A 66,691-nucleotide genomic window follows, 5' to 3' on the forward strand; every position below is an offset into this window, starting at 1 on the left:
GGCTCTGTGTTCCGTGTTCTCGTCTCCCAAGACCAAGGCTCTGTGCTCCGTGTTCCCGTCTCCCAAGACCAAGTCTCTGTGACCTGTGTTCCCGTCTCCCAAGACCAAGGCTCTGTGTTCTGTGTTCCCGTCTCCCAAGACCAAGGCTCTGTGTTCTGTGTTCCTGTCTCCCAAGACCAACCCTCTGTGTTCCCTGTTCCGTTCTCCAAAGACCAAGGCTCAGTGTTCCGCGTTGCCGTCTCCCAAGACCAAAGCTCAGTGTTCCCTGTTCCCGTCTCCCAAGACCAAGGCTCAGTGTTCTGTGTCCCGACTCCCAAGAACAAGGCTCTGTGATCCTTGTTCCTGTTCCCAAGCCCAAGGCTCTGTGTTCTGTGTTCCCGTCTCCCAAGACCAAGGCTCTGTGTTCTGTGTTCCCGTCTCCCAAGACCAAGGCTCTGTGTTCCGTGTTCACTTCTCCCAAGACCAAAGCTCTGTGTTCTGCATTCCCGTCTCCCAAGCCCAAGGCTCTGTGTTCCGCAATCCAGTCTCCCAAGCCCAAGGCTCTGTGTTCCGCGTTCCTGTCTCCCAAGACCAAGGCTTTGTGTTCTGCGTTCCCGTCTCCCAAGCCCAAGGCTCTGTGTTCCGTGTTCCCGTCTCCAAAGACTAAGGATCTGCGTTCCGTGTTCCCGTCTCCAAAGACCAAGGCTCAGTGTTCTGAGTTCCCGTCTCCCAAGACCAAGGCTCTGTGATCCGTGTTCCCGTCTCCCAAGTCCAAGGCTCTGTGTTCCGTGTTCCCGTCTGCAAAAGACCAAGGCTCAGTGTTCTGTGTTCCCGTCTCCCAAGACCAAGGCTCTGTGTTCCGTGTTCCTGTCTCCCAAGACCAAGGCTCTGTGTTCTGTGTTCCCGTCTCCCAAGACCAAGGCTCTGTGTTCCGTGTTCCTGTCTCCCAAGACCAAGGCTCTGTGTTCCATGTTCACTTCTCCCAAGACCAAAGCTCTGTGTTCTGCATTCCCGTCTCCCAAGCCCAAGGCTCTGTGTTCCGCAATCCAGTCTCCCAAGCCCAAGGCTCTGTGTTCCGCGTTCCTGTCTCCCAAGACCAAGGCTTTGTGTTCTGCGTTCCCGTCTCCCAAGCCCAAGGCTCTGTGTTCCGTGTTCCCGTCTCCAAAGACTAAGGATCTGTGTTCCGTGTTCCCGTCTCCCAGGAACAAGGCTCAGTGTTCTGAGTTCCCGTCTCCCAAGACCAAGGCTCTGTGTTCCGTGTTCCCGTCTGCAAAAGACCAAGGCTCAGTGTTCTGCGTTCCCGTCTCTCAAGCCCAAGGCTCTGTGTTCCGCATTCCTGTCTCCCAAGACCAAGGGGTTGTGTTCTGAGTTCCCGTCTCCCAAGGCCAAGGCTTTGTGTTCCGTGTTCCTGTCTCCCAATACCAAGGCTCTGTGATCCGTGTTCCCGTCTCCCAAGTCCAAGGCTCTGTGTTCCGTGTTCCCGTCTCTCAAGCCCAAGGCTCTGTGTTCCGTGTTCACTTCTCCCAAGACCAAAGCTCTGTGTTCTGCGTTCCCGTCTCCCAAGCTCAAGGCTCTGTGTTCCGCGTTCCTGTCTCCCAAGACCAAGGCTTTGTGTTCTGCTTTCCCTTCTCCCAAGATAAAGGCTTTGTGTTCCGTGTTCCCGTCTCCAAAGACCAAGGCTCTGTGTTTGGTGTTCCCGTCTCCCAAGACCAAGGCTCTGTGTTCCGCGTTCCCGTCTCCTAAGGGCAAGGCTCTGGGTTCCCTGTTCCAGTCTCCCAAGAGCAAGGCTCAGTGTTCTGTGTTCCCGGCTCCCATGACCAAGGCTCTGTGATCCGTGTTCCTGTCTCCCAAGACCAAGGCTCTGTGTTCCGTGTTCTCGTCTCCCAAGACCAAGGCTCTGTGCTCCGTGTTCCCGTCTCCCAAGACCAAGTCTCTGTGACCTGTGTTCCCGTCTCCCAAGACCAAGGCTCTGTGTTCCGCGTTCCCGTCTCCTAAGACCAAGGCTCTGTGTTCCCTGTTCCGGTCTCCCAAGACGAAGGCTCAGTGTTCCCTGTTCCCGTCTGCAAAGACCAAGGCTCTGTGTTCTGTGTTCCCGTCTCCCAAGACCAAGGCTCTGTGTTCTGTGTTCCTGTCTCCCAAGACCAACCCTCTGTGTTCCCTGATCCGTTCTCCAAAGACCAAGGCTCAGTGTTCCGCGTTGCCGTCTCCCAAGACCAAAGCTCAGTGTTCCCTGTTCCCGTCTCCCAAGACCAAGGCTCAGTGTTCTGTGTCCCGTCTCCCAAGAACAAGGCTCTGTGATCCTTGTTCCTGTTCCCAAGACAAAGGCTCTGTGTTCTGTGTTCCCGTCTCCGAAGACCAAAGCACTGTGATCCGCGTTCCTGTCTCCCAAGACCAAGGCTCTGAGTTATGCGCTCCCGTCACCCAAGATCAAGGCTCTGCGTTCCGCGTTGCCGTCTCCCAAGACCAAAGCTCAGTGTTCCCTGTTCCCGTCTCCAAAGACCAAGGCTCAGTGTTCTGTGTTCCCGTCTCCCAAGACCAAGGCTCTGTGATCCGTGTTCCCGTCTCCCAAGTCCAAGGCTCTGTGTTCCGTGTTCCCGTCTGCAAAAGACCAAGGCTCAGTGTTCTGTGTTCCCGTCTCCCAAGACCAAGGCTCTGTGTTCCGTGTTCCTGTCTCCCAAGACCAAGGCTCTGTGTTCCATGTTCACTTCTCCCAAGACCAAAGCTCTGTGTTCTGCATTCCCGTCTCCCAAGCCCAAGGCTCTGTGTTCCGCAATCCAGTCTCCCAAGCCCAAGGCTCTGTGTTCCGCGTTCCTGTCTCCCAAGACCAAGGCTTTGTGTTCTGCGTTCCCGTCTCCCAAGCCCAAGGCTCTGTGTTCCGTGTTCCCGTCTCCAAAGACTAAGGATCTGTGTTCCGTGTTCCCGTCTCCCAGGAACAAGGCTCAGTGTTCTGAGTTCCCGTCTCCCAAGACCAAGGCTCTGTGTTCCGTGTTCCCGTCTGCAAAAGACCAAGGCTCAGTGTTCTGCGTTCCCGTCTCTCAAGCCCAAGGCTCTGTGTTCCGCATTCCTGTCTCCCAAGACCAAGGGGTTGTGTTCTGAGTTCCCGTCTCCCAAGGCCAAGGCTTTGTGTTCCGTGTTCCTGTCTCCCAATACCAAGGCTCTGTGATCCGTGTTCCCGTCTCCCAAGTCCAAGGCTCTGTGTTCCGTGTTCCCGTCTCTCAAGCCCAAGGCTCTGTGTTCCGTGTTCACTTCTCCCAAGACCAAAGCTCTGTGTTCTGCGTTCCCGTCTCCCAAGCTCAAGGCTCTGTGTTCCGCGTTCCTGTCTCCCAAGACCAAGGCTTTGTGTTCTGCTTTCCCTTCTCCCAAGACAAAGGCTTTGTGTTCCGTGTTCCCGTCTCCAAAGACCAAGGCTCTGTGTTTGGTGTTCCCGTCTCCCAAGACCAAGGCTCTGTGTTCCGCGTTCCCGTCTCCTAAGGGCAAGGCTCTGGGTTCCCTGTTCCAGTCTCCCAAGAGCAAGGCTCTGTGTTCTGTGTTCCCGGCTCCCATGACCAAGGCTCTGTGATCCGTGTTCCTGTCTCCCAAGACCAAGGCTCTGTGTTCCGTGTTCTCGTCTCCCAAGACCAAGGCTCTGTGCTCCGTGTTCCCGTCTCCCAAGACCAAGTCTCTGTGACCTGTGTTCCCGTCTCCCAAGACCAAGGCTCTGTGTTCCGCGTTCCCGTCTCCTAAGACCAAGGCTCTGTGTTCCCTGTTCCGGTCTCCCAAGACGAAGGCTCAGTGTTCCCTGTTCCCGTCTGCAAAGACCAAGGCTCTGTGTTCTGTGTTCCCGTCTCCCAAGACCAAGGCTCTGTGTTCTGTGTTCCTGTCTCCCAAGACCAACCCTCTGTGTTCCCTGTTCCGTTCTCCAAAGACCAAGGCTCAGTGTTCCGCGTTGCCGTCTCCCAAGACCAAAGCTCAGTGTTCCCTGTTCCCGTCTCCCAAGACCAAGGCTCAGTGTTCTGTGTCCCGTCTCCCAAGAACAAGGCTCTGTGATCCTTGTTCCTGTTCCCAAGACAAAGGCTCTGTGTTCTGTGTACCCGTCTCCGAAGACCAAAGCACTGTGATCCGCGTTCCTGTCTCCCAAGACCAAGGCTCTGAGTTATGCGCTCCCGTCACCCAAGATCAAGGCTCTGCGTTCCGCGTTGCCGTCTCCCAAGACCAAAGCTCAGTGTTCCCTGTTCCAGTCTCCCAAGACCAAGGCTCAGTGTTCTGTGTCCCGTCTCCCAAGAACAAGGCTCTGTGATCCTTGTTCCTGTTCCCAAGACCAAGGCTCTGTGTTCTGTGTTCCCGTCTCCCAAGACCAAGGCTCTGTGTTCCGTGTTCCTGTCTCCCAAGACCAAGGCTCTGTGTTCCATGTTCACTTCTCCCAAGACCAAAGCTCTGTGTTCTGCATTCCCGTCTCCCAAGCCCAAGGCTCTGTGTTCCACAATCCAGTCTCCCAAGCCCAAGGCTCTGTGTTCCGCGTTCCTGTCTCCCAAGACCAAGGCTTTGTGTTCTGCGTTCCCGTCTCCCAAGCCCAAGGCTCTGTGTTCCGTGTTCCCGTCTCCAAAGACTAAGGATCTGTGTTCCGTGTTCCCGTCTCCCAAGACCAAGGCTCAGTGTTCTGAGTTCCCGTCTCCCAAGACCAAGGCTCTGTGATCCGTGTTCCCGTCTCCCATGTCCAAGGCTCTGTGTTCCGTGTTCCCGTCTGCAAAAGACCAAGGCTCAGTGTTCTGCGTTCCCGTCTCTCAAGCCCAAGGCTCTGTGTTCCGCAATCCTGTCTCCCAAGACCAAGGGGTTGTGTTCTGAGTTCCCGTCTCCCAAGGCCAAGGCTTTGTGTTCCGTGTTCCTGTCTCCCAATACCAAGGCTCTGTGATCCGTGTTCCCGTCTCCCAAGACCAAGGCTCTGTGTTCCGTGTTCCTGTCTCCCAAGACCAAGGCTCTGTGTTCCGTGTTCACTTCTCCCAAGACCAAAGCTCTGTGTTCTGCATTCCCGTCTCCCAAGCCCAAGGCTCTGTGTTCCGCAATCCAGTCTCCCAAGCCCAAGGCTCTGTGTTCCGCGTTCCTGTCTCCCAAGACCAAGGCTTTGTGTTCTGCGTTCCCGTCTCCCAAGCCCAAGGCTCTGTGTTCCGTGTTCCCGTCTCCAAAGACTAAGGATCTGTGTTCCGTGTTCCCGTCTCCAAAGACCAAGGCTCAGTGTTCTGAGTTCCCGTCTCCCAAGACCAAGGCTCTGTGATCCGTGTTCCCGTCTCCCAAGTCCAAGGCTCTGTGTTCCGTGTTCCCGTCTGCAAAAGACCAAGGCTCAGTGTTCTGTGTTCCCGTCTCCCAAGACCAAGGCTCTGTGTTCCGTGTTCCTGTCTCCCAAGACCAAGGCTCTGTGTTCTTTGTTCCCGTCTCCCAAGACCAAGGCTCTGTGTTCCGTGTTCCTGTCTCCCAAGACCAAGGCTCTGTGTTCCATGTTCACTTCTCCCAAGACCAAAGCTCTGTGTTCTGCATTCCCGTCTCCCAAGCCCAAGGCTCTGTGTTCCGCAATCCAGTCTCCCAAGCCCAAGGCTCTGTGTTCCGCGTTCCTGTCTCCCAAGACCAAGGCTTTGTGTTCTGCGTTCCCGTCTCCCAAGCCCAAGGCTCTGTGTTCCGTGTTCCCGTCTCCAAAGACTAAGGATCTGTGTTCCGTGTTCCCGTCTCCCAGGAACAAGGCTCAGTGTTCTGAGTTCCCGTCTCCCAAGACCAAGGCTCTGTGTTCCGTGTTCCCGTCTGCAAAAGACCAAGGCTCAGTGTTCTGCGTTCCCGTCTCTCAAGCCCAAGGCTCTGTGTTCCGCATTCCTGTCTCCCAAGACCAAGGGGTTGTGTTCTGAGTTCCCGTCTCCCAAGGCCAAGGCTTTGTGTTCCGTGTTCCTGTCTCCCAATACCAAGGCTCTGTGATCCGTGTTCCCGTCTCCCAAGTCCAAGGCTCTGTGTTCCGTGTTCCCGTCTCTCAAGCCCAAGGCTCTGTGTTCCGTGTTCACTTCTCCCAAGACCAAAGCTCTGTGTTCTGCGTTCCCGTCTCCCAAGCTCAAGGCTCTGTGTTCCGCGTTCCTGTCTCCCAAGACCAAGGCTTTGTGTTCTGCTTTCCCTTCTCCCAAGATAAAGGCTTTGTGTTCCGTGTTCCCGTCTCCAAAGACCAAGGCTCTGTGTTTGGTGTTCCCGTCTCCCAAGACCAAGGCTCTGTGTTCCGCGTTCCCGTCTCCTAAGGGCAAGGCTCTGGGTTCCCTGTTCCAGTCTCCCAAGAGCAAGGCTCAGTGTTCTGTGTTCCCGGCTCCCATGACCAAGGCTCTGTGATCCGTGTTCCTGTCTCCCAAGACCAAGGCTCTGTGTTCCGTGTTCTCGTCTCCCAAGACCAAGGCTCTGTGCTCCGTGTTCCCGTCTCCCAAGACCAAGTCTCTGTGACCTGTGTTCCCGTCTCCCAAGACCAAGGCTCTGTGTTCCGCGTTCCCGTCTCCTAAGACCAAGGCTCTGTGTTCCCTGTTCCGGTCTCCCAAGACGAAGGCTCAGTGTTCCCTGTTCCCGTCTGCAAAGACCAAGGGTCTGTGTTCTGCTTTCCCTTCTCCCAAGACAAAGGCTTTGTGTTCCGTGTTCCCGTCTCCAAAGACCAAGGCTCTGTGTTTGGTGTTCCCGTCTCCCAAGACCAAGGCTCTGTGTTCCGCGTTCCCGTCTCCTAAGGGCAAGGCTCTGGGTTCCCTGTTCCCGTCTCCCAAGACCAAGGCTCAGTGTTCTGAGTTCCCGTCTCCCAAGACCAAGGCTCTGTGATCCGTGTTCCCGTCTCCCATGTCCAAGGCTCTGTGTTCCGTGTTCCCGTCTGCAAAAGACCAAGGCTCAGTGTTCTGCGTTCCCGTCTCTCAAGCCCAAGGCTCTGTGTTCCGCATTCCTGTCTCCCAAGACCAAGGGGTTGTGTTCTGAGTTCCCGTCTCCCAAGGCCAAGGCTTTGTGTTCCGTGTTCCTGTCTCCCAATACCAAGGCTCTGTGATCCGTGTTCCCGTCTCCCAAGACCAAGGCTCTGTGTTCCGTGTTCCTGTCTCCCAAGACCAAGGCTCTGTGTTCCGTGTTCACTTCTCCCAAGACCAAAGCTCTGTGTTCTGCATTCCCGTCTCCCAAGCCCAAGGCTCTGTGTTCCGCAATCCAGTCTCCCAAGCCCAAGGCTCTGTGTTCCGCGTTCCTGTCTCCCAAGACCAAGGCTTTGTGTTCTGCGTTCCCGTCTCCCAAGCCCAAGGCTCTGTGTTCCGTGTTCCCGTCTCCAAAGACTAAGGATCTGTGTTCCGTGTTCCCGTCTCCAAAGACCAAGGCTCAGTGTTCTGAGTTCCCGTCTCCCAAGACCAAGGCTCTGTGATCCGTGTTCCCGTCTCCCAAGTCCAAGGCTCTGTGTTCCGTGTTCCCGTCTGCAAAAGACCAAGGCTCAGTGTTCTGTGTTCCCGTCTCCCAAGACCAAGGCTCTGTGTTCCGTGTTCCTGTCTCCCAAGACCAAGGCTCTGTGTTCTTTGTTCCCGTCTCCCAAGACCAAGGCTCTGTGTTCCGTGTTCCTGTCTCCCAAGACCAAGGCTCTGTGTTCCATGTTCACTTCTCCCAAGACCAAAGCTCTGTGTTCTGCATTCCCGTCTCCCAAGCCCAAGGCTCTGTGTTCCGCAATCCAGTCTCCCAAGCCCAAGGCTCTGTGTTCCGCGTTCCTGTCTCCCAAGACCAAGGCTTTGTGTTCTGCGTTCCCGTCTCCCAAGCCCAAGGCTCTGTGTTCCGTGTTCCCGTCTCCAAAGACTAAGGATCTGTGTTCCGTGTTCCCGTCTCCCAGGAACAAGGCTCAGTGTTCTGAGTTCCCGTCTCCCAAGACCAAGGCTCTGTGTTCCGTGTTCCCGTCTGCAAAAGACCAAGGCTCAGTGTTCTGCGTTCCCGTCTCTCAAGCCCAAGGCTCTGTGTTCCGCATTCCTGTCTCCCAAGACCAAGGGGTTGTGTTCTGAGTTCCCGTCTCCCAAGGCCAAGGCTTTGTGTTCCGTGTTCCTGTCTCCCAATACCAAGGCTCTGTGATCCGTGTTCCCGTCTCCCAAGTCCAAGGCTCTGTGTTCCGTGTTCCCGTCTCTCAAGCCCAAGGCTCTGTGTTCCGTGTTCACTTCTCCCAAGACCAAAGCTCTGTGTTCTGCGTTCCCGTCTCCCAAGCTCAAGGCTCTGTGTTCCGCGTTCCTGTCTCCCAAGACCAAGGCTTTGTGTTCTGCTTTCCCTTCTCCCAAGATAAAGGCTTTGTGTTCCGTGTTCCCGTCTCCAAAGACCAAGGCTCTGTGTTTGGTGTTCCCGTCTCCCAAGACCAAGGCTCTGTGTTCCGCGTTCCCGTCTCCTAAGGGCAAGGCTCTGGGTTCCCTGTTCCAGTCTCCCAAGAGCAAGGCTCAGTGTTCTGTGTTCCCGGCTCCCATGACCAAGGCTCTGTGATCCGTGTTCCTGTCTCCCAAGACCAAGGCTCTGTGTTCCGTGTTCTCGTCTCCCAAGACCAAGGCTCTGTGCTCCGTGTTCCCGTCTCCCAAGACCAAGTCTCTGTGACCTGTGTTCCCGTCTCCCAAGACCAAGGCTCTGTGTTCCGCGTTCCCGTCTCCTAAGACCAAGGCTCTGTGTTCCCTGTTCCGGTCTCCCAAGACGAAGGCTCAGTGTTCCCTGTTCCCGTCTGCAAAGACCAAGGCTCTGTGTTCTGTGTTCCCGTCTCCCAAGACCAAGGCTCTGTGTTCTGTGTTCCTGTCTCCCAAGACCAACCCTCTGTGTTCCCTGTTCCGTTCTCCAAAGACCAAGGCTCAGTGTTCCGCGTTGCCGTCTCCCAAGACTAAAGCTCAGTGTTCCCTGTTCCCGTCTCCCAAGACCAAGGCTCAGTGTTCTGTGTCCCGTCTCCCAAGAACAAGGCTCTGTGATCCTTGTTCCTGTTCCCAAGACAAAGGCTCTGTGTTCTGTGTTCCCGTCTCCGAAGACCAAAGCACTGTGATCCGCGTTCCTGTCTCCCAAGACCAAGGCTCTGAGTTATGCGCTCCCGTCACCCAAGATCAAGGCTCTGCGTTCCGCGTTGCCGTCTCCCAAGACCAAAGCTCAGTGTTCCCTGTTCCCGTCTCCAAAGACCAAGGCTCAGTGTTCTGAGTTCCCGTCTCCCAAGACCAAGGCTCTGTGATCCGTGTTCCCGTCTCCCAAGTCCAAGGCTCTGTGTTCCGTGTTCCCGTCTGCAAAAGACCAAGGCTCAGTGTTCTGTGTTCCCGTCTCCCAAGACCAAGGCTCTGTGTTCCGTGTTCCTGTCTCCCAAGACCAAGGCTCTGTGTTCTGTGTTCCCGTCTCCCAAGACCAAGGCTCTGTGTTCCGTGTTCCTGTCTCCCAAGACCAAGGCTCTGTGTTCCATGTTCACTTCTCCCAAGACCAAAGCTCTGTGTTCTGCATTCCCGTCTCCCAAGCCCAAGGCTCTGTGTTCCGCAATCCAGTCTCCCAAGCCCAAGGCTCTGTGTTCCGCGTTCCTGTCTCCCAAGACCAAGGCTTTGTGTTCTGCGTTCCCGTCTCCCAAGCCCAAGGCTCTGTGTTCCGTGTTCCCGTCTCCAAAGACTAAGGATCTGTGTTCCGTGTTCCCGTCTCCCAGGAACAAGGCTCAGTGTTCTGAGTTCCCGTCTCCCAAGACCAAGGCTCTGTGTTCCGTGTTCCCGTCTGCAAAAGACCAAGGCTCAGTGTTCTGCGTTCCCGTCTCTCAAGCCCAAGGCTCTGTGTTCCGCATTCCTGTCTCCCAAGACCAAGGGGTTGTGTTCTGAGTTCCCGTCTCCCAAGGCCAAGGCTTTGTGTTCCGTGTTCCTGTCTCCCAATACCAAGGCTCTGTGATCCGTGTTCCCGTCTCCCAAGTCCAAGGCTCTGTGTTCCGTGTTCCCGTCTCTCAAGCCCAAGGCTCTGTGTTCCGTGTTCACTTCTCCCAAGACCAAAGCTCTGTGTTCTGCGTTCCCGTCTCCCAAGCTCAAGGCTCTGTGTTCCGCGTTCCTGTCTCCCAAGACCAAGGCTTTGTGTTCTGCTTTCCCTTCTCCCAAGACAAAGGCTTTGTGTTCCGTGTTCCCGTCTCCAAAGACCAAGGCTCTGTGTTTGGTGTTCCCGTCTCCCAAGACCAAGGCTCTGTGTTCCGCGTTCCCGTCTCCTAAGGGCAAGGCTCTGGGTTCCCTGTTCCAGTCTCCCAAGAGCAAGGCTCTGTGTTCTGTGTTCCCGGCTCCCATGACCAAGGCTCTGTGATCCGTGTTCCTGTCTCCCAAGACCAAGGCTCTGTGTTCCGTGTTCTCGTCTCCCAAGACCAAGGCTCTGTGCTCCGTGTTCCCGTCTCCCAAGACCAAGTCTCTGTGACCTGTGTTCCCGTCTCCCAAGACCAAGGCTCTGTGTTCCGCGTTCCCGTCTCCTAAGACCAAGGCTCTGTGTTCCCTGTTCCGGTCTCCCAAGACGAAGGCTCAGTGTTCCCTGTTCCCGTCTGCAAAGACCAAGGCTCTGTGTTCTGTGTTCCCGTCTCCCAAGACCAAGGCTCTGTGTTCTGTGTTCCTGTCTCCCAAGACCAACCCTCTGTGTTCCCTGTTCCGTTCTCCAAAGACCAAGGCTCAGTGTTCCGCGTTGCCGTCTCCCAAGACCAAAGCTCAGTGTTCCCTGTTCCCGTCTCCCAAGACCAAGGCTCAGTGTTCTGTGTCCGGTCTCCCAAGAACAAGGCTCTGTGATCCTTGTTCCTGTTCCCAAGACAAAGGCTCTGTGTTCTGTGTTCCCGTCTCCGAAGACCAAAGCACTGTGATCCGCGTTCCTGTCTCCCAAGACCAAGGCTCTGAGTTATGCGCTCCCGTCACCCAAGATCAAGGCTCTGCGTTCCGCGTTGCCGTCTCCCAAGACCAAAGCTCAGTGTTCCCTGTTCCCGTCTCCCAAGACCAAGGCTCAGTGTTCTGTGTCCCGTCTCCCAAGAACAAGGCTCTGTGATCCTTGTTCCTGTTCCCAAGACCAAGGCTCTGTGTTCTGTGTTCCCGTCTCCCAAGACCAAGGCTCTGTGTTCCGTGTTCCTGTCTCCCAAGACCAAGGCTCTGTGTTCCATGTTCACTTCTCCCAAGACCAAAGCTCTGTGTTCTGCATTCCCGTCTCCCAAGCCCAAGGCTCTGTGTTCCACAATCCAGTCTCCCAAGCCCAAGGCTCTGTGTTCCGCGTTCCTGTCTCCCAAGACCAAGGCTTTGTGTTCTGCGTTCCCGTCTCCCAAGCCCAAGGCTCTGTGTTCCGTGTTCCCGTCTCCAAAGACTAAGGATCTGTGTTCCGTGTTCCCGTCTCCCAAGACCAAGGCTCAGTGTTCTGAGTTCCCGTCTCCCAAGACCAAGGCTCTGTGATCCGTGTTCCCGTCTCCCAAGTCCAAGGCTCTGTGTTCCGTGTTCCCGTCTGCAAAAGACCAAGGCTCAGTGTTCTGCGTTCCCGTCTCTCAAGCCCAAGGCTCTGTGTTCCGCATTCCTGTCTCCCAAGACCAAGGGGTTGTGTTCTGAGTTCCCGTCTCCCAAGGCCAAGGCTTTGTGTTCCGTGTTCCTGTCTCCCAATACCAAGGCTCTGTGATCCGTGTTCCCGTCTCCCAAGTCCAAGGCTCTGTGTTCCGTGTTTCCGTCTCTCAAGCCCAAGGCTCTGTGTTCCGTGTTCACTTCTCCCAAGACCAAAGCTCTGTGTTCTGCGTTCCCGTCTCCCAAGCCCAAGGCTCTGTGTTCCGCGTTCCTGTCTCCCAAGACCAAGGCTTTGTGTTCTGCTTTCCCTTCTCCCAATACAAAGGCTTTGTGTTCCGTGTTCCCGTCTCCAAAGACCAAGGCTCTGTGTTTGGTGTTCCCGTCTCCCAAGACCAAGGCTCTGTGTTCCGCGTTCCCGTCTCCTAAGGGCAAGGCTCTGGGTTCCCTGTTCCAGTCTCCCAAGAGCAAGGCTCAGTGTTCCCTGATCCCGTCTCCCAAGACCAAGGCTCTGTGTTCTGTGTTCCCGGCTCCCATGACCAAGGCTCTGTGATCCGTGTTCCTGTCTCCCAAGACCAAGGCTCTGTGTTCCGTGTTCTCGTCTCCCAAGACCAAGGCTCTGTGCTCCGTGTTCCCGTCTCCCAAGACCAAGGCTCTGTGATCCGTGTTCCTGTCTCCCAAGACCAAGGCTCTGTGTTCCGTGTTCTCGTCTCCCAAGACCAAGGCTCTGTGCTCCGTGTTCCCGTCTCCCAAGACCAAGTCTCTGTGACCTGTGTTCCCGTCTCCCAAGACCAAGGCTCTGTGTTCCGCGTTCCCGTCTCCTAAGACCAAGGCTCTGTGTTCCCTGTTCCGGTCTCCCAAGACGAAGGCTCAGTGTTCCCTGTTCCCGTCTGCAAAGACCAAGGCTCTGTGTTCTGTGTTCCCGTCTCCCAAGACCAAGGCTCTGTGTTCTGTGTTCCTGTCTCCCAAGACCAACCCTCTGTGTTCCCTGTTCCGTTCTCCAAAGACCAAGGCTCAGTGTTCCGCGTTGCCGTCTCCCAAGACCAAAGCTCAGTGTTCCCTGTTCCCGTCTCCCAAGACCAAGGCTCAGTGTTCTGTGTCCGGTCTCCCAAGAACAAGGCTCTGTGATCCTTGTTCCTGTTCCCAAGACAAAGGCTCTGTGTTCTGTGTTCCCGTCTCCGAAGACCAAAGCACTGTGATCCGCGTTCCTGTCTCCCAAGACCAAGGCTCTGAGTTATGCGCTCCCGTCACCCAAGATCAAGGCTCTGCGTTCCGCGTTGCCGTCTCCCAAGACCAAAGCTCAGTGTTCCCTGTTCCCGTCTCCCAAGACCAAGGCTCAGTGTTCTGTGTCCCGTCTCCCAAGAACAAGGCTCTGTGATCCTTGTTCCTGTTCCCAAGACCAAGGCTCTGTGTTCTGTGTTCCCGTCTCCCAAGACCAAGGCTCTGTGTTCCGTGTTCCTGTCTCCCAAGACCAAGGCTCTGTGTTCCATGTTCACTTCTCCCAAGACCAAAGCTCTGTGTTCTGCATTCCCGTCTCCCAAGCCCAAGGCTCTGTGTTCCACAATCCAGTCTCCCAAGCCCAAGGCTCTGTGTTCCGCGTTCCTGTCTCCCAAGACCAAGGCTTTGTGTTCTGCGTTCCCGTCTCCCAAGCCCAAGGCTCTGTGTTCCGTGTTCCCGTCTCCAAAGACTAAGGATCTGTGTTCCGTGTTCCCGTCTCCCAAGACCAAGGCTCAGTGTTCTGAGTTCCCGTCTCCCAAGACCAAGGCTCTGTGATCCGTGTTCCCGTCTCCCAAGTCCAAGGCTCTGTGTTCCGTGTTCCCGTCTGCAAAAGACCAAGGCTCAGTGTTCTGCGTTCCCGTCTCTCAAGCCCAAGGCTCTGTGTTCCGCATTCCTGTCTCCCAAGACCAAGGGGTTGTGTTCTGAGTTCCCGTCTCCCAAGGCCAAGGCTTTGTGTTCCGTGTTCCTGTCTCCCAATACCAAGGCTCTGTGATCCGTGTTCCCGTCTCCCAAGTCCAAGGCTCTGTGTTCCGTGTTTCCGTCTCTCAAGCCCAAGGCTCTGTGTTCCGTGTTCACTTCTCCCAAGACCAAAGCTCTGTGTTCTGCGTTCCCGTCTCCCAAGCCCAAGGCTCTGTGTTCCGCGTTCCTGTCTCCCAAGACCAAGGCTTTGTGTTCTGCTTTCCCTTCTCCCAATACAAAGGCTTTGTGTTCCGTGTTCCCGTCTCCAAAGACCAAGGCTCTGTGTTTGGTGTTCCCGTCTCCCAAGACCAAGGCTCTGTGTTCCGCGTTCCCGTCTCCTAAGGGCAAGGCTCTGGGTTCCCTGTTCCAGTCTCCCAAGAGCAAGGCTCAGTGTTCCCTGATCCCGTCTCCCAAGACCAAGGCTCTGTGTTCTGTGTTCCCGGCTCCCATGACCAAGGCTCTGTGATCCGTGTTCCTGTCTCCCAAGACCAAGGCTCTGTGTTCCGTGTTCTCGTCTCCCAAGACCAAGGCTCTGTGCTCCGTGTTCCCGTCTCCCAAGACCAAGTCTCTGTGACCTGTGTTCCCGTCTCCCAAGACCAAGGCTCTGTGTTCCGCGTTCCCGTCTCCTAAGACCAAGGCTCTGTGTTCCCTGTTCCGGTCTCCCAAGACGAAGGCTCAGTGTTCCCTGTTCCCGTCTCCAAAGACCAAGGCTCTGTGTTCTGTGTTCCCGTCTCCCAAGACCAAGGCTCTGTGTTCTGTGTTCCTGTCTCCCAAGACCAACCCTCTGTGTTCCCTGTTCCGTTCTCCAAAGACCAAGGCTCAGTGTTCCGCGTTGCCGTCTCCCAAGACCAAAGCTCAGTGTTCCCTGTTCCCGTCTCCCAAGACCAAGGCTCAGTGTTCTGTGTCCCGTCTCCCAAGAACAAGGCTCTGTGATCCTTGTTCCTGTTCCCAAGACCAAGGCTCTGTGTTCTGTGTTCCCGTCTCCCAAGACCAAGGCTCTGTGTTCCGTGTTCCTGTCTCCCAAGACCAAGGCTCTGTGTTCCATGTTCACTTCTCCCAAGACCAAAGCTCTGTGTTCTGCATTCCCGTCTCCCAAGCCCAAGGCTCTGTGTTCCACAATCCAGTCTCCCAAGCCCAAGGCTCTGTGTTCCGCGTTCCTGTCTCCCAAGACCAAGGCTTTGTGTTCTGCGTTCCCGTCTCCCAAGACCAAGGCTCTGTGTTCCGCGTTCCCGTCTCCTAAGACCAAGGCTCTGTGTTCCCTGTTCCGGTCTCCCAAGACGAAGGCTCAGTGTTCCCTGTTCCCGTCTCCAAAGACCAAGGCTCTGTGTTCTGTGTTCCCGTCTCCCAAGACCAAGGCTCTGTGTTCTGTGTTCCTGTCTCCCAAGACCAACCCTCTGTGTTCCCTGTTCCGTTCTCCAAAGACCAAGGCTCAGTCATTCCGCGTTGCCGTCTCCCAAGACCAAAGCTCAGTGTTCCCTGTTCCCGTCTCCCAAGACCAAGGCTCAGTGTTCTGTGTCCCGTCTCCCAAGAACAAGGCTCTGTGATCCTTGTTCCTGTTCCTGTTCCCAAGACCAAGACTCTGTGTTCAGTGTTCCCGTCTCCGAAGACCAAGGCTCTGTGTTCCGTGTACCTGTCTCCCAAGACCAAGGCTCTGTGTTCTGAGTTCCCTTCTCCCAAGGCCAAGGCTCTGCGTTCCGCGTTCCTGCCTCCCAAGTCCAAGGCGTTGTGTTCTGCGTTTCCATCTCCCAAGACCAAGGCTCTGTATTCCGCGTTCCTGTCTCCCAAGAACAAGGCTCTGCGTTCCGTGTTCCCGTCTCCCAAGACCAAGGCTCTGTGTTCCGTGTTCCTGTCTCCCAAGACCAAGGCTCTGTGTTCCGTGTTCACTTCTCCCAAGACCAAAGCTCTGTGTTCTGCATTCCAGTCTCCCAAGCCCAAGGCTCTGTGTTCCGCGTTCCTGTCTCCCAAGACCAAGGCTTTGTGTTCTGCGTTCCCGTCTCCCAAGACCAAGGCTCTGTGTTCCGCATTCCAGTCTCCCAAGCCCAAGGCTCTGTGTTCCGTGTTCCTGTCTCCCAAGACCAAGGCTCTTTGTTTCGCGTTCCTGTCTCCCAAGACCAAGGCTTTGTGTTCCGTGTTCCCGTCTCCAAAGACCAAGGCTCAGTGTTCTGAGTTCCCGTCTCGCAAGCCCAAGGCTCTGTGTACCGCGTTCCTGTCTGCCAAGACCAAGGCTCTGTGTTCTGAGTTCACGTCTCTCAAGACCAAGGCTCTGTGTTCTGCGATCCCGTCTCCCAAGACCAAGGCTCTGTGTTCCGCGTTCCTGACTCACAAGACCAAGGCGTTGTGTTCTGCGATCCCATCTCCCAAGACCAAGGCTCTGTGTTCCGCGTTCCCGTCTCCCAAGAACAAGGCTCTGAGTTCTGTGTTCCCGTCTCCCAAGAGCAAGGCTCTGTGATCTGTGTTCCCGTCTCCCAAGACAAAGGCTCTGTGTTCTGCGTTCCAGTCTCACAAGCCCAATGCTCTGTGTTCCGCGTTCCTATCTCCCAACACCAAGGCTTTGTGTCCTGCTTTCCCGTCTCCCAAGATCATGGCTCTGAGTTCGGCGTTCCTGTCTCCCAAGACCAAGGTTCTGTGTTCTGCGTTCCCGTCTCCCAAGACCAAGGCTCTGTGTTCCGTGTTCCCGTCTCCCAAGCCCAAGGCTCTGTGTTCCGTGTTCCCGTCTCCCAAGACCAAGGCTCTGTGTTCCCTGTTCCGGTCTCCCAAGACCAAGGTTCTGTGTTCCGCGTTCCTGTCTCCCAAGACCAAGGCTCAGTGTTCCGCGTTGCCGTCTCCCAAGACCAAAGCTCAGTGTTCCCTGTTCCCGTCTCCCAAGACCAAGGCTTAGTGTTCTGTTTCCCGTCTCCCAAGACCAAGGCTCTGTATTCCGCGTTCCCGTCTCCCAAGAACAAGGCTCTGCATTCCGTGTTCCCGTCTCCCAAGACCAAGGCTCTGTGTTCCGTGTTCCTGTCTCCCAAGACCAAGGCTCTGTGTTCCGTGTTCACTTCTCCCAAGACGAAAGCTTTGTGTTCTGCATTCCCGTCTCCCAAGCCCAAGGCTCTGTGTTCCGCAATCCAGTCTCCCAAGCCCAAGGCTCTGTGTTCCGCGTTCCTGTCTCCCAAGACCAAGGCTTTGTGTTCTGCGTTCCCGTCTCCTAAGCCCAAGGCTCTGTGTTCCGTGTTCCCGTCTCCAAAGACTAAGGATTTGTGTTCCGTGTTCCCGTCTCCCAAGACCAAGGCTCAGTGTTCTGAGTTCCCGTCTCCCAAGACCAAGGCTCTGTGATCCGTGTTCCCGTCTCCCAAGTCCAAGGCTCTGTGTTCCGTGTTCCCGTCTGCAAAAGACCAAGGCTCTGTGTTCTGCGTTCCCGTCTCTCAAGCCCAAGGCTCTGTGTTCCGCATTCCTGTCTCCCAAGACCAAGGTGTTGTGTTCTGAGTTCCCGTCTCCCAAGGCCAAGGCTTTGTGTTCCGTGTTCCTGTCTCCCAAGACCAAGGCTCTGTGTTCCGTGTTCCCCTCTGCAAAAGACAAAGGCTCTGTGTTCTGTGTTCCCGTCTCTCAAGCCCAAGGATCTGTGTTCCGTGTTCTTGTCTCCCAAGACCAAGGCTCTGTGTTCCGCATTCCCGTCTCCCAAGTCCAAAGCTCTGTGTTCCGCATTCCTGCCTCCCAAGACCAAGGTGTTGTGTTCTGCGTTCCTGTCTCCCAAGACAAAGGCTCTGTGTTCTGCGTTCCCGTCTCCCAAGCCCAAGGCTCTGTGTTCCGCATTCCTGTCTCCCAAGACCAAGGGGTTGTGTTCTGAGTTCCCGTCTCCCAACGCCAAGGCTTTGTGTTCCGTGTTCCTGTCTCCCAATACCAAGGCTCTGTGATCCGTGTTCCCGTCTGCCAAGTCCAAGGCTCTGTGTTCCGTGTTCCCGTCTCTCAAGACCAAGTCTCTGGGTTCCGCGTTCCCGTCTCCTAAGGGCAAGGCTCTGGGTTCCCTGTTCCAGTCTCCCAAGAGAAAGGCTCAGTGTTCCCTGATCCCGTCTCCCAAGACCAAGGCTCTGTGTTCTGTGTTCCCGGATCCCATGACCAAGGCTCTGTGATCCGTGTTCCTGTCTCCCAAGACCAAGGCTCTGTGTTCCGTGTTCTCGTCTCCCAAGACCAAGGCTCTGTGCTCCGTGTTCCCGTCTCCCAAGACCAAGTCTCTGTGACCTGTGTTCCCGTCTCCCAAGACCAAGGCTCTGTGTTCCGCGTTCCCGTCTCCTAAGACCAAGGCTCTGTGTTCCCTGTTCCGGTCTCCCAAGACGAAGGCTCAGTGTTCCCTGTTCCCGTCTCCAAAGACCAAGGCTCTGTGTTCTGTGTTCCCGTCTCCCAAGACCAAGGCTCTGTGTTCTGTGTTCCTGTCTCCCAAGAACAACCCTCTGTGTTCCCTGTTCCGTTCTCCAAAGACCAAGGCTCAGTGTTCCGCGTTGCCGTCTCCCAAGACCAAAGCTCAGTGTTCCCTGTTCCCGTCTCCCAAGACCAAGGCTCAGTGTTCTGTGTCCCGTCTCCCAAGAACAAGGCTCTGTGATCCTTGTTCCTGTTCCCAAGACCAAGGCTCTGTGTTCTGTGTTCCCGTCTCCGAAGACCAAAGCACTGTGATCCGCGTTCCTGTCTCCCAAGACCAAGGCTCTGAGTTATGCGCTCCCGTCACCCAAGATCAAGGCTCTTTGTTCAGTGTTCCCGTCTCCGAAGACCAAGGCTCTGTGTTCCGTGTACCTGTCTCCCAAGACCAAGGCTCTGTGTTCTGAGTTCCCTTCTCCCAAGGCCAAGGCTCTGCGTTCCGCGTTCCTGCCTCCCAAGTCCAAGGCGTTGTGTTCTGCGTTTCCATCTCCCAAGACCAAGGCTCTGTATTCCGCGTTCCTGTCTCCCAAGAACAAGGCTCTGCGTTCCGTGTTCCCGTCTCCCAAGACCAAGGCTCTGTGTTCCGTGTTCCTGTCTCCCAAGACCAAGGCTCTGTGTTCCGTGTTCACTTTTCCCAAGACCAAAGCTCTGTGTTCTGCATTCCAGTCTCCCAAGCCCAAGGCTCTGTGTTCCGCGTTCCTGTCTCCCAAGACCAAGGCTTTGTGTTCTGCGTTCCCATCTCCCAAGACCAAGGCTCTGTGTTCCGCATTCCAGTCTCCCAAGCCCAAGGCTCTGTGTTCCGTGTTCCTGTCTCCCAAGACCAAGGCTCTTTGTTTCGCGTTCCTGTCTCCCAAGACCAAGGCTTTGTGTTCCGTGTTCCCGTCTCCAAAGACCAAGGCTCAGTGTTCTGAGTTCCCGTCTCGCAAGCCCAAGGCTCTGTGTACCGCGTTCCTGTCTGCCAAGACCAAGGCTCTGTGTTCTGAGTTCACGTCTCTCAAGACCAAGGCTCTGTGTTCTGCGATCCCGTCTCCCAAGACCAAGGCTCTGTGTTCCGCGTTCCTGACTCACAAGACCAAGGCGTTGTGTTCTGCCATCCCATCTCCCAAGACCAAGGCTCTGTGTTCCGCGTTCCCGTCTCCCAAGATCATGGCTCTGAGTTCCGCGTTCCTGTCTCCCAAGACCAAGGTTCTGTGTTCTGCGTTCCCGTCTCCCAAGACCAAGGCTCTGTGTTCCGTGTTCCCGTCTCCCAAGCCCAAGGCTCTGTGTTCCGTGTTCCCGTCTCCCAAGACCAAGGCTCTGTGTTCCCTGTTCCGGTCTCCCAAGACCAAGGTTCTGTGTTCTGCGTTCCCGTCTCCCAAGACCAAGGCTCTGTGTTCCGTGTTCCCGCGTCCCAAGACCAAGGCTCTGTGTTCCGCGTTCCTGTCTCCCAAGACCAAGGCTCAGTGTTCCGCGTTGCCGTCTCCCAAGACCAAAGCTCAGTGTTCCCTGTTCCCGTCTCCCAAGACCAAGGCTTAGTGTTCTGTTTCCCGTCTCCCAAGACCAAGGCTCTGTATTCCGCGTTCCCGTCTCCCAAGAACAAGGCTCTGCATTCCGTGTTCCCGTCTCCCAAGACCAAGGCTCTGTGTTCCGTGTTCCTGTCTCCCAAGACGAAAGCTTTGTGTTCTGCATTCCCGTCTCCCAAGCCCAAGGCTCTGTGTTCCGCAATCCAGTCTCCCAAGCCCAAGGCTCTGTGTTCCGCGTTCCTGTCTCCCAAGACCAAGGCTTTGTGTTCTGCGTTCCCGTCTCCTAAGCCCAAGGCTCTGTGTTCCGTGTTCCCGTCTCCAAAGACTAAGGATTTGTGTTCCGTGTTCCCGTCTCCCAAGACCAAGGCTCAGTGTTCTGAGTTCCCGTCTCCCAAGACCAAGGCTCTGTGATCCGTGTTCCCGTCTCCCAAGTCCAAGGCTCTGTGTTCCATGTTCCCGTCTGCAAAAGACCAAGGCTCTGTGTTCTGCGTTCCCGTCTCTCAAGCCCAAGGCTCTGTGTTCCGCATTCCTGTCTCCCAAGACCAAGGTGTTGTGTTCTGAGTTCCCGTCTCCCAAGGCCAAGGCTTTGTGTTCCGTGTTCCTGTCTCCCAAGACCAAGGCTCTGTGTTCCGTGTTCCCCTCTGCAAAAGACAAAGGCTCTGTGTTCTGTGTTCCCGTCTCTCAAGCCCAAGGATCTGTGTTCCGTGTTCCTGTCTCCCAAGACCAAGGCTCTGTGTTCCGCATTCCCGTCTCCCAAGTCCAAAGCTCTGTGTTCCGCATTCCTGCCTCCCAAGACCAAGGTGTTGTGTTCTGCGTTCCTGTCTCCCAAGACAAAGGCTCTGTGTTCTGCGTTCCCGTCTCCCAAGCCCAAGGCTCTGTGTTCCGCATTCCTGTCTCCCAAGACCAAGGGGTTGTGTTCTGAGTTCCCGTCTCCCAAGGCCAAGGCTTTGTGTTCCGTGTTCCTGTCTCCCAATACCAAGGCTCTGTGATCCGTGTTCCCGTCTGCCAAGTCCAAGGCTCTGTGTTCCGTGTTCCCGTCTCTCAAGACCAAGGCTCTGGGTTCCGCGTTCCCGTCTCCTAAGGCCAAGGCTCTGGGTTTCCTGTTCCAGTCTCCCAAGAGCAAGGCTCAGTGTTCCCTGATCCCGTCTCCCAAGACCAAGGCTCTGTGTTCTGTGTTCCCAGCTCCCATGACCTAGGCTCTGTGATCCGTGTTCCTGTCTCCCAAGACCAAGGCTCTGTGTTCCGTGTTCTCGTCTCCCAAGACCAAGACTCTGTGCTCCGAGTTCCCGTCTCCCAAGACCAAGTCTCTGTGACCTGTGTTCCCGTCTCCCAAGACCAAGGCTCTGTGTTCCGCTTTCCCGTCTCCTAAGACCAAGGCTCTGTGTTCCCTGTTCCGGTCTCCCAAGACGAAGGCTCAGTGTTCCCTGTTCCCGTCTCCAAAGACCAAGGCTCTGTGTTCTGTGTTCCCGTCTCCCAAGACCAAGGCTCTGTGTTCTGTGTTCCTGTCTCCCAAGACCAACCCTCTGTGTTCCCTGTTCCTTTCTCCAAAGACCAAGGCTCAGTGTTCCGCGTTGCCGTCTCCCAGGACCAAAGCTCAGTGTTCCCTGTTCCCGTCTCCCAAGAGCAAGGCTCAGTGTTCTGTGTCCCGTCTCCCAAGAACAAGGCTCTGTGATCCTTGTTCCTGTTCCCAAGACCAAGGCTCTGTGTTCTGCGTTCCCGTCTCCGAAGACCAAAGCACTGTGATCCGCGTTCCTGTCTCCCAAGACCAAGGCTCTGAGTTATGCGCTCCCGTCACCCAAGATCAAGGCTCTTTGTTCAGTGTTCCCGTCTCCGAAGACCAAGGCTCTGTGTTCCGTGTACCTGTCTCCCAAGACCAAGGCTATGTGTTCCGCGTTCCTGCCTCCCAAGACCAAGGCGTTGTGTTCTGCGTTTCCATCTCCCAAGACCAAGGCTCTGTATTCCGCGTTCCTGTCGCCCAAGAACAAGGCTCTGCGTTCCGTGTTCCTGTCTCCCAAGACCAAGGCTCTGTGTTCCGTGTTCCTGTCTCCCAAGACCAAGGCTCTGTGTTCCATGTTCACTTCTCCCAAGACCAAAGCTCTGTGTTCTGCATTCCAGTCTCCCAAGACCAAGGCTTTGTGTTCTGCGTTCCCGTCTCCCAAGACCAAGGCTCTGTGTTCCGCATTCCAGTCTCCCAAGCCCAAGGCTCTGTGTTCCGTGTTCCTGTCTCCCAAGACCAAGGCTCTTTGTTCCGCGTTCCTGTCTCCCAAGACCAAGGCTTTGTGTTCTGCGTTCCCGTCTCTCAAGACCAAGGCTCTGTGTTCCGCATTCCAGTCTCCCAAGCCCAAGGCTCTGTGTTCCGTGTTCCTGTCCCCCAAGACCAAGGCTCTTTGTTCCGCGTTCCTGTCTCCCAAGACCAAGGCTTTGTGTTCCGTGTTCCCATCTCCAAAGACCAAGGCTCAGTGTTCTGAGTTCCCGTCTCGCAAGCCCAAGGCTCTGTGTACCGCGTTCCTGTCTGCCAAGACCAAGGCTCTGTGTTCTGAGTTCACGTCTCCCAAGACCAAGGCTCTGTGTTCAGCGATCCTGTCTCCCAAGACCAAGGCTCTGTGTTCCGCGTTCCTGACTCACAAGACCAAGGCGTTGTGTTCTGCGATCCCATCTCCCAAGACTAAGGCTCTGTGTTCCGCGTTCCCGTCTCCCAAGAACAAGGCTCTGTGTTCTGTGTTCCCGTCTCCCAAGAGCAAGGCTCTGTGATCTGTGTTCCCGTCTCCCAAGACAAAGGCTCTGTGTTCTGCGTTCCCGTCTCACAAGCCCAAAGCTCTGTGTTCCGCGTTCCTATTGCCCAAAACCAAGGCTTTGTGTTCTGCTTTCCCGTCTCCCAAGATCATGGCTCTGCGTTCCGCGTTCCTGCCTCCCAAGACCAAGGCTCTGTGTTCCGTGTTCCTGTCTCCCAAGACCAAGGCTCTGTGTTCCGTGTTCACTTTTCCCAAGACCAAAGCTCTGTGTTCTGCATTCCAGTCTCCCAAGCCCAAGGCTCTGTGTTCCGCGTTCCTGTCTCCCAAGACCAAGGCTTTGTGTTCTGCGTTCCCATCTCCCAAGACCAAGGCTCTGTGTTCCGCATTCCAGTCTCCCAAGCACAAGGCTCTGTGTTCCGTGTTCCTGTCTCCCAAGACCAAGGCTCTGTGTTCTGAGTTCACGTCTCCCAAGACCAAGGCTTTGTGTTCCGTGTTCCCGTCTCCAAAGACCAAGGCTCTGTGTTCTGCGTTCCTGACTCACAAGACCAAGGCTCAGTGTTCTGAGTTCCCGTCTCGCAAGCCCAAGGCTCTGTGTACCGCGTTCCTGTCTGCCAAGACCAAGGCTCTGTGTTCTGAGTTCACGTCTCTCAAGACCAAGGCTCTGTGTTCTGCGATCCCGTCTCCCAAGACCAAGGCTCTGTGTTCCGCGTTCCTGACTCACAAGACCAAGGCGTTGTGTTCTGCGATCCCATCTCCCAAGACCAAGGCTCTGTGTTCCGCGTTCCCGTCTCCCAAGATCATGGCTCTGAGTTCCGCGTTCCTGTCTCCCAAGACCAAGGTTCTGTGTTCTGCGTTCCCGTCTCCCAAGACCAAGGCTCTGTGTTCCGTGTTCCCGTCTCCCAAGCCCAAGGCTCTGTGTTCCGTGTTCCCGTCTCCCAAGACCAAGGCTCTGTGTTCCCTGTTCCGGTCTCCCAAGACCAAGGTTCTGTGTTCTGCGTTCCCGTCTCCCAAGACCAAGGCTCTGTGTTCCGTGTTCCCGCGTCCCAAGACCAAGGCTCTGTGTTCCGCGTTCCTGTCTCCCAAGACCAAGGCTCAGTGTTCCGCGTTGCCGTCTCCCAAGACCAAAGCTCAGTGTTCCCTGTTCCCGTCTCCCAAGACCAAGGCTTAGTGTTCTGTTTCCCGTCTCCCAAGACCAAGGCTCAGTGTTCCGCGTTCCCGTCTCCCAAGAACAAGGCTCTGCATTCCGTGTTCCCGTCTCCCAAGACCAAGGCTCTGTGTTCCGTGTTCCTGTCTCCCAAGACGAAAGCTTTGTGTTCTGCATTCCCGTCTCCCAAGCCCAAGGCTCTGTGTTCCGCAATCCAGTCTCCCAAGCCCAAGGCTCTGTGTTCCGCGTTCCTGTCTCCCAAGACCAAGGCTTTGTGTTCTGCGTTCCCGTCTCCTAAGCCCAAGGCTCTGTGTTCCGTGTTCCCGTCTCCAAAGACTAAGGATTTGTGTTCCGTGTTCCCGTCTCCCAAGACCAAGGCTCAGTGTTCTGAGTTCCCGTCTCCCAAGACCAAGGCTCTGTGATCCGTGTTCCCGTCTCCCAAGTCCAAGGCTCTGTGTTCCATGTTCCCGTCTGCAAAAGACCAAGGCTCTGTGTTCTGCGTTCCCGTCTCTCAAGCCCAAGGCTCTGTGTTCCGCATTCCTGTCTCCCAAGACCAAGGTGTTGTGTTCTGAGTTCCCGTCTCCCAAGGCCAAGGCTTTGTGTTCCGTGTTCCTGTCTCCCAAGACCAAGGCTCTGTGTTCCGTGTTCCCCTCTGCAAAAGACAAAGGCTCTGTGTTCTGTGTTCCCGTCTCTCAAGCCCAAGGATCTGTGTTCCGTGTTCCTGTCTCCCAAGACCAAGGCTCTGTGTTCCGCATTCCCGTCTCCCAAGTCCAAAGCTCTGTGTTCCGCATTCCTGCCTCCCAAGACCAAGGTGTTGTGTTCTGCGTTCCTGTCTCCCAAGACAAAGGCTCTGTGTTCTGCGTTCCCGTCTCCCAAGCCCAAGGCTCTGTGTTCCGCATTCCTGTCTCCCAAGACCAAGGGGTTGTGTTCTGAGTTCCCGTCTCCCAAGGCCAAGGCTTTGTGTTCCGTGTTCCTGTCTCCCAATACCAAGGCTCTGTGTACCGCGTTCCTGTCTGCCAAGACCAAGGCTCTTTGTTCTGAGTTCACGTCTCTCAAGACCAAGGCTCTGTGTTCTGCGATCCCGTCTCCCAAGACCAAGGCTCTGTGTTCCGCGTTCCTGACTCACAAGACCAAGGCGTTGTGTTCTGCGATCCCATCTCCCAAGACCAAGGCTCTGTGTTCCGCGTTCCCGTCTCCCAAGATCATGGCTCTGAGTTCCGCGTTCCTGTCTCCCAAGACCAAGGTTCTGTGTTCTGCGTTCCCGTCTCCCAAGACCAAGGCTCTGTGTTCCGTGTTCCCGTCTCCCAAGCCCAAGGCTCTGTGTTCCGTGTTCCCGTCTCCCAAGACCAAGGCTCTGTGTTCCCTGTTCCGGTCTCCCAAGACCAAGGTTCTGTGTTCTGCGTTCCCGTCTCCCAAGACCAAGGCTCTGTGTTCCGTGTTCCCGCGTCCCAAGACCAAGGCTCTGTGTTCCGCGTTCCTGTCTCCCAAGACCAAGGCTCAGTGTTCCGCGTTGCCGTCTCCCAAGACCAAAGCTCAGTGTTCCCTGTTCCCGTCTCCCAAGACCAAGGCTTAGTGTTCTGTTTCCCGTCTCCCAAGACCAAGGCTCTGTATTCCGCGTTCCCGTCTCCCAAGAACAAGGCTCTGCATTCCGTGTTCCCGTCTCCCAAGACCAAGGCTCTGTGTTCCGTGTTCCTGTCTCCCAAGACGAAAGCTTTGTGTTCTGCATTCCCGTCTCCCAAGCCCAAGGCTCTGTGTTCCGCAATCCAGTCTCCCAAGCCCAAGGCTCTGTGTTCCGCGTTCCTGTCTCCCAAGACCAAGGCTTTGTGTTCTGCGTTCCCGTCTCCTAAGCCCAAGGCTCTGTGTTCCGTGTTCCCGTCTCCAAAGACTAAGGATTTGTGTTCCGTGTTCCCGTCTCCCAAGACCAAGGCTCAGTGTTCTGAGTTCCCGTCTCCCAAGACCAAGGCTCTGTGATCCGTGTTCCCGTCTCCCAAGTCCAAGGCTCTGTGTTCCATGTTCCCGTCTGCAAAAGACCAAGGCTCTGTGTTCTGCGTTCCCGTCTCTCAAGCCCAAGGCTCTGTGTTCCGCATTCCTGTCTCCCAAGACCAAGGTGTTGTGTTCTGAGTTCCCGTCTCCCAAGGCCAAGGCTTTGTGTTCCGTGTTCCTGTCTCCCAAGACCAAGGCTCTGTGTTCCGTGTTCCCCTCTGCAAAAGACAAAGGCTCTGTGTTCTGTGTTCCCGTCTCTCAAGCCCAAGGATCTGTGTTCCGTGTTCCTGTCTCCCAAGACCAAGGCTCTGTGTTCCGCATTCCCGTCTCCCAAGTCCAAAGCTCTGTGTTCCGCATTCCTGCCTCCCAAGACCAAGGTGTTGTGTTCTGCGTTCCTGTCTCCCAAGACAAAGGCTCTGTGTTCTGCGTTCCCGTCTCCCAAGCCCAAGGCTCTGTGTTCCGCATTCCTGTCTCCCAAGACCAAGGGGTTGTGTTCTGAGTTCCCGTCTCCCAAGGCCAAGGCTTTGTGTTCCGTGTTCCTGTCTCCCAATACCAAGGCTCTGTGATCCGTGTTCCCGTCTGCCAAGTCCAAGGCTCTGTGTTCCGTGTTTCCGTCTCTCAAGACCAAGGCTCTGGGTTCCGCGTTCCCGTCTCCTAAGGCCAAGGCTCTGGGTTTCCTGTTCCAGTCTCCCAAGAGCAAGGCTCAGTGTTCCCTGATCCCGTCTCCCAAGACCAAGGCTCTGTGTTCTGTGTTCCCAGCTCCCATGACCTAGGCTCTGTGATCCGTGTTCCTGTCTCCCAAGACCAAGGCTCTGTGTTCCGTGTTCTCGTCTCCCAAGACCAAGGCTCTGTGCTCCGAGTTCCCGTCTCCCAAGACCAAGTCTCTGTGACCTGTGTTCCCGTCTCCCAAGACCAAGGCTCTGTGTTCCGCTTTCCCGTCTCCTAAGACCAAGGCTCTGTGTTCCCTGTTCCGGTCTCCCAAGACGAAGGCTCAGTGTTCCCTGTTCCCGTCTCCAAAGACCAAGGCTCTGTGTTCTGTGTTCCCGTCTCCCAAGACCAAGGCTCTGTGTTCTGTGTTCCTGTCTCCCAAGACCAACCCTCTGTGTTCCCTGTTCCTTTCTCCAAAGACCAAGGCTCAGTGTTCCGCGTTGCCGTCTCCCAGGACTAAAGCTCAGTGTTCCCTGTTCCCGTCTCCCAAGAGCAAGGCTCAGTGTTCTGTGTCCCGTCTCCCAAGAACAAGGCTCTGTGATCCTTGTTCCTGTTCCCAAGACCAAGGCTCTGTGTTCTGCGTTCCCGTCTCCGAAGACCAAAGCACTGTGATCCGCGTTCCTGTCTCCCAAGACCAAGGCTCTGAGTTATGCGCTCCCGTCACCCAAGATCAAGGCTCTTTGTTCAGTGTTCCCGTCTCCGAAGACCAAGGCTCTGTGTTCCGTGTACCTGTCTCCCAAGACCAAGGCTATGTGTTCCGCGTTCCTGCCTCCCAAGACCAAGGCGTTGTGTTCTGCGTTTCCATCTCCCAAGACCAAGGCTCTGTATTCCGCGTTCCTGTCGCCCAAGAACAAGGCTCTGCGTTCCGTGTTCCTGTCTCCCAAGACCAAGGCTCTGTGTTCCGTGTTCCTGTCTCCCAAGACCAAGGCTCTGTGTTCCATGTTCACTTCTCCCAAGACCAAAGCTCTGTGTTCTGCATTCCAGTCTCCCAAGACCAAGGCTTTGTGTTCTGCGTTCCCGTCTCCCAAGACCAAGGCTCTGTGTTCCGCATTCCAGTCTCCCAAGCCCAAGGCTCTGTGTTCCGTGTTCCTGTCTCCCAAGACCAAGGCTCTTTGTTCCGCGTTCCTGTCTCCCAAGACCAAGGCTTTGTTTTCTGCGTTCCCGTCTCTCAAGACCAAGGCTCTGTGTTCCGCATTCCAGTCTCCCAAGCCCAAGGCTCTGTGTTCCGTGTTCCTGTCCCCCAAGACCAAGGCTCTTTGTTCCGCGTTCCTGTCTCCCAAGACCAAGGCTTTGTGTTCCGTGTTCCCATCTCCAAAGACCAAGGCTCAGTGTTCTGAGTTCCCGTCTCGCAAGCCCAAGGCTCTGTGTACCGCGTTCCTGTCTGCCAAGACCAAGGCTCTGTGTTCTGAGTTCACGTCTCCCAAGACCAAGGCTCTGTGTTCAGCGATCCTGTCTCCCAAGACCAAGGCTCTGTGTTCCGCGTTCCTGACTCACAAGACCAAGGCGTTGTGTTCTGCGATCCCATCTCCCAAGACTAAGGCTCTGTGTTCCGCGTTCCCGTCTCCCAAGAACAAGGCTCTGCATTCCGTGTTCCCGTCTCCCAAGACCAAGGCTCTGTGTTCCGTGTTCCTGTCTCCCAAGACGAAAGCTTTGTGTTCTGCATTCCCGTCTCCCAAGAACAAGGCTCTGCATTCCGTGTTCCCGTCTCCCAAGACCAAGGCTCTGTGTTCCGTGTTCCTGTCTCCCAAGACGAAAGCTTTGTGTTCTGCATTCCCGTCTCCCAAGCCCAAGGCTCTGTGTTCCGCAATCCAGTCTCCCAAGCCCAAGGCTCTGTGTTCCGCGTTCCTGTCTCCCAAGACCAAGGCTTTGTGTTCTGCGTTCCCGTCTCCTAAGCCCAAGGCTCTGTGTTCCGTGTTCCCGTCTCCAAAGACTAAGGATTTGTGTTCCGTGTTCCCGTCTCCCAAGACCAAGGCTCAGTGTTCTGAGTTCCCGTCTCCCAAGACCAAGGCTCTGTGATCCGTGTTCCCGTCTCCCAAGTCCAAGGCTCTGTGTTCCATGTTCCCGTCTGCAAAAGACCAAGGCTCTGTGTTCTGCGTTCCCGTCTCTCAAGCCCAAGGCTCTGTGTTCCGCATTCCTGTCTCCCAAGACCAAGGTGTTGTGTTCTGAGTTCCCGTCTCCCAAGGCCAAGGCTTTGTGTTCCGTGTTCCTGTCTCCCAAGACCAAGGCTCTGTGTTCCGTGTTCCCCTCTGCAAAAGACAAAGGCTCTGTGTTCTGTGTTCCCGTCTCTCAAGCCCAAGGATCTGTGTTCCGTGTTCCTGTCTCCCAAGACCAAGGCTCTGTGTTCCGCATTCCCGTCTCCCAAGTCCAAAGCTCTGTGTTCCGCATTCCTGCCTCCCAAGACCAAGGTGTTGTGTTCTGCGTTCCTGTCTCCCAAGACAAAGGCTCTGTGTTCTGCGTTCCCGTCTCCCAAGCCCAAGGCTCTGTGTTCCGCATTCCTGTCTCCCAAGACCAAGGGGTTGTGTTCTGAGTTCCCGTCTCCCAAGGCCAAGGCTTTGTGTTCCGTGTTCCTGTCTCCCAATACCAAGGCTCTGTGTACCGCGTTCCTGTCTGCCAAGACCAAGGCTCTTTGTTCTGAGTTCACGTCTCTCAAGACCAAGGCTCTGTGTTCTGCGATCCCGTCTCCCAAGACCAAGGCTCTGTGTTCCGCGTTCCTGACTCACAAGACCAAGGCGTTGTGTTCTGCGATCCCATCTCCCAAGACCAAGGCTCTGTGTTCCGCGTTCCCGTCTCCCAAGATCATGGCTCTGAGTTCCGCGTTCCTGTCTCCCAAGACCAAGGTTCTGTGTTCTGCGTTCCCGTCTCCCAAGACCAAGGCTCTGTGTTCCGTGTTCCCGTCTCCCAAGCCCAAGGCTCTGTGTTCCGTGTTCCCGTCTCCCAAGACCAAGGCTCTGTGTTCCCTGTTCCGGTCTCCCAAGACCAAGGTTCTGTGTTCTGCGTTCCCGTCTCCCAAGACCAAGGCTCTGTGTTCCGTGTTCCCGCGTCCCAAGACCAAGGCTCTGTGTTCCGCGTTCCTGTCTCCCAAGACCAAGGCTCAGTGTTCCGCGTTGCCGTCTCCCAAGACCAAAGCTCAGTGTTCCCTGTTCCCGTCTCCCAAGACCAAGGCTTAGTGTTCTGTTTCCCGTCTCCCAAGACCAAGGCTCTGTATTCCGCGTTCCCGTCTCCCAAGAACAAGGCTCTGCATTCCGTGTTCCCGTCTCCCAAGACCAAGGCTCTGTGTTCCGTGTTCCTGTCTCCCAAGACGAAAGCTTTGTGTTCTGCATTCCCGTCTCCCAAGCCCAAGGCTCTGTGTTCCGCAATCCAGTCTCCCAAGCCCAAGGCTCTGTGTTCCGCGTTCCTGTCTCCCAAGACCAAGGCTTTGTGTTCTGCGTTCCCGTCTCCTAAGCCCAAGGCTCTGTGTTCCGTGTTCCCGTCTCCAAAGACTAAGGATTTGTGTTCCGTGTTCCCGTCTCCCAAGACCAAGGCTCAGTGTTCTGAGTTCCCGTCTCCCAAGACCAAGGCTCTGTGATCCGTGTTCCCGTCTCCCAAGTCCAAGGCTCTGTGTTCCATGTTCCCGTCTGCAAAAGACCAAGGCTCTGTGTTCTGCGTTCCCGTCTCTCAAGCCCAAGGCTCTGTGTTCCGCATTCCTGTCTCCCAAGACCAAGGTGTTGTGTTCTGAGTTCCCGTCTCCCAAGGCCAAGGCTTTGTGTTCCGTGTTCCTGTCTCCCAAGACCAAGGCTCTGTGTTCCGTGTTCCCCTCTGCAAAAGACAAAGGCTCTGTGTTCTGTGTTCCCGTCTCTCAAGCCCAAGGATCTGTGTTCCGTGTTCCTGTCTCCCAAGACCAAGGCTCTGTGTTCCGCATTCCCGTCTCCCAAGTCCAAAGCTCTGTGTTCCGCATTCCTGCCTCCCAAGACCAAGGTGTTGTGTTCTGCGTTCCTGTCTCCCAAGACAAAGGCTCTGTGTTCTGCGTTCCCGTCTCCCAAGCCCAAGGCTCTGTGTTCCGCATTCCTGTCTCCCAAGACCAAGGGGTTGTGTTCTGAGTTCCCGTCTCCCAAGGCCAAGGCTTTGTGTTCCGTGTTCCTGTCTCCCAATACCAAGGCTCTGTGATCCGTGTTCCCGTCTGCCAAGTCCAAGGCTCTGTGTTCCGTGTTTCCGTCTCTCAAGACCAAGGCTCTGGGTTCCGCGTTCCCGTCTCCTAAGGCCAAGGCTCTGGGTTTCCTGTTCCAGTCTCCCAAGAGCAAGGCTCAGTGTTCCCTGATCCCGTCTCCCAAGACCAAGGCTCTGTGTTCTGTGTTCCCAGCTCCCATGACCTAGGCTCTGTGATCCGTGTTCCTGTCTCCCAAGACCAAGGCTCTGTGTTCCGTGTTCTCGTCTCCCAAGACCAAGGCTCTGTGCTCCGAGTTCCCGTCTCCCAAGACCAAGTCTCTGTGACCTGTGTTCCCGTCTCCCAAGACCAAGGCTCTGTGTTCCGCTTTCCCGTCTCCTAAGACCAAGGCTCTGTGTTCCCTGTTCCGGTCTCCCAAGACGAAGGCTCAGTGTTCCCTGTTCCCGTCTCCAAAGACCAAGGCTCTGTGTTCTGTGTTCCCGTCTCCCAAGACCAAGGCTCTGTGTTCTGTGTTCCTGTCTCCCAAGACCAACCCTCTGTGTTCCCTGTTCCTTTCTCCAAAGACCAAGGCTCAGTGTTCCGCGTTGCCGTCTCCCAGGACTAAAGCTCAGTGTTCCCTGTTCCCGTCTCCCAAGAGCAAGGCTCAGTGTTCTGTGTCCCGTCTCCCAAGAACAAGGCTCTGTGATCCTTGTTCCTGTTCCCAAGACCAAGGCTCTGTGTTCTGCGTTCCCGTCTCCGAAGACCAAAGCACTGTGATCCGCGTTCCTGTCTCCCAAGACCAAGGCTCTGAGTTATGCGCTCCCGTCACCCAAGATCAAGGCTCTTTGTTCAGTGTTCCCGTCTCCGAAGACCAAGGCTCTGTGTTCCGTGTACCTGTCTCCCAAGACCAAGGCTATGTGTTCCGCGTTCCTGCCTCCCAAGACCAAGGCGTTGTGTTCTGCGTTTCCATCTCCCAAGACCAAGGCTCTGTATTCCGCGTTCCTGTCGCCCAAGAACAAGGCTCTGCGTTCCGTGTTCCTGTCTCCCAAGACCAAGGCTCTGTGTTCCGTGTTCCTGTCTCCCAAGACCAAGGCTCTGTGTTCCATGTTCACTTCTCCCAAGACCAAAGCTCTGTGTTCTGCATTCCAGTCTCCCAAGACCAAGGCTTTGTGTTCTGCGTTCCCGTCTCCCAAGACCAAGGCTCTGTGTTCCGCATTCCAGTCTCCCAAGCCCAAGGCTCTGTGTTCCGTGTTCCTGTCTCCCAAGACCAAGGCTCTTTGTTCCGCGTTCCTGTCTCCCAAGACCAAGGCTTTGTGTTCTGCGTTCCCGTCTCTCAAGACCAAGGCTCTGTGTTCCGCATTCCAGTCTCCCAAGCCCAAGGCTCTGTGTTCCGTGTTCCTGTCCCCCAAGACCAAGGCTCTTTGTTCCGCGTTCCTGTCTTCCAAGACCAAGGCTTTGTGTTCCGTGTTCCCATCTCCAAAGACCAAGGCTCAGTGTTCTGAGTTCCCGTCTCGCAAGCCCAAGGCTCTGTGTACCGCGTTCCTGTCTGCCAAGACCAAGGCTCTGTGTTCTGAGTTCACGTCTCCCAAGACCAAGGCTCTGTGTTCAGCGATCCTGTCTCCCAAGACCAAGGCTCTGTGTTCCGCGTTCCTGACTCACAAGACCAAGGCGTTGTGTTCTGCGATCCCATCTCCCAAGACTAAGGCTCTGTGTTCCGCGTTCCCGTCTCCCAAGAACAAGGCTCTGTGTTCTGTGTTCCCGTCTCCCAAGAGCAAGGCTCTGTGATCTGTGTTCCCGTCTCCCAAGACAAAGGCTCTGTGTTCTGCGTTCCCGTCTCACAAGCCCAAAGCTCTGTGTTCCGCGTTCCTATTGCCCAAAACCAAGGCTTTGTGTTCTGCTTTCCCGTCTCCCAAGATCATGGCTCTGAGTTCCGCGTTCCTGTCTCCCAAGACCAAGGTTCTGTGTTCTGCGTTCCCGTCTCCCAAGACCAAGGCTCTGTGTTCCGTGTTCCCGTCTCCCAAGCCCAAGGCTCTGTATTCCGTGTTCCCGTCTCCCAAGACCAAGGCTCTGTGTTCCCTGTTCCGGTCTCCCAAGAACAAGGTTCTGTGTTCTGCGTTCCCGTCTCCCAAGACCAAGGCTCTGTGTTCCGTGTTCCCGCGTCCCAAGCCCAAGGCTCTGTGTTCCGCGTTCCTGTCTCCGAAGACCAAGGCTCAGTGTTCCGCGTTGCCGTCTCCCAAGACCAAAGCTCAGTGTTCCCTGTTCCCGTCTCCCAAGACCAAGGCTCAGTGTTCTGTGTCCCGTCTCCCAAGACCAAGGCTCTGTATTCCGCGTTCCCGTCTCCCAAGAACAAGGCTCTGCATTCCGTGTTCCCGTCTCCCAAGACCAAGGCTCTGTGTTCCGTGTTCCTGTCTCCCAAGACCAAGGCTCTGTGTTCCGTGTTCACTTCTCCAAAGACCAAAGGTCTGTGTTCTGCATTCCCGTCTCCCAAGCCCAAGGCTCTGTGTTCCGCAATCCAGTCTCCCAAGCCCAAGGCTCTGTGTTCCGCGTTCCTGTCTCCCAAGACCAAGTCTCTGTGTTCCGCATTCCCGTCTCCCAAGTCCAAAGCTCTGTGTTCCGCATTCCTGTCTCCCAAGACCAAGGTGTTGTGTTCTGAGTTCCCGTCTCCCAAGACCAAGTCTCTGTGTTCCGTGTTCCCCTCTGCAAAAGACCAAGGCTCTGTGTTCTGTGTTCCCGTCTCTCAAGCCCAAGGCTCTGTGTTCCGTGTTCCTGTCTCCCAAGACCAAGGCTCTGTGTTCCGTGTTCACTTCTCCCAAGACCAAAGCTCTGTGTTCTGCATTCCCGTCTCCCAAGCCCAAGGCTCTGTGTTCCGCAATCCAGTCTCCCAAGCCCAAGGCTCTGTGTTCCGCGTTCCTGACTGCCAAGACAAAGGCTCTGTGTTCTGAGTTCCCGTCTCCCAAGGCCAAGGCTCTGTATTCCGCGTTCCTGCCTCCCAAGACCAAGGCGTTGTGTTCTGCGTTCCCGTCTCCCAAGACCAGGGCTCTGTATTCCGCGTTCCCGTCTCCCAAGAACAAGGCTCTGCGTTCCGTGTTCCCGTCTACCAAGACCAAGGCTCTGTGTTCCGTGTTCCTGTCTCCCAAGACCAAGGCTCTGTGTTCCGTGTTCACTTCTCCCAAGCCCAAAGGTCTGTGTTCTGCGTTCCCGTCTCCCAAGCCCAAGGCTCTGTGTTCTGCGTTGCTGTCTCCCAAGATCAAGGCTTTGTGTTCCGTGATCCTGTCTCCCAAGACCAAGGCTCTGTGTTCCGTGTTCACGAGTACCAAAACCAAGTCTTTGTGTTATGCGTTCCCTTCTCCCAAGACAAAGGCTTTGTGTTCCGTGTTCCCGTCTCCAAAGACCAAGGCTCTGTGTTCCATGTTCCCGTCTCTCAAGACCAAAGCTCTGTGTTCTGCGTTCCCGTCTCCCAAGCCCAAGGCTCTGTGTTCCGCGTTCCAGTCTCCCAAGCCCAAGGCTCTGTTCCGCATTCCTGTCTCCCAAGACCAAGGCTTTGTGTTCTGCGTTCCCGTCTCCCAAGCCCAAGGCTCTGTGTTCCGCGTTCCTGTCTCCCAAGACCAAGGCTTTGTGTTATGCGTTCCCTTCTCCCATGACCAAGGCTTTGTGATCCGTGTTCCCGTCTCCAAAGACCAAGGCTCTGTGTTCCGTGTTCCCGTCTCCCAAGAACAAGGCTCAGTTTTCTGAGTTCCCGTCTCCCAACGCCAAGGCTCTGTGTTCCGTCTTCCTGTCTCCTAAGACCAAGTCGCTGTGCTCCGCATTCCCGTCTCCCAAGACCAAAGCTCTGTATTCCGCGTTCCCGTCTCCCAAGAACAAGGTTCTGTGAACTGTGTTCCCGTCTCCCAAGACCAAGGCTCTGTATTCCGCGTTCCTGCCTCCCAAGACCAAGGCGTTGTGTTCTGCGTTCCCGTCTCCCAAGACCAAGGCTCTGTATTCCGCGTTCCCGTCTCCCAAGAACAAGGCTCTGCGTTCCGTGTTCCCGTCTACCAAGACCAAGGCTCTGTGTTCCGTGTTCCTGTCTCCCAAGACCAAGGCTCTGTGTTCCGTGTTCACTTCTCCCAAGCCCAAAGGTCTGTGTTCTGCGTTCCCGTCTCCCAAGACAAAGGCTTTGTGTTCCGTGTTCCCGTCTCCAAAGACCAAGGCTCTGTGTTCCATGTTCCCGTCTCTCAAGACCAAAGCTCTGTGTTCCGTGTTTCCGTCTCCCAAGCCCAAGGCTCTGTGTTCTGAGTTCCCGTCTCCCAAGGCCAAGGCTCTGTGTTCTGTGTTCCCGTCTTTCAAGGCCAAGGCTCTGTGTTCCGTGTTCCTGTCTCCCAAGACCTAGGCTCTGTGACCTGTGCTCCCGTCTCCCAAGACCAAGGCTCTGTGTTCCGTGTTCCCGTCTCCCAAGACCAAGGCTCTGTGACGTGTGTTCCCGTCTCCCAAGACCAAGGCTCTGTGTTCCGCGATCCTGTCTCCCAAGACCAAGGCTCTGAGTTCCGTGTTCCTGTCTCCCAAGACCAAGGCTCTGTGTTCCATGTTCCTGTCTCCCAAGACCAAGGCTCTGTGACCTGTGTTCCCGTCTCCCAAGACCAAGGCTCTGTGATCCGTGTTCCCGTCTCCCAAGACCAAGGCTCTGTGAAATGTGTTCCCGTCTCCCAAGACCAAGGCTCTGTGTTCCGCGTTCCTATCTCCCAAGACCAAGGCTCTGTGTTCTGCGTTCCCGTCTCCCAAGACCAAGATTCTGTGTTCTGTGTTCCCGTCTCCCAAGACCAAGGCTCTGTGTTCTGCGTTCCGGTCTCCCAAGAACAAGGCTCCGTATTCCGTGTTCCAGTCTCCCAACCCCTAGGCACTGTGTTCCGCGTTCCTGTCTCCCAACACCAAGGCTCTGTGTTCTGTGTTCCTGTCTACCATGACCAAGGCTTTGTGATCCGTGTTCCCGTCTCCCAAGACCAAGGCTCTGTGTTCTGTGTTCCCGTCTCCAAAGCCCAAGGTTCTGTGTTCCGCTTTCCTGTCTCCCAAGAACAAGGCTTTGTGTTCCGTGTTCCCGTCTCCAAAGACCAAGGTTCTGTGTTCTGTGTTCCCGTCTCCCAAGACCAAGGCTCTGTGTTCTGCGTTCCGGTCTCCCAAGAAAAAGGCTCCGTATTCCGTGTTCCAGTCTCCCAACCCCTAGGCACTGTGTTCCGCGTTCCTGTCTCCCAACACCAAGGCTCTGTGTTCTGTGTTCCTGTCTCCCATGACCAAGGCTCTGTGATCCGTGTTCCCCTCTCCCAAGACCAAGGCTCTGTGTTCTGCGTTCCCGTCTCCCAAGCCCATGGCTCTCTGTTCCGCGTTCCTGCTTCCCAAGACCAAGGCTCTGTGTTCTGCGTTCCCGTGTCCCAAGACCAAGGCTCTGTGATCCGTGTTTCCGTCTCCCAAGCCCAAGGCTCTGTGTTCTGAGTTCCCGTCTCCCAAGACCAAGGCTCTGTGTTCTGAGTTCCCGTCTCCCAAGGCCAAGGCTCTGTGCTCCGCGGTCCTGACTCACAAGACCAAGGCGTTGTGTTCTGTGATCCCGTCTCCCAAGACCAAGGCTCTGTGTTCTGAGTTCCCGTCTCCCAAGGCCAAGGCTCTGTGTTCCGTGTTCCTGTCTCCCAAGACCATGGCTCTGTGACCTGTGCTCCCGTCTCCCAAGACCAAGGCTCTGTGTTCCGTGTTCCCGTCTCCCAAGAACAAGGCTCTGTGACCTGTGTTCCCATCTCCCAAGACCAAGGCTCTGTGTTCTGTGTTCCTGTCTCCCAAGACCAAGGCTCTGTATTCCGCGTTCCCGTCTCCCAAGAACAAGGCTCTGCGTTCCGTGTTCCCGTCTACCAAGACCAAGGCTCTGTGTTCCGTGTTCCTGTCTCCCAAGACCAAGGCTCTGTGTTCCGTGTTCACTTCTCCCAAGCCCAAAGGTCTGTGTTCTGCGTTCCCGTCTCCCAAGACAAAGGCTTTGTGTTCCGTGTTCCCGTCTCCAAAGACCAAGGCTCTGTGTTCCATGTTCCCGTCTCTCAAGACCAAAGCTCTGTGTTCCGTGTTTCCGTCTCCCAAGCCCAAGGCTCTGTGTTCTGAGTTCCCGTCTCCCAAGGCCAAGGCTCTGTGTTCTGTGTTCCCGTCTTTCAAGGCCAAGGCTCTGTGTTCCGTGTTCCTGTCTCCCAAGACCTAGGCTCTGTGACCTGTGCTCCCGTCTCCCAAGACCAAGGCTCTGTGTTCCGTGTTCCCGTCTCCCAAGACCAAGGCTCTGTGACGTGTGTTCCCGTCTCCCAAGACCAAGGCTCTGTGTTCCGCGATCCTGTCTCCCAAGACCAAGGCTCTGAGTTCCGTGTTCCTGTCTCCCAAGACCAAGGCTCTGTGTTCCATGTTCCTGTCTCCCAAGACCAAGGCTCTGTGACCTGTGTTCCCGTCTCCCAAGACCAAGGCTCTGTGATCCGTGTTCCCGTCTCCCAAGACCAAGGCTCTGTGAAATGTGTTCCCGTCTCCCAAGACCAAGGCTCTGTGTTCCGCGTTCCTATCTCCCAAGACCAAGGCTCTGTGTTCTGCGTTCCCGTCTCCCAAGACCAAGATTCTGTGTTCTGTGTTCCCGTCTCCCAAGACCAAGGCTCTGTGTTCTGCGTTCCGGTCTCCCAAGAACAAGGCTCCGTATTCCGTGTTCCAGTCTCCCAACCCCTAGGCACTGTGTTCCGCGTTCCTGTCTCCCAACACCAAGGCTCTGTGTTCTGTGTTCCTGTCTACCATGACCAAGGCTTTGTGATCCGTGTTCCCGTCTCCCAAGACCAAGGCTCTGTGTTCTGTGTTCCCGTCTCCAAAGCCCAAGGTTCTGTGTTCCGCTTTCCTGTCTCCCAAGAACAAGGCTTTGTGTTCCGTGTTCCCGTCTCCAAAGACCAAGGTTCTGTGTTCTGTGTTCCCGTCTCCCAAGACCAAGGCTCTGTGTTCTGCGTTCCGGTCTCCCAAGAAAAAGGCTCCGTATTCCGTGTTCCAGTCTCCCAACCCCTAGGCACTGTGTTCCGCGTTCCTGTCTCCCAACACCAAGGCTCTGTGTTCTGTGTTCCTGTCTCCCATGACCAAGGCTCTGTGTTCCGTGTTCCTGTCTCCCAAGACCAAGGCTCTGTGTTCCGTGTTCACTTCTCCCAAGCCCAAAGGTCTGTGTTCTGCGTTCCCGTCTCCCAAGACAAAGGCTTTGTGTTCCGTGTTCCCGTCTCCAAAGACCAAGGCTCTGTGTTCCATGTTCCCGTCTCTCAAGACCAAAGCTCTGTGTTCCGTGTTTCCGTCTCCCAAGCCCAAGGCTCTGTGTTCTGAGTTCCCGTCTCCCAAGGCCAAGGCTCTGTGTTCTGTGTTCCCGTCTTTCAAGGCCAAGGCTCTGTGTTCCGTGTTCCTGTCTCCCAAGACCTAGGCTCTGTGACCTGTGCTCCCGTCTCCCAAGACCAAGGCTCTGTGTTCCGTGTTCCCGTCTCCCAAGACCAAGGCTCTGTGACGTGTGTTCCCGTCTCCCAAGACCAAGGCTCTGTGTTCCGCGATCCTGTCTCCCAAGACCAAGGCTCTGAGTTCCGTGTTCCTGTCTCCCAAGACCAAGGCTCTGTGTTCCGTGTTCCTGTCTCCCAAGACCAAGGCTCTGTGACCTGTGTTCCCGTCTCCCAAGACCAAGGCTCTGTGATCCGTGTTCCCGTCTCCCAAGACCAAGGCTCTGTGAACTGTGTTCCCGTCTCCCAAGACCAAGGCTCTGTGTTCCGCGTTCCTATCTCCCAAGACCAAGGCTCTGTGTTCTGCGTTCCCGTCTCCCAAGACCAAGATTCTGTGTTCTGTGTTCCCGTCTCCCAAGACCAAGGCTCTGTGTTCTGCGTTCCGGTCTCCCAAGAACAAGGCTCCGTATTCCGTGTTCCAGTCTCCCAACCCCTAGGCACTGTGTTCCGCGTTCCTGTCTCCCAAGACCAAGGCTCTGTGTTCTGCGTTCCCGTGTCCCAAGACCAAGGCTCTGTGATCCGTGTTTCCGTCTCCCAAGCCCAAGGCTCTGTGTTCTGAGTTCCCGTCTCCCAAGGCTAAGGCTCTGTGTTCTGTGTTCCCGTCTCGCAAGACCAAGGCTCTGTGTTCTGAGTTCCCGTCTCCCAAGGCCAAGGCTCTGTGCTCCGCGGTCCTGACTCACAAGACCAAGGCGTTGTGTTCTGTGATCCCGTCTCCCAAGACCAAGGCTCTGTGTTCTGAGTTCCCGTCTCCCAAGGCCAAGGCTCTGTGTTCCGTGTTCCTGTCTCCCAAGACCATGGCTCTGTGACCTGTGCTCCCGTCTCCCAAGACCAAGGCTCTTTGTTCCGTGTTCCCGTCTCCCAAGAACAAGGCTCTGTGACCTGTGTTCCCATCTCCCAAGACCAAGGCTCTGTGTTCCGCGATCCTGTCTCCCAAGACCAAGGCTCTGTGTTCCGTGTTCCTGTCTCCCAAGACCAAGGCTCTGTGTTCCGTGTTCTTGTCTCCCAAGACCAAGGCTCTGTGTTCCGTGTTCTTGTCTCCTAAGACCAAGGCTCTGTGTTCCCTGATCCGGTGTCCCAAGACCAAGGCTCAGTGTTCCCTGTTCCCGTCTCCCAAGACCAAGGCTCAGTGTTCTGTGTTTCCGTCTCCCAAGACCAAGACACTGCGTTCCGCGTTCCTGTTCCCAAGACCAAGGCTCTGTGTTCCGTCTTCCTGTCCCCTAAGACCAAGTCGCTGTGTTCCGCATTCCCGTCTCCCAAGACCAAGGCTCTGTATTCCGCGTTCCCGTCTCCCAAGAACAAGGTTCTGTGAACTGTGTTCCCGTCTCCCAAGACCAAGGCTCTGTATTCCGCGTTCCTGCCTCCCAAGACCAAGGCGTTGTGTTCTGCGTTCCCGTCTCCCAAGACCAAGGCTCTGTATTCCGCGTTCCCGTCTCCCAAGAACAAGGCTCTGCGTTCCGTGTTCCCGTCTACCAAGACCAAGGCTCTGTGTTCCGTGTTCCTGTCTTCCAAGACCAAGGCTCTGTGTTCCGTGTTCACTTCTCCCAAGACCAAAGGTCTGTGTTCTGCGTTCCCGTCTCCCAAGCCCAAGGCTCTGTGTTCCGCGTTGCTGTCTCCCAAGATCAAGGCTTTGTGTTCCGTGATCCTGTCTCCCAAGACCAAGGCTCTGTGTTCCGTGTTCACGAGTCCCAAAACCAAGGCTTTGTGTTATGCGTTCCCTTCTCCCAAGACAAAGGCTTTGTGTTCCGTGTTCCCGTCTCCAAAGACCAAGGCTCTGTGTTCCATGTTCCCGTCTCTCAAGACCAAAGCTCTGTGTTCCGTGTTTCCGTCTCCCAAGCCCAAGGCTCTGTGTTCTGAGTTCCCGTCTCCCAAGGCCAAGGCTCTGTGTTCTGTGTTCCCGTCTTTCAAGGCCAAGGCTCTGTGTTCCGCGGTCCTGACTCAGAAGACCAAGGCGTTGTGTTCTGTGATCCCTTCTCCCAAGACCAAAGCTCTGTGTTCTGAGTTCCCGTCTCCCAAGGCCAAGGCTCTGTGTTCCGTGTTCCTGTCTCCCAAGACCAAGGCTCTGTGTTCCGTGTTCTTGTCTCCCAAGACCAAGGCTCTGTGTTCCGTGTTCTTGTCTCCTAAGACCAAGGCTCTGTGTTCCCTGATCCGGTGTCCCAAGACCAAGGCTCAGTGTTCCATGTTCCCGTCTCTCAAGACCAAAGCTCTGTGTTCTGCGTTCCCGTCTCCCAAGCCCAAGGCTCTGTGTTCCGCGTTCGAGTCTCCCAAGCCCAAGGCTCTGTTCCGCATTCCTGTCTCCCAAGACCAAGGCTTTGTGTTCTGCGTTCCCGTCTCCCAAGCCCAAGGCTCTGTGTTCCGCGTTCCTGTCTCCCAAGACCAAGGCTTTGTGTTATGCGTTCCCTTCTCCCATGACCAAGGCTTTGTGATCCGTGTTCCCGTCTCCAAAGACCAAGGCTCTGTGTTCCGTGTTCCCGTCTCCCAAGAACAAGGCTCAGTTTTCTGAGTTCCCGTCTCCCAACGCCAAGGCTCTGTGTTCCGTCTTCCTGTCTCCTAAGACCAAGTCGCTGTGCTCCGCATTCCCGTCTCCCAAGACCAAAGCTCTGTATTCCGCGTTCCCGTCTCCCAAGAACAAGGTTCTGTGAACTGTGTTCCCGTCTCCCAAGACCAAGGCTCTGTATTCCGCGTTCCTGCCTCCCAAGACCAAGGCGTTGTGTTCTGCGTTCCCGTCTCCCAAGACCAAGGCTCTGTATTCCGCGTTCCCGTCTCCCAAGAACAAGGCTCTGCGTTCCGTGTTCCCGTCTACCAAGACCAAGGCTCTGTGTTCCGTGTTCCTGTCTCCCAAGACCAAGGCTCTGTGTTCCGTGTTCACTTCTCCCAAGCCCAAAGGTCTGTGTTCTGCGTTCCCGTCTCCCAAGACAAAGGCTTTGTGTTCCGTGTTCCCGTCTCCAAAGACCAAGGCTCTGTGTTCCATGTTCCCGTCTCTCAAGACCAAAGCTCTGTGTTCCGTGTTTCCGTCTCCCAAGCCCAAGGCTCTGTGTTCTGAGTTCCCGTCTCCCAAGGCCAAGGCTCTGTGTTCTGTGTTCCCGTCTTTCAAGGCCAAGGCTCTGTGTTCCGTGTTCCTGTCTCCCAAGACCTAGGCTCTGTGACCTGTGCTCCCGTCTCCCAAGACCAAGGCTCTGTGTTCCGTGTTCCCGTCTCCCAAGACCAAGGCTCTGTGACGTGTGTTCCCGTCTCCCAAGACCAAGGCTCTGTGTTCCGCGATCCTGTCTCCCAAGACCAAGGCTCTGAGTTCCGTGTTCCTGTCTCCCAAGACCAAGGCTCTGTGTTCCGTGTTCCTGTCTCCCAAGACCAAGGCTCTGTGACCTGTGTTCCCGTCTCCCAAGACCAAGGCTCTGTGATCCGTGTTCCCGTCTCCCAAGACCAAGGCTCTGTGAACTGTGTTCCCGTCTCCCAAGACCAAGGCTCTGTGTTCCGCGTTCCTATCTCCCAAGACCAAGGCTCTGTGTTCTGCGTTCCCGTCTCCCAAGACCAAGATTCTGTGTTCTGTGTTCCCGTCTCCCAAGACCAAGGCTCTGTGTTCTGCGTTCCGGTCTCCCAAGAACAAGGCTCCGTATTCCGTGTTCCAGTCTCCCAACCCCTAGGCACTGTGTTCCGCGTTCCTGTCTCCCAAGACCAAGGCTCTGTGTTCTGCGTTCCCGTGTCCCAAGACCAAGGCTCTGTGATCCGTGTTTCCGTCTCCCAAGCCCAAGGCTCTGTGTTCTGAGTTCCCGTCTCCCAAGGCTAAGGCTCTGTGTTCTGAGTTCCCGTCTCCCAAGGCCAAGGCTCTGTGCTCCGCGGTCCTGACTCACAAGACCAAGGCGTTGTGTTCTGTGATCCCGTCTCCCAAGACCAAGGCTCTGTGTTCTGAGTTCCCGTCTCCCAAGGCCAAGGCTCTGTGTTCCGTGTTCCTGTCTCCCAAGACCATGGCTCTGTGACCTGTGCTCCCGTCTCCCAAGACCAAGGCTCTTTGTTCCGTGTTCCCGTCTCCCAAGACCATGGCTCTGTGACCTGTGTTCCCATCTCCAAAGACCAAGGCTCTGTGTTCCGCGATCCTGTCTCCCAAGACCAAGGCTCTGTGTTCCGTGTTCCTGTCTCCCAAGACCAAGGCTCTGTGTTCCGTGTTCTTGTCTCCCAAGACCAAGGCTCTGTGTTCCGTGTTCTTGTCTCCTAAGACCAAGGCTCTGTGTTCCCTGATCCGGTGTCCCAAGACCAAGGCTCAGTGTTCCCTGTTCCCGTCTCCCAAGACCAAGGCTCAGTGTTCTGTGTTTCCGTCTCCCAAGACCAAGACACTGCGTTCCGCGTTCCTGTTCCCAAGACCAAGGCTCTGTGTTCCGTCTTCCTGTCCCCTAAGACCAAGTCGCTGTGTTCCGCATTCCCGTCTCCCAAGACCAAGGCTCTGTATTCCGCGTTCCCGTCTCCCAAGAACAAGGTTCTGTGAACTGTGTTCCCGTCTCCCAAGACCAAGGCTCTGTATTCCGCGTTCCTGCCTCCCAAGACCAAGGCGTTGTGTTCTGCGTTCCCGTCTCCCAAGACCAAGGCTCTGTATTCCGCGTTCCCGTCTCCCAAGAACAAGGCTCTGCGTTCCGTGTTCCCGTCTACCAAGACCAAGGCTCTGTGTTCCGTGTTCCTGTCTTCCAAGACCAAGGCTCTGTGTTCCGTGTTCACTTCTCCCAAGACCAAAGGTCTGTGTTCTGCGTTCCCGTCTCCCAAGCCCAAGGCTCTGTGTTCCGCGTTGCTGTCTCCCAAGATCAAGGCTTTGTGTTCCGTGATCCTGTCTCCCAAGACCAAGGCTCTGTGTTCCGTGTTCACGAGTCCCAAAACCAAGGCTTTGTGTTATGCGTTCCCTTCTCCCAAGACAAAGGCTTTGTGTTCCGTGTTCCCGTCTCCAAAGACCAAGGCTCTGTGTTCCATGTTCCCGTCTCTCAAGACCAAAGCTCTGTGTTCCGTGTTTCCGTCTCCCAAGCCCAAGGCTCTGTGTTCTGACTTCCCGTCTCCCAAGGCCAAGGCTCTGTGTTCTGTGTTCCCGTCTTTCAAGGCCAAGGCTCTGTGTTCCGCGGTCCTGACTCAGAAGACCAAGGCGTTGTGTTCTGTGATCCCTTCTCCCAAGACCAAAGCTCTGTGTTCTGAGTTCCCGTCTCCCAAGGCCAAGGCTCTGTGTTCCGTGTTCCTGTCTCCCAAGACCAAGGCTCTGTGTTCCGTGTTCTTGTCTCCCAAGACCAAGGCTCTGTGTTCCGTGTTCTTGTCTCCTAAGACCAAGGCTCTGTGTTCCCTGATCCGGTGTCCCAAGACCAAGGCTCAGTGTTCCATGTTCCCGTCTCTCAAGACCAAAGCTCTGTGTTCTGCGTTCCCGTCTCCCAAGCCCAAGGCTCTGTGTTCCGCGTTCGAGTCTCCCAAGCCCAAGGCTCTGTTCCGCATTCCTGTCTCCCAAGACCAAGGCTTTGTGTTCTGCGTTCCCGTCTCCCAAGCCCAAGGCTCTGTGTTCCGCGTTCCTGTCTCCCAAGACCAAGGCTTTGTGTTATGCGTTCCCTTCTCCCATGACCAAGGCTTTGTGATCCGTGTTCCCGTCTCCAAAGACCAAGGCTCTGTGTTCCGTGTTCCCGTCTCCCAAGAACAAGGCTCAGTTTTCTGAGTTCCCGTCTCCCAACGCCAAGGCTCTGTGTTCCGTCTTCCTGTCTCCTAAGACCAAGTCGCTGTGCTCCGCATTCCCGTCTCCCAAGACCAAAGCTCTGTATTCCGCGTTCCCGTCTCCCAAGAACAAGGTTCTGTGAACTGTGTTCCCGTCTCCCAAGACCAAGGCTCTGTATTCCGCGTTCCTGCCTCCCAAGACCAAGGCGTTGTGTTCTGCGTTCCCGTCTCCCAAGACCAAGGCTCTGTATTCCGCGTTCCCGTCTCCCAAGAACAAGGCTCTGCGTTCCGTGTTCCCGTCTACCAAGACCAAGGCTCTGTGTTCCGTGTTCCTGTCTCCCAAGACCAAGGCTCTGTGTTCCGTGTTCACTTCTCCCAAGCCCAAAGGTCTGTGTTCTGCGTTCCCGTCTCCCAAGACAAAGGCTTTGTGTTCCGTGTTCCCGTCTCTCAAGACCAAAGCTCTGTGTTCCGTGTTTCCGTCTCCCAAGCCCAAGGCTCTGTGTTCTGAGTTCCCGTCTCCCAAGGCCAAGGCTCTGTGTTCTGTGTTCCCGTCTTTCAAGGCCAAGGCTCTGTGTTCCGTGTTCCTGTCTCCCAAGACCTAGGCTCTGTGACCTGTGCTCCCGTCTCCCAAGACCAAGGCTCTGTGTTCCGTGTTCCCGTCTCCCAAGACCAAGGCTCTGTGACGTGTGTTCCCGTCTCCCAAGACCAAGGCTCTGTGTTCCGCGATCCTGTCTCCCAAGACCAAGGCTCTGAGTTCCGTGTTCCTGTCTCCCAAGACCAAGGCTCTGTGTTCCGTGTTCCTGTCTCCCAAGACCAAGGCTCTGTGACCTGTGTTCCCGTCTCCCAAGACCAAGGCTCTGTGATCCGTGTTCCCGTCTCCCAAGACCAAGGCTCTGTGAACTGTGTTCCCGTCTCCCAAGACCAAGGCTCTGTGTTCCGCGTTCCTATCTCCCAAGACCAAGGCTCTGTGTTCTGCGTTCCCGTCTCCCAAGACCAAGATTCTGTGTTCTGTGTTCCCGTCTCCCAAGACCAAGGCTCTGTGTTCTGCGTTCCGGTCTCCCAAGAACAAGGCTCCGTATTCCGTGTTCCAGTCTCCCAACCCCTAGGCACTGTGTTCCGCGTTCCTGTCTCCCAAGACCAAGGCTCTGTGTTCTGCGTTCCCGTGTCCCAAGACCAAGGCTCTGTGATCCGTGTTTCCGTCTCCCAAGCCCAAGGCTCTGTGTTCTGAGTTCCCGTCTCCCAAGGCTAAGGCTCTGTGTTCTGTGTTCCCGTCTCGCAAGACCAAGGCTCTGTGTTCTGAGTTCCCGTCTCCCAAGGCCAAGGCTCTGTGCTCCGCGGTCCTGACTCACAAGACCAAGGCGTTGTGTTCTGTGATCCCGTCTCCCAAGACCAAGGCTCTGTGTTCTGAGTTCCCGTCTCCCAAGGCCAAGGCTCTGTGTTCCGTGTTCCTGTCTCCCAAGACCATGGCTCTGTGACCTGTGCTCCCGTCTCCCAAGACCAAGGCTCTTTGTTCCGTGTTCCCGTCTCCCAAGAACAAGGCTCTGTGACCTGTGTTCCCATCTCCCAAGACCAAGGCTCTGTGTTCCGCGATCCTGTCTCCCAAGACCAAGGCTCTGTGTTCCGTGTTCCTGTCTCCCAAGACCAAGGCTCTGTGTTCCGTGTTCTTGTCTCCCAAGACCAAGGCTCTGTGTTCCGTGTTCTTGTCTCCTAAGACCAAGGCTCTGTGTTCCCTGATCCGGTGTCCCAAGACCAAGGCTCAGTGTTCCCTGTTCCCGTCTCCCAAGACCAAGGCTCAGTGTTCTGTGTTTCCGTCTCCCAAGACCAAGACACTGCGTTCCGCGTTCCTGTTCCCAAGACCAAGGCTCTGTGTTCCGTCTTCCTGTCCCCTAAGACCAAGTCGCTGTGTTCCGCATTCCCGTCTCCCAAGACCAAGGCTCTGTATTCCGCGTTCCCGTCTCCCAAGAACAAGGTTCTGTGAACTGTGTTCCCGTCTCCCAAGACCAAGGTTCTGTATTCCGCGTTCCTGCCTCCCAAGACCAAGGCGTTGTGTTCTGCGTTCCCGTCTCCCAAGACCAAGGCTCTGTATTCCGCGTTCCCGTCTCCCAAGAACAAGGCTCTGCGTTCCGTGTTCCCGTCTACCAAGACCAAGGCTCTGTGTTCCGTGTTCCTGTCTTCCAAGACCAAGGCTCTGTGTTCCGTGTTCACTTCTCCCAAGACCAAAGGTCTGTGTTCTGCGTTCCCGTCTCCCAAGCCCAAGGCTCTGTGTTCCGCGTTGCTGTCTCCCAAGATCAAGGCTTTGTGTTCCGTGATCCTGTCTCCCAAGACCAAGGCTCTGTGTTCCGTGTTCACGAGTCCCAAAACCAAGGCTTTGTGTTATGCGTTCCCTTCTCCCAAGACAAAGGCTTTGTGTTCCGTGTTCCCGTCTCCAAAGACCAAGGCTCTGTGTTCCATGTTCCCGTCTCTCAAGACCAAAGCTCTGTGTTCCGTGTTTCCGTCTCCCAAGCCCAAGGCTCTGTGTTCTGAGTTCCCGTCTCCCAAGGCCAAGGCTCTGTGTTCTGTGTTCCCGTCTTTCAAGGCCAAGGCTCTGTGTTCCGCGGTCCTGACTCAGAAGACCAAGGCGTTGTGTTCTGTGATCCCTTCTCCCAAGACCAAAGCTCTGTGTTCTGAGTTCCCGTCTCCCAAGGCCAAGGCTCTGTGTTCCGTGTTCCTGTCTCCCAAGACCTAGGCTCTGTCACGTGTGTTCCCGTCTCCCAAGACCAAGGCTCTGTTTTCCACGATCCTGTCTCCCAAGACCAAGGCTCTGAGTTCCGTGTTCCTGTCTCCCAAGACCAAGGCTCTGTGTTCCGTGTTCCTGTCTCCCAAGACCAAGGCTCTGTGACCTGTGTTCCCTTCTCCCAAGACCAAGGCTCTGTGATCCGTGTTCCCGTCTGCCAAGACCAAGGCTCTGTGTTCTGTGTTCCCGTCTCCCAAGAGCAAGGCTCTGTGATCTGTGTTCCCGTCTCCCAAGACAAAGGCTCTGTGTTCTGCGTTCCCGTCTCACAAGCCCAAAGCTCTGTGTTCCGCGTTCCTATCGCCCAAAACCAAGGCTTTGTGTTCTGCGTTCCCGTCTCCCAAGACCAAGGCTCTGTGTTCCGTGTTCCCGTCTCCCAAGCCCAAGGCTCTGTATTCCGTGTTCCCGTCTCCCAAGACCAAGGCTCTGTGTTCCCTGTTCCGGTCTCCCAAGAACAAGGTTCTGTGTTCTGCGTTCCCGTCTCCCAAGACCAAGGCTCTGTGTTCCGTGTTCCCGCGTCCCAAGCCCAAGGCTCTGTGTTCCGCCTTCCTGTCTCCGAAGACCAAGGCTCAGTGTTCCGCGTTGCCGTCTCCCAAGACCAAAGATCAGTGTTCCCTGTTCCCGTCTCCCAAGACCAAGGCTCAGTGTTCTGTGTCCCGTCTCCCAAGACCAAGGCTCTGTATTCCTCGTTCCCGTCTCCCAAGAACAAGGCTCTGCATTCCGTGTTCCCGTCTCCCAAGACCAAGGCTCTGTGTTCCGTGTTCCTGTCTCCCAAGACCAAGGCTCTGTGTTCCGTGTTCACTTCTCCAAAGACCAAAGGTCTGTGTTCTGCATTCCCGTCTCCCAAGCCCAAGGCTCTGTGTTCCGCAATCCAGTCTCCCAAGCCCAAGGCTCTGTGTTCCGCGTTCCTGTCTCCCAAGACCAAGTCTCTGTGTTCCGCATTCCCGTCTCCCAAGTCCAAAGCTCTGTGTTCCGCATTCCTGTCTCCCAAGACCAAGGTGTTGTGTTCTGAGTTCCCGTCTCCCAAGACCAAGTCTCTGTGTTCCGTGTTCCCCTCTGCAAAAGACCAAGGCTCTGTGTTCTGTGTTCCCGTCTCTCAAGCCCAAGGCTCTGTGTTCCGTGTTCCTGTCTCCCAAGACCAAGGCTCTGTGTTCCGTGTTCACTTCTCCCAAGACCAAAGCTCTGTGTTCTGCATTCCCGTCTCCCAAGCCCTAGGCTCTGTGTTCCGCAATCCAGTCTCCCAAGCCCAAGGCTCTGTGTTCCGCGTTCCTGACTGCCAAGACAAAGGCTCTGTGTTCTGAGTTCCCGTCTCCCAAGGCCAAGGCTCTGTATTCCGCGTTCCTGCCTCCCAAGACCAAGGCGTTGTGTTCTGCGTTCCCGTCTCCCAAGACCAAGGCTCTGTGTTCCGCTTTCCTGTCTCCCAAGAACAAGGCTTTGTGTTCCGTGTTCCCGTCTCCAAAGACCAAGGTTCTGTGTTCTGTGTTCCCGTCTCCCAAGACCAAGGCTCTGTGTTCTGCGTTCCGGTCTCCCAAGAAAAAGGCTCCGTATTCCGTGTTCCAGTCTCCCAACCCCTAGGCACTGTGTTCCGCGTTCCTGTCTCCCAACACCAAGGCTCTGTGTTCTGTGTTCCTGTCTCCCATGACCAAGGCTCTGTGATCCGTGTTCCCCTCTCCCAAGACCAAGGCTCTGTGTTCTGCGTTCCCGTCTCCCAAGCCCATGGCTCTCTGTTCCGCGTTCCTGCTTCCCAAGACCAAGGCTCTGTGTTCTGCGTTCCCGTGTCCCAAGACCAAGGCTCTGTTATCCGTGTTTCCGTCTCCCAAGCCCAAGGCTCTGTGTTCTGAGTTCCCGTCTCCCAAGGCTAAGGCTCTGTGTTCTGTGTTCCCGTCTCGCAAGACCAAGGCTCTGTGTTCTGAGTTCCCGTCTCCCAAGGCCAAGGCTCTGTGCTCCGCGGTCCTGACTCACAAGACCAAGGCGTTGTGTTCTGTGATCCCGTCTCCCAAGACCAAGGCTCTGTGTTCTGAGTTCCCGTCTCCCAAGGCCAAGGCTCTCTGTTCCGTGTTCCTGTCTCCCAAGACCATGGCTCTGTGACCTGTGCTCCCGTCTCCCAAGACCAAGGCTCTGTGTTCCGTGTTCCCGTCTCCCAAGAACAAGGCTCTGTGACCTGTGTTCCCATCTCCCAAGACCAAGGCTCTGTGTTCCGCGATCCTGTCTCCCAAGACCAAGGCTCTGTGTTCCGTGTTCCTGTCTCCCAAGACCAAGGCTCTGTGTTCCGTGTTCTTGTCTCCCAAGATCAAGGCTCTGTGTTCCCTGATCCGGTGTCCCAAGACCAAGGCTCAGTGTTCCATGTTCCCGTCTCTCAAGACCAAAGCTCTGTGTTCTGCGTTCCCGTCTCCCAAGCCCAAGGCTCTGTGTTCCGCGTTCGAGTCTCCCAAGCCCAAGGCTCTGTTCCGCATTCCTGTCTCCCAAGACCAAGGCTTTGTGTTCTGCGTTCCCGTCTCCCAAGTCCAAGGCTCTGTGTTCCGCGTTCCTGTCTCCCAAGACCAAGGCTTTGTGTTATGCGTTCCCTTCTCCCATGACCAAGGCTTTGTGATCCGTGTTCCCGTCTCCAAAGACCAAGGCTCTGTGTTCCGTGTTCCCGTCTCCCAAGAACAAGGCTCAGTTTTCTGAGTTCCCGTCTCCCAACGCCAAGGCTCTGTGTTCCGTCTTCCTGTCTCCTAAGACCAAGTCGCTGTGCTCCTCATTCCCGTCTCCCAAGACCAAAGCTCTGTATTCCGCGTTCCCGTCTCCCAAGAACAAGGTTCTGTGAACTGTGTTCCCGTCTCCCAAGACCAAGGCTCTGTATTCCGCGTTCCTGCCTCCCAAGACCAAGGCGTTGTGTTCTGCGTTCCCGTCTCCCAAGACCAAGGCTCTGTATTCCGCGTTCCCGTCTCCCAAGAACAAGGCTCTGCGTTCCGTGTTCCCGTCTACCAAGACCAAGGCTCTGTGTTCCGTGTTCCTGTCTCCCAAGACCAAGGCTCTGTGTTCCGTGTTCACTTCTCCCAAGCCCAAAGGTCTGTGTTCTGCGTTCCCGTCTCCCAAGACAAAGGCTTTGTGTTCCGTGTTCCCGTCTCCAAAGACCAAGGCTCTGTGTTCCATGTTCCCGTCTCTCAAGACCAAAGCTCTGTGTTCCGTGTTTCCGTCTCCCAAGCCCAAGGCTCTGTGTTCTGAGTTCCCGTCTCCCAAGGCCAAGGCTCTGTGTTCTGTGTTCCCGTCTTTCAAGGCCAAGGCTCTGTGTTCCGTGTTCCTGTCTCCCAAGACCTAGGCTCTGTGACCTGTGCTCCCGTCTCCCAAGACCAAGGCTCTGTGTTCCGTGTTCCCGTCTCCCAAGACCAAGGCTCTGTGACGTGTGTTCCCGTCTCCCAAGACCAAGGCTCTTTGTTCCGTGTTCTTGTCTCCCAAGATCAAGGCTCTGTGTTCCCTGATCCGGTGTCCCAAGACCAAGGCTCAGTGTTCCATGTTCCCGTCTCTCAAGACCAAAGCTCTGTGTTCTGCGTTCCCGTCTCCCAAGCCCAAGGCTCTGTGTTCCGCGTTCGAGTCTCCCAAGCCCAAGGCTCTGTTCCGCATTCCTGTCTCCCAAGACCAAGGCTTTGTGTTCTGCGTTCCCGTCTCCCAAGCCCAAGGCTCTGTGTTCCGCGTTCCTGTCTCCCAAGACCAAGGCTTTGTGTTATGCGTTCCCTTCTCCCATGACCAAGGCTTTGTGATCCGTGTTCCCGTCTCCAAAGACCAAGGCTCTGTGTTCCGTGTTCCCGTCTCCCAAGAACAAGGCTCAGTTTTCTGAGTTCCCGTCTCCCAACGCCAAGGCTCTGTGTTCCGTCTTCCTGTCTCCTAAGACCAAGTCGCTGTGCTCCTCATTCCCGTCTCCCAAGACCAAAGCTCTGTATTCCGCGTTCCCGTCTCCCAAGAACAAGGTTCTGTGAACTGTGTTCCCGTCTCCCAAGACCAAGGCTCTGTATTCCGCGTTCCTGCCTCCCAAGACCAAGGCGTTGTGTTCTGCGTTCCCGTCTCCCAAGACCAAGGCTCTGTATTCCGCGTTCCCGTCTCCCAAGAACAAGGCTCTGCGTTCCGTGTTCCCGTCTACCAAGACCAAGGCTCTGTGTTCCGTGTTCCTGTCTCCCAAGACCAAGGCTCTGTGTTCCGTGTTCACTTCTCCCAAGCCCAAAGGTCTGTGTTCTGCGTTCCCGTCTCCCAAGACAAAGGCTTTGTGTTCCGTGTTCCCGTCTCCAAAGACCAAGGCTCTGTGTTCCATGTTCCCGTCTCTCAAGACCAAAGCTCTGTGTTCCGTGTTTCCGTCTCCCAAGCCCAAGGCTCTGTGTTCTGAGTTCCCGTCTCCCAAGGCCAAGGCTCTGTGTTCTGTGTTCCCGTCTTTCAAGGCCAAGGCTCTGTGTTCCGTGTTCCTGTCTCCCAAGACCTAGGCTCTGTGACCTGTGCTCCCGTCTCCCAAGACCAAGGCTCTGTGTTCCGTGTTCCCGTCTCCCAAGACCAAGGCTCTGTGACGTGTGTTCCCGTCTCCCAAGACCAAGGCTCTGTGTTCCGCGATCCTGTCTCCCAAGACCAAGGCTCGGAGTTCCGTGTTCCTGTCTCCCAAGACCAAGGCTCTGTGTTCCGTGTTCCTGTCTCCCAAGACCAAGGCTCTGTGACCTGTGTTCCCGTCTCCCAAGACCAAGGCTCTGTGATCCGTGTTCCCGTCTCCCAAGACCAAGGCTCTGTGAACTGTGTTCCCGTCTCCCAAGACCAAGGCTCTGTGTTCCGCGTTCCTATCTCCGAAGACCAAGGCTCTGTGTTCTGCGTTCCCGTCTCCCAAGACCAAGATTCTGTGTTCTGTGTTCCCGTCTCCCAAGACCAAGGCTCTGTGTTCTGCGTTCCGGTCTCCAAAGAACAAGGCTCCGTATTCCGTGTTCCAGTCTCCCAACCACTAGGCACTGTGTTCCGCGTTCCTGTCTCCCAACACCAAGGCTCTGTGTTCCTGTCTCCCATGACCAAGGCTCTGTGATCCGTGTTCCCCTCTCCCAAGACCAAGGCTCTGTGTTCTGCGTTCCCGTCTCCCAAGCCCATGGCTCTCTGTTCCGCGTTCCTGCTTCCCAAGACCAAGGCTCTGTGTTCTGCGTTCCCGTGTCCCAAGACCAAGGCTCTGTGATCCGTGTTTCCGTCTCCCAAGCCCAAGGCTCTGTGTTCTGAGTTCCCGTCTCCCAAGCCCAAGGCTCTGTGTTCTGTGTTCCCGTCTCGCAAGACCAAGGCTCTGTGTTCTGTGTTCCCGTCTCGCAAGACCAAGGCTCTGTGTTCTGAGTTCCCGTCTCCCAAGGCCAAGGCTCTGTGCTCCGCGGTCCTGACTCACAAGACCAAGGCGTTGTGTTCTGTGATCCCGTCTCCCAAGACCAAGGCTCTGTGTTCTGAGTTCCCGTCTCCCAAGGCCAAGGCTCTGTGTTCCGTGTTCCTGTCTCCCAAGACCATGGCTCTGTGTTCTGAGTTCCCGTCTCCCAAGGCCAAGGCTCTGTGTTCTGTGTTCCCGTCTTTCAAGGCCAAGGCTCTGTGTTCCGTGTTCCTGTCTCCCAAGACCTAGGCTCTGTGACCTGTGCTCCCGTCTCCCAAGACCAAGGCTCTGTGTTCCGTGTTCCCGTCTCCCAAGACCAAGGCTCTGTGACGTGTGTTCCCGTCTCCCAAGACCAAGGCTCTGTGTTCCGCGATCCTGTCTCCCAAGACCAAGGCTCTGAGTTCCGTGTTCCTGTCTCCCAAGACCAAGGCTCTGTGTTCCGTGTTCCTGTCTCCCAAGACCAAGGCTCTGTGACCTGTGTTCCCGTCTCCCAAGACCAAGGCTCTGTGATCCGTGTTCCCGTCTCCCAAGACCAAGGATCTGTGAACTGTGTTCCCGTCTCCCAAGACCAAGGCTCTGTGTTCCGCGTTCCTATCTCCGAAGACCAAGGCTCTGTGTTCTGCGTTCCCGTCTCCCAAGACCAAGATTCTGTGTTCTGTGTTCCCGTCTCCCAAGACCAAGGCTCTGTGTTCTGCGTTCCGGTCTCCAAAGAACAAGGCTCCGTATTCCGTGTTCCAGTCTCCCAACCCCTAGGCACTGTGTTCCGCGTTCCTGTCTCCCAACACCAAGGCTCTGTGTTCTGTGTTCCTGTCTCCCATGACCAAGGCTCTGTGATCCGTGTTCCCCTCTCCCAAGACCAAGGCTCTGTGTTCTGCGTTCCCGTCTCCCAAGCCCATGGCTCTCTGTTCCGCGTTCCTGCTTCCCAAGACCAAGGCTCTGTGTTCTGCGTTCCCGTGTCCCAAGACCAAGGCTCTGTGATCCGTGTTTCCGTCTCCCAAGCCCAAGGCTCTGTGTTCTGAGTTCCCGTCTCCCAAGGCTAAGGCTCTGTGTTCGGTGTTCCCGTCTCGCAAGACCAAGGCTCTGTGTTCTGAGTTCCCGTCTCCCAAGGCCAAGGCTCTGTGCTCCGCGGTCCTGACTCACAAGACCAAGGCGTTGTGTTCTGTGATCCCGTCTCCCAAGACCAAGGCTCTGTGTTCTGAGTTCCCGTCTCCCAAGGCCAAGGCTCTGTGTTCCGTGTTCCTGTCTCCCAAGACCATGGCTCTGTGACCTGTGCTCCCGTCTCCCAAGACCAAGGCTCTGTGTTCCGTGTTCCCGTCTCCCAAGAACAAGGCTCTGTGACCTGTGTTCCCATCTCCCAAGACCAAGGCTCTGTGTTCCGCGATCCTGTCTCCCAAGACCAAGGCTCTGTGTTCCGTGTTCCTGTCTCCCAAGACCAAGGCTCTGTGTTCCGTGTTCTTGTCTCCCAAGACCAAGGCTCTGTGTTCCGTGTTCTTGTCTCCTAAGACCAAGGCTCTGTGTTCCCTGATCCGGTGTCCCAAGACCAAGGCTCAGTGTTCCCTGTTCCCGTCTCCCAAGACCAAGGCTCAGTGTTCTGTGTTTCCGTCTCCCAAGACCAAGGCACTGCGTTCCGCGTTCCTGTTCCCAAGACCAAGGCTCTGTGTTCCGTCTTCCTGTCGCCTAAGACCAAGTCGCTGTGTTCCGCATTCCCGTCTCCCAAGACCAAGGCTCTGTATTCCGCGTTCCTGTCTCCCAAGAACAAGGTTCTGTGAACTGTGTTCCCGTCTCCCAAGACCAAGGCTCTGTATTCCGCGTTCCTGCCTCCCAAGACCAAGGCGTTGTGTTCTGCGTTCCCGTCTCCCAAGACCAAGGCTCTGTATTCCGCGTTCCCGTCTCCCAAGAACAAGGCTCTGCGTTCCGTGTTCCCGTCTACCAAGACCAAGGCTCTGTGTTCCGTGTTCCTGTCTTCCAAGACCAAGGCTCTGTGTTCCGTGTTCACTTCTCCCAAGACCAAAGGTCTGTGTTCTGCGTTCCCGTCTCCCAAGCCCAAGGCTCTGTGTTCCGCGTTGCTGTCTCCCAAGATCAAGGCTTTGTGTTCCGTGATCCTGTCTCCCAAGACCAAGGCTCTGTGTTCCGTGTTCACGAGTCCCAAAACCAAGGCTTTGTGTTATGCGTTCCCTTCTCCCAAGACAAAGGCTTTGTGTTCCGTGTTCCCGTCTCCAAAGACCAAGGCTCTGTGTTCCATGTTCCCGTCTCTCAAGACCAAAGCTCTGTGTTCCGTGTTTCCGTCTCCCAAGCCCAAGGCTCTGTGTTCTGAGTTCCCGTCTCCCAAGGCCAAGGCTCTGTGTTCTGTGTTCCCGTCTTTCAAGGCCAAGGCTCTGTGTTCCGCGGTCCTGACTCAGAAGACCAAGGCGTTGTGTTCTGTGATCCCTTCTCCCAAGACCAAAGCTCTGTGTTCTGAGTTCCCGTCTCCCAAGGCCAAGGCTCTGTGTTCCGTGTTCCTGTCTCCCAAGACCTAGGCTCTGTGACGTGTGTTCCCGTCTCCCAAGACCAAGGCTCTGTTTTCCACGATCCTGTCTCCCAAGACCAAGGCTCTGAGTTCCGTGTTCCTGTCTCCCAAGACCAAGGCTCTGTGTTCCGTGTTCCTGTCTCCCAAGACCAAGGCTCTGTGACCTGTGTTCCCTTCTCCCAAGACCAAGGCTCTGTGATCCGTGTTCCCGTCTCCCAAGACCAAGGCTCTGTGTTCCGCGTTCCTATCTCCCAAGACCAAGGCTCTGTGTTCTGCGTTCCCGTCTCCCAAGACCAAGGTTCTGTGTTCCGTGTTCCCGTCTCCCAAGACCAAGGCTCTGTGTTCTGCGTTCCGGTCTCCCAAGAACAAGGCTCCGTATTCCGTGTTCCAGTCTCCCAACCCCTAGGCATTGTGTTCCGCGTTCCTGTCTCCCAACACCAAGGCTCTGTGTTCTGTGTTCCTGTCTCCCATGACCAAGGCTCTGTGATCCGTGTTCCCGTCTCCCAAGACCAAGGCTCTGTGTTCCGTGTTCCCGTCTCCAAAGCCCAAGGTTCTGTGTTCCGCTTTCCTGTCTCCCAAGAACAAGGCTTTGTGTTCCGTGTTCCCATCTTCAAAGACCAAGGTTCTGTGTTCTGTGTTCCCGTCTCCCAAGACCAAGGCTCTGTGTTCTGCGTTCCGGTCTCCCAAGAACAAGGCTCCGTATTCCGTGTTCCAGTCTCCCAACACCTAGGCACTGTGTTCCGCGTTCCTGTCTCCCAACACCAAGGCTCTGTGTTCTGTGTTCCTGTCTCCCATGACCAAGGCTCTGTGATCCGTGTTCCCCTCTCCCAAGACCAAGGCTCTGTGTTCTGCGTTCCCGTCTCCCAAGCCCAAGGCTCTCTGTTCCGCGTTCCTGCTTCCCAAGACCAAGGCTCTGTGTTCTGCGTTCCCGTCTCCCAAGCCCAAGGCTCTGTGTTCCGCGTTCGAGTCTCCCAAGCCCAAGGCTCTGTTCCGCATTCCTGTCTCCCAAGACCAAGGCTTTGTGTTCTGCGTTCCCGTCTCCCAAGCCCAAGGCTCTGTGTTCCGCGTTCCTGTCTCCCAAGACCAAGGCTTTGTGTTATGCGTTCCCGTCTCCAAAGACCAAGGCTCTGTGTTCCATGTTCCCGTCTCTCAAGACCAAAGCTCTGTGTTCCGTGTTTCCGTCTCCCAAGCCCAAGGCTCTGTGTTCTGAGTTCCCGTCTCCCAAGCCCAAGGCTCTGTGTTCTGTGTTCCCGTCTCGCAAGACCAAGGCTCTGTGTTCTGTGTTCCCGTCTCGCAAGACCAAGGCTCTGTGTTCTGAGTTCCCGTCTCCCAAGGCCAAGGCTCTGTGCTCCGCGGTCCTGACTCACAAGACCAAGGCGTTGTGTTCTGTGATCCCGTCTCCCAAGACCAAGGCTCTGTGTTCTGAGTTCCCGTCTCCCAAGGCCAAGGCTCTGTGTTCCGTGTTCCTGTCTCCCAAGACCATGGCTCTGTGTTCTGAGTACCCGTCTCCCAAGGCCAAGGCTCTGTGTTCTGTGTTCCCGTCTTTCAAGGCCAAGGCTCTGTGTTCCGTGTTCCTGTCTCCCAAGACCTAGGCTCTGTGACCTGTGCTCCCGTCTCCCAAGACCAAGGCTCTGTGTTCCGTGTTCCCGTCTCCCAAGACCAAGGCTCTGTGACGTGTGTTCCCGTCTCCCAAGACCAAGGCTCTGTGTTCCGCGATCCTGTCTCCCAAGACCAAGGCTCTGAGTTCCGTGTTCCTGTCTCCCAAGACCAAGGCTCTGTGTTCCGTGTTCCTGTCTCCCAAGACCAAGGCTCTGTGACCTGTGTTCCCGTCTCCCAAGACCAAGGCTCTGTGATCCGTGTTCCCGTCTCCCAAGACCAAGGATCTGTGAACTGTGTTCCCGTCTCCCAAGACCAAGGCTCTGTGTTCCGCGTTCCTATCTCCGAAGACCAAGGCTCTGTGTTCTGCGTTCCCGTCTCCCAAGACCAAGATTCTGTGTTCTGTGTTCCCGTCTCCCAAGACCAAGGCTCTGTGTTCTGCGTTCCGGTCTCCAAAGAACAAGGCTCCGTATTCCGTGTTCCAGTCTCCCAACCCCTAGGCACTGTGTTCCGCGTTCCTGTCTCCCAACACCAAGGCTCTGTGTTCTGTGTTCCTGTCTCCCATGACCAAGGCTCTGTGATCCGTGTTCCCCTCTCCCAAGACCAAGGCTCTGTGTTCTGCGTTCCCGTCTCCCAAGCCCATGGCTCTCTGTTCCGCGTTCCTGCTTCCCAAGACCAAGGCTCTGTGTTCTGCGTTCCCGTGTCCCAAGAACAAGGCTCTGTGTTCTGCGTTCCGGTCTCCCAAGAACAAGGCTCCGTATTCCGTGTTCCAGTCTCCCAACCCCTAGGCATTGTGTTCCGCGTTCCTGTCTCCCAACACCAAGGCTCTGTGTTCTGTGTTCCTGTCTCCCATGACCAAGGCTCTGTGATCCGTGTTCCCGTCTCCCAAGACCAAGGCTCTGTGTTCCGTGTTCCCGTCTCCAAAGCCCAAGGTTCTGTGTTCCGCTTTCCTGTCTCCCAAGAACAAGGCTTTGTGTTCCGTGTTCCCATCTTCAAAGACCAAGGTTCTGTGTTCTGTGTTCCCGTCTCCCAAGACCAAGGCTCTGTGTTCTGCGTTCCGGTCTCCCAAGAACAAGGCTCCGTATTCCGTGTTCCAGTCTCCCAACACCTAGGCACTGTGTTCCGCGTTCCTGTCTCCCAACACCAAGGCTCTGTGTTCTGTGTTCCTGTCTCCCATGACCAAGGCTCTGTGATCCGTGTTCCCCTCTCCCAAGACCAAGGCTCTGTGTTCTGCGTTCCCGTCTCCCAAGCCCAAGGCTCTCTGTTCCGCGTTCCTGCTTCCCAAGACCAAGGCTCTGTGTTCTGCGTTCCCGTCTCCCAAGCCCAAGGCTCTGTGTTCCGCGTTCGAGTCTCCCAAGCCCAAGGCTCTGTTCCGCATTCCTGTCTCCCAAGACCAAGGCTTTGTGTTCTGCGTTCCCGTCTCCCAAGCCCAAGGCTCTGTGTTCCGCGTTCCTGTCTCCCAAGACCAAGGCTTTGTGTTATGCGTTCCCGTCTCCAAAGACCAAGGCTCTGTGTTCCATGTTCCCGTCTCTCAAGACCAAAGCTCTGTGTTCCGTGTTTCCGTCTCCCAAGCCCAAGGCTCTGTGTTCTGAGTTCCCGTCTCCCAAGCCCAAGGCTCTGTGTTCTGTGTTCCCGTCTCGCAAGACCAAGGCTCTGTGTTCTGTGTTCCCGTCTCGCAAGACCAAGGCTCTGTGTTCTGAGTTCCCGTCTCCCAAGGCCAAGGCTCTGTGCTCCGCGGTCCTGACTCACAAGACCAAGGCGTTGTGTTCTGTGATCCCGTCTCCCAAGACCAAGGCTCTGTGTTCTGAGTTCCCGTCTCCCAAGGCCAAGGCTCTGTGTTCCGTGTTCCTGTCTCCCAAGACCATGGCTCTGTGTTCTGAGTTCCCGTCTCCCAAGGCCAAGGCTCTGTGTTCTGTGTTCCCGTCTTTCAAGGCCAAGGCTCTGTGTTCCGTGTTCCTGTCTCCCAAGACCTAGGCTCTGTGACCTGTGCTCCCGTCTCCCAAGACCAAGGCTCTGTGTTCCGTGTTCCCGTCTCCCAAGACCAAGGCTCTGTGACGTGTGTTCCCGTCTCCCAAGACCAAGGCTCTGTGTTCCGCGATCCTGTCTCCCAAGACCAAGGCTCTGAGTTCCGTGTTCCTGTCTCCCAAGACCAAGGCTCTGTGTTCCGTGTTCCTGTCTCCCAAGACCAAGGCTCTGTGACCTGTGTTCCCGTCTCCCAAGACCAAGGCTCTGTGATCCGTGTTCCCGTCTCCCAAGACCAAGGATCTGTGAACTGTGTTCCCGTCTCCCAAGACCAAGGCTCTGTGTTCCGCGTTCCTATCTCCGAAGACCAAGGCTCTGTGTTCTGCGTTCCCGTCTCCCAAGACCAAGATTCTGTGTTCTGTGTTCCCGTCTCCCAAGACCAAGGCTCTGTGTTCTGCGTTCCGGTCTCCAAAGAACAAGGCTCCGTATTCCGTGTTCCAGTCTCCCAACCCCTAGGCACTGTGTTCCGCGTTCCTGTCTCCCAACACCAAGGCTCTGTGTTCTGTGTTCCTGTCTCCCATGACCAAGGCTCTGTGATCCGTGTTCCCCTCTCCCAAGACCAAGGCTCTGTGTTCTGCGTTCCCGTCTCCCAAGCCCATGGCTCTCTGTTCCGCGTTCCTGCTTCCCAAGACCAAGGCTCTGTGTTCTGCGTTCCCGTGTCCCAAGACCAAGGCTCTGTGATCCGTGTTTCCGTCTCCCAAGCCCAAGGCTCTGTGTTCTGAGTTCCCGTCTCCCAAGGCTAAGGCTCTGTGTTCTGTGTTCCCGTCTCGCAAGACCAAGGCTCTGTGTTCTGAGTTCCCGTCTCCCAAGGCCAAGGCTCTGTGCTCCGCGGTCCTGACTCACAAGACCAAGGCGTTGTGTTCTGTGATCCCGTCTCCCAAGACCAAGGCTCTGTGTTCTGAGTTCCCGTCTCCCAAGGCCAAGGCTCTGTGTTCCGTGTTCCTGTCTCCCAAGACCATGGCTCTGTGACCTGTGCTCCCGTCTCCCAAGACCAAGGCTCTGTGTTCCGTGTTCCCGTCTCCCAAGAACAAGGCTCTGTGACCTGTGTTCCCATCTCCCAAGACCAAGGCTCTGTGTTCCGCGATCCTGTCTCCCAAGACCAAGGCTCTGTGTTCCGTGTTCCTGTCTCCCAAGACCAAGGCTCTGTGTTCCGTGTTCTTGTCTCCCAAGACCAAGGCTCTGTGTTCCGTGTTCTTGTCTCCTAAGACCAAGGCTCTGTGTTCCCTGATCCGGTGTCCCAAGACCAAGGCTCAGTGTTCCCTGTTCCCGTCTCCCAAGACCAAGGCTCAGTGTTCTGTGTTTCCGTCTCCCAAGACCAAGGCACTGCGTTCCGCGTTCCTGTTCCCAAGACCAAGGCTCTGTGTTCCGTCTTCCTGTCGCCTAAGACCAAGTCGCTGTGTTCCGCATTCCCGTCTCCCAAGACCAAGGCTCTGTATTCCGCGTTCCTGTCTCCCAAGAACAAGGTTCTGTGAACTGTGTTCCCGTCTCCCAAGACCAAGGCTCTGTATTCCGCGTTCCTGCCTCCCAAGACCAAGGCGTTGTGTTCTGCGTTCCCGTCTCCCAAGACCAAGGCTCTGTATTCCGCGTTCCCGTCTCCCAAGAACAAGGCTCTGCGTTCCGTGTTCCCGTCTACCAAGACCAAGGCTCTGTGTTCCGTGTTCCTGTCTTCCAAGACCAAGGCTCTGTGTTCCGTGTTCACTTCTCCCAAGACCAAAGGTCTGTGTTCTGCGTTCCCGTCTCCCAAGCCCAAGGCTCTGTGTTCCGCGTTGCTGTCTCCCAAGATCAAGGCTTTGTGTTCCGTGATCCTGTCTCCCAAGACCAAGGCTCTGTGTTCCGTGTTCACGAGTCCCAAAACCAAGGCTTTGTGTTATGCGTTCCCTTCTCCCAAGACAAAGGCTTTGTGTTCCGTGTTCCCGTCTCCAAAGACCAAGGCTCTGTGTTCCATGTTCCCGTCTCTCAAGACCAAAGCTCTGTGTTCCGTGTTTCCGTCTCCCAAGCCCAAGGCTCTGTGTTCTGAGTTCCCGTCTCCCAAGGCCAAGGCTCTGTGTTCTGTGTTCCCGTCTTTCAAGGCCAAGGCTCTGTGTTCCGCGGTCCTGACTCAGAAGACCAAGGCGTTGTGTTCTGTGATCCCTTCTCCCAAGACCAAAGCTCTGTGTTCTGAGTTCCCGTCTCCCAAGGCCAAGGCTCTGTGTTCCGTGTTCCTGTCTCCCAAGACCTAGGCTCTGTGACGTGTGTTCCCGTCTCCCAAGACCAAGGCTCTGTTTTCCACGATCCTGTCTCCCAAGACCAAGGCTCTGAGTTCCGTGTTCCTGTCTCCCAAGACCAAGGCTCTGTGTTCCGTGTTCCTGTCTCCCAAGACCAAGGCTCTGTGACCTGTGTTCCCTTCTCCCAAGACCAAGGCTCTGTGATCCGTGTTCCCGTCTCCCAAGACCAAGGCTCTGTGTTCCGCGTTCCTATCTCCCAAGACCAAGGCTCTGTGTTCTGCGTTCCCGTCTCCCAAGACCAAGGTTCTGTGTTCCGTGTTCCCGTCTCCCAAGACCAAGGCTCTGTGTTCTGCGTTCCGGTCTCCCAAGAACAAGGCTCCGTATTCCGTGTTCCAGTCTCCCAACCCCTAGGCATTGTGTTCCGCGTTCCTGTCTCCCAACACCAAGGCTCTGTGTTCTGTGTTCCTGTCTCCCATGACCAAGGCTCTGTGATCCGTGTTCCCGTCTCCCAAGACCAAGGCTCTGTGTTCCGTGTTCCCGTCTCCAAAGCCCAAGGTTCTGTGTTCCGCTTTCCTGTCTCCCAAGAACAAGGCTTTGTGTTCCGTGTTCCCATCTTCAAAGACCAAGGTTCTGTGTTCTGTGTTCCCGTCTCCCAAGACCAAGGCTCTGTGTTCTGCGTTCCGGTCTCCCAAGAACAAGGCTCCGTATTCCGTGTTCCAGTCTCCCAACCCCTAGGCACTGTGTTCCGCGTTCCTGTCTCCCAACACCAAGGCTCTGTGTTCTGTGTTCCTGTCTCCCATGACCAAGGCTCTGTGATCCGTGTTCCCCTCTCCCAAGACCAAGGCTCTGTGTTCTGCGTTCCCGTCTCCCAAGCCCAAGGCTCTCTGTTCCGCGTTCCTGCTTCCCAAGACCAAGGCTCTGTGTTCTGCGTTCCCGTCTCCCAAGCCCAAGGCTATGTGTTCCGCGTTCGAGTCTCCCAAGCCCAAGGCTCTGTTCCGCATTCCTGTCTCCCAAGACCAAGGCTTTGTGTTCTGCGTTCCCGTCTCCCAAGCCCAAGGCTCTGTGTTCCGCGTTCCTGTCTCCCAAGACCAAGGCTTTGTGTTATGCGTTCCCTTCTCCCATGACCAAGGCTTTGTGATCCGTGTTCCCGTCTCCAAAGACCAAGGCTCTGTGTTCCGTGTTCCCGTCTCCCAAGAACAAGGCTCAGTTTTCTGAGTTCCCGTCTCCCAACGCCAAGGCTCTGTGTTCCGTCTTCCTGTCTCCTAAGACCAAGTCGCTGTGCTCCGCATTCCCGTCTCCCAAGACCAAAGCTCTGTATTCCGCGTTCCCGTCTCCCAAGAACAAGGTTCTGTGAACTGTGTTCCCGTCTCCCAAGACCAAGGCTCTGTATTCCGCGTTCCTGCCTCCCAAGACCAAGGCTCTGAGTTCCGTGTTCCTGTCTCCCAAGACCAAGGCTCTGTGTTCCGTGTTCCTGTCTCCCAAGACCAAGGCTCTGTGACCTGTGTTCCCTTCTCCCAAGACCAAGGCTCTGTGATCCGTGTTCCCGTCTCCCAAGACCAAGGCTCTGTGTTCTGTGTTCCCGTCTCCCAAGAGCAAGGCTCTGTGATCTGTGTTCCCGTCTCCCAAGACAAAGGCTCTGTGTTCTGCGTTCCCGTCTCACAAGCCCAAAGCTCTGTGTTCCGCGTTCCTATCGCCCAAAACCAAGGCTTTGTGTTCTGCGTTCCCGTCTCCCAAGACCAAGGCTCTGTGTTCCGTGTTCCCGTCTCCCAAGCCCAAGGCTCTGTATTCCGTGTTCCCGTCTCCCAAGACCAAGGCTCTGTGTTCCCTGTTCCGGTCTCCCAAGAACAAGGTTCTGTGTTCTGCGTTCCCGTCTCCCAAGACCAAGGCTCTGTGTTCCGTGTTCCCGCGTCCCAAGCCCAAGGCTCTGTGTTCCGCCTTCCTGTCTCCGAAGACCAAGGCTCAGTGTTCCGCGTTGCCGTCTCCCAAGACCAAAGATCAGTGTTCCCTGTTCCCGTCTCCCAAGACCAAGGCTCAGTGTTCTGTGTCCCGTCTCCCAAGACCAAGGCTCTGTATTCCTCGTTCCCGTCTCCCAAGAACAAGGCTCTGCATTCCGTGTTCCCGTCTCCCAATACCAAGGCTCTGTGTTCCGTGTTCCTGTCTCCCAAGACCAAGGCTCTGTGTTCCGTGTTCACTTCTCCAAAGACCAAAGGTCTGTGTTCTGCATTCCCGTCTCCCAAGCCCAAGGCTCTGTGTTCCGCAATCCAGTCTCCCAAGCCCAAGGCTCTGTGTTCCGCAATCCAGTCTCCCAAGCCCAAGGCTCTGTGATCCGTGTTCCCGTCTCCCAAGACCAAGGATCTGTGAACTGTGTTCCCGTCTCCCAAGACCAAGGCTCTGTGTTCCGCGTTCCTATCTCCGAAGACCAAGGCTCTGTGTTCTGCGTTCCCGTCTCCCAAGACCAAGATTCTGTGTTCTGCAATCCAGTCTCCCAAGCCCAAGGCTCTGTGATCCGTGTTCCCGTCTCCCAAGACCAAGGATCTGTGAACTGTGTTCCCGTCTCCCAAGACCAAGGCTCTGTGTTCCGCGTTCCTATCTCCGAAGACCAAGGCTCTGTGTTCTGCGTTCCCGTCTCCCAAGACCAAGATTCTGTGTTCTGTGTTCCCGTCTCCCAAGACCAAGGCTCTGTGTTCTGCGTTCCGGTCTCCAAAGAACAAGGCTCCGTATTCCGTGTTCCAGTCTCCCAACCCCTAGGCACTGTGTTCCGCGTTCCTGTCTCCCAACACCAAGGCTCTGTGTTCTGTGTTCCTGTCTCCCATGACCAAGGCTCTGTGATCCGTGTTCCCCTCTCCCAAGACCAAGGCTCTGTGTTCTGCGTTCCCGTCTCCCAAGCCCATGGCTCTCTGTTCCGCGTTCCTGCTTCCCAAGACCAAGGCTCTGTGTTCTGCGTTCCCGTGTCCCAAGACCAAGGCTCTGTGATCCGTGTTTCCGTCTCCCAAGCCCAAGGCTCTGTGTTCTGAGTTCCCGTCTCCCAAGGCTAAGGCTCTGTGTTCTGTGTTCCCGTCTCGCAAGACCAAGGCTCTGTGTTCTGAGTTCCCGTCTCCCAAGGCCAAGGCTCTGTGCTCCGCGGTCCTGACTCACAAGACCAAGGCGTTGTGTTCTGTGATCCCGTCTCCCAAGACCAAGGCTCTGTGTTCTGAGTTCCCGTCTCCCAAGGCCAAGGCTCTGTGTTCCGTGTTCCTGTCTCCCAAGACCATGGCTCTGTGACCTGTGCTCCCGTCTCCCAAGACCAAGGCTCTGTGTTCCGTGTTCCCGTCTCCCAAGAACAAGGCTCTGTGACCTGTGTTCCCATCTCCCAAGACCAAGGCTCTGTGTTCCGCGATCCTGTCTCCCAAGACCAAGGCTCTGTGTTCCGTGTTCCTGTCTCCCAAGACCAAGGCTCTGTGTTCCGTGTTCTTGTCTCCCAAGACCAAGGCTCTGTGTTCCGTGTTCTTGTCTCCTAAGACCAAGGCTCTGTGTTCCCTGATCCGGTGTCCCAAGACCAAGGCTCAGTGTTCCCTGTTCCCGTCTCCCAAGACCAAGGCTCAGTGTTCTGTGTTTCCGTCTCCCAAGACCAAGGCACTGCGTTCCGCGTTCCTGTTCCCAAGACCAAGGCTCTGTGTTCCGTCTTCCTGTCGCCTAAGACCAAGTCGCTGTGTTCCGCATTCCCGTCTCCCAAGACCAAGGCTCTGTATTCCGCGTTCCTGTCTCCCAAGAACAAGGTTCTGTGAACTGTGTTCCCGTCTCCCAAGACCAAGGCTCTGTATTCCGCGTTCCTGCCTCCCAAGACCAAGGCGTTGTGTTCTGCGTTCCCGTCTCCCAAGACCAAGGCTCTGTATTCCGCGTTCCCGTCTCCCAAGAACAAGGCTCTGCGTTCCGTGTTCCCGTCTACCAAGACCAAGGCTCTGTGTTCCGTGTTCCTGTCTTCCAAGACCAAGGCTCTGTGTTCCGTGTTCACTTCTCCCAAGACCAAAGGTCTGTGTTCTGCGTTCCCGTCTCCCAAGCCCAAGGCTCTGTGTTCCGCGTTGCTGTCTCCCAAGATCAAGGCTTTGTGTTCCGTGATCCTGTCTCCCAAGACCAAGGCTCTGTGTTCCGTGTTCACGAGTCCCAAAACCAACGCTTTGTGTTATGCGTTCCCTTCTCCCAAGACAAAGGCTTTGTGTTCCGTGTTCCCGTCTCCAAAGACCAAGGCTCTGTGTTCCATGTTCCCGTCTCTCAAGACCAAAGCTCTGTGTTCCGTGTTTCCGTCTCCCAAGCCCAAGGCTCTGTGTTCTGAGTTCCCGTCTCCCAAGGCCAAGGCTCTGTGTTCTGTGTTCCCGTCTTTCAAGGCCAAGGCTCTGTGTTCCGCGGTCCTGACTCAGAAGACCAAGGCGTTGTGTTCTGTGATCCCTTCTCCCAAGACCAAAGCTCTGTGTTCTGAGTTCCCGTCTCCCAAGGCCAAGGCTCTGTGTTCCGTGTTCCTGTCTCCCAAGACCTAGGCTCTGTGACGTGTGTTCCCGTCTCCCAAGACCAAGGCTCTGTTTTCCACGATCCTGTCTCCCAAGACCAAGGCTCTGAGTTCCGTGTTCCTGTCTCCCAAGACCAAGGCTCTGTGTTCCGTGTTCCTGTCTCCCAAGACCAAGGCTCTGTGACCTGTGTTCCCTTCTCCCAAGACCAAGGCTCTGTGATCCGTGTTCCCGTCTCCCAAGACCAAGGCTCTGTGTTCCGCGTTCCTATCTCCCAAGACCAAGGCTCTGTGTTCTGCGTTCCCGTCTCCCAAGACCAAGGTTCTGTGTTCCGTGTTCCCGTCTCCCAAGACCAAGGCTCTGTGTTCTGCGTTCCGGTCTCCCAAGAACAAGGCTCCGTATTCCGTGTTCCAGTCTCCCAACCCCTAGGCATTGTGTTCCGCGTTCCTGTCTCCCAACACCAAGGCTCTGTGTTCTGTGTTCCTGTCTCCCATGACCAAGGCTCTGTGATCCGTGTTCCCGTCTCCCAAGACCAAGGCTCTGTGTTCCGTGTTCCCGTCTCCAAAGCCCAAGGTTCTGTGTTCCGCTTTCCTGTCTCCCAAGAACAAGGCTTTGTGTTCCGTGTTCCCATCTTCAAAGACCAAGGTTCTGTGTTCTGTGTTCCCGTCTCCCAAGACCAAGGCTCTGTGTTCTGCGTTCCGGTCTCCCAAGAACAAGGCTCCGTATTCCGTGTTCCAGTCTCCCAACCCCTAGGCACTGTGTTCCGCGTTCCTGTCTCCCAACACCAAGGCTCTGTGTTCTGTGTTCCTGTCTCCCATGACCAAGGCTCTGTGATCCGTGTTCCCCTCTCCCAAGACCAAGGCTCTGTGTTCTGCGTTCCCGTCTCCCAAGCCCAAGGCTCTCTGTTCCGCGTTCCTGCTTCCCAAGACCAAGGCTCTGTGTTCTGCGTTCCCGTCTCCCAAGCCCAAGGCTCTGTGTTCCGCGTTCGAGTCTCCCAAGCCCAAGGCTCTGTTCCGCATTCCTGTCTCCCAAGACCAAGGCTTTGTGTTCTGCGTTCCCGTCTCCCAAGCCCAAGGCTCTGTGTTCCGCGTTCCTGTCTCCCAAGACCAAGGCTTTGTGTTATGCGTTCCCTTCTCCCATGACCAAGGCTTTGTGATCCGTGTTCCCGTCTCCAAAGACCAAGGCTCTGTGTTCCGTGTTCCCGTCTCCCAAGAACAAGGCTCAGTTTTCTGAGTTCCCGTCTCCCAACGCCAAGGCTCTGTGTTCCGTCTTCCTGTCTCCTAAGACCAAGTCGCTGTGCTCCGCATTCCCGTCTCCCAAGACCAAAGCTCTGTATTCCGCGTTCCCGTCTCCCAAGAACAAGGTTCTGTGAACTGTGTTCCCGTCTCCCAAGACCAAGGCTCTGTATTCCGCGTTCCTGCCTCCCAAGACCAAGGCTCTGAGTTCCGTGTTCCTGTCTCCCAAGACCAAGGCTCTGTGTTCCGTGTTCCTGTCTCCCAAGACCAAGGCTCTGTGACCTGTGTTCCCTTCTCCCAAGACCAAGGCTCTGTGATCCGTGTTCCCGTCTCCCAAGACCAAGGCTCTGTGTTCTGTGTTCCCGTCTCCCAAGAGCAAGGCTCTGTGATCTGTGTTCCCGTCTCCCAAGACAAAGGCTCTGTGTTCTGCGTTCCCGTCTCACAAGCCCAAAGCTCTGTGTTCCGCGTTCCTATCGCCCAAAACCAAGGCTTTGTGTTCTGCGTTCCCGTCTCCCAAGACCAAGGCTCTGTGTTCCGTGTTCCCGTCTCCCAAGCCCAAGGCTCTGTATTCCGTGTTCCCGTCTCCCAAGACCAAGGCTCTGTGTTCCCTGTTCCGGTCTCCCAAGAACAAGGTTCTGTGTTCTGCGTTCCCGTCTCCCAAGACCAAGGCTCTGTGTTCCGTGTTCCCGCGTCCCAAGCCCAAGGCTCTGTGTTCCGCCTTCCTGTCTCCGAAGACCAAGGCTCAGTGTTCCGCGTTGCCGTCTCCCAAGACCAAAGATCAGTGTTCCCTGTTCCCGTCTCCCAAGACCAAGGCTCAGTGTTCTGTGTCCCGTCTCCCAAGACCAAGGCTCTGTATTCCTCGTTCCCGTCTCCCAAGAACAAGGCTCTGCATTCCGTGTTCCCGTCTCCCAATACCAAGGCTCTGTGTTCCGTGTTCCTGTCTCCCAAGACCAAGGCTCTGTGTTCCGTGTTCACTTCTCCAAAGACCAAAGGTCTGTGTTCTGCATTCCCGTCTCCCAAGCCCAAGGCTCTGTGTTCCGCAATCCAGTCTCCCAAGCCCAAGGCTCTGTGTTCCGCGTTCCTGTCTCCCAAGACCAAGTCTCTGTGTTCCGCATTCCCGTCTCCCAAGTCCAAAGCTCTGTGTTCCGCATTCCTGTCTCCCAAGACCAAGGTGTTGTGTTCTGAGTTCCCGTCTCCCAAGACCAAGTCTCTGTGTTCCGTGTTCCCCTCTGCAAAAGACCAAGGCTCTGTGTTCTGTGTTCCCGTCTCTCAAGCCCAAGGCTCTGTGTTCCGTGTTCCTGTCTCCCAAGACCAAGGCTCTGTGTTCCGTGTTCACTTCTCCCAAGACCAAAGCTCTGTGTTCTGCATTCCCGTCTCCCAAGCCCTAGGCTCTGTGTTCCGCAA

Source organism: Hemitrygon akajei, chromosome 8 (genome assembly GCF_048418815.1).
Source record: "Hemitrygon akajei chromosome 8, sHemAka1.3, whole genome shotgun sequence".
NCBI classification, from domain to species: Eukaryota; Metazoa; Chordata; class Chondrichthyes; order Myliobatiformes; family Dasyatidae; genus Hemitrygon; species Hemitrygon akajei.